Here is a 70,212-nt window from a genome sequence, read left to right as displayed (position 1 = left end):
CCTCCCATATGGAGGGGCTGGGAGAGCTGGGAATGTTCAGCCTGGAGAGGAGAAGGTTGTGTGGAGACCTCACAGCCCCTTCCAGAGTCTGAAGGGGCTACAGGGGGGCCCGGAGAGGGAACTTCATCAGGAATTGGAGGGACAGGACAAAAGGGAATGGGTTCACACTGACAGAGTAGGTTTAGATTAGATATCAGGAAGGAATTGTTCCCTGGGAGGATGGGAAGGCCCTGGCACAGGGTGCCCAGAGAAGCTGGGGCTGCCCCTGGATCCCTGACAGTGTCCACACCAGGCTGGACAGGCTTGGAGCAACCTGGGATAGCGGAAGGTGTCCCTGCCCATGGCAGGGGTGGAATGAGACGATCCTTAAGGCCCCTTCCAACCCAAACCATTCCATGATTCTAAACCAGACCAGCAGAGGGGGAGAACAGGTCCCTCTCACCCACATGGTGCCCTTCTCTTCCTCCCCACCAGCTCAGTTTCAGCTCCCAGCCTTGGGAATGTGTCCTGTGGATCTCTCCAAGGTGAACACGGTGTTCCCACTGGCCTGGGGATCGCTGCCTCCTTCTGTCTAGGGATGGGAAAATGAGCAGGGAACACTTCAGCATCCTGATCTTTCCCAATGAAGTGCTGGGTGTGGGAGGGCTGCACAACCAGCTCAATGCTTTTTGGGCTACAGCAAAATTCCTCTCTAATTCCCCAGCTCCCAGGAACATGGAAGGCCTATCCTGGAGCAGTTTCCAGCAGGGACACCATGAACAAGTCAGCCTTAATCTTATTATCTCAATGATGCTCTTAGCCTAAATCAGCCTGGCATCCTTTTGATGTATGTCCAGGATGGATTGTATCTCTCCCTGTTGGAAAGGCCACGGAGAACTCTGTTCCTGGGCTGTAAATAAAGGGAGAAAAGAAAAATCTTCCTTGTTGATGAAGTGTTTTACTGGCAAACTGGCAGCACAAGGAACGAGAGGGAAAGAGGAATGATCAGAGGTCAGACCCTCTGAAAATAGCGTGACTTTTGGGGAACAAAGCCCCTGCACTCCACGAGGAAATCCCAGGCACCAGCACAGGCTGGGATGGCCCTGCTGGAGCAGGAAGGTGGCACCAGTGACCCACTGCAGCCCCCTCCAACCTGACCCATCCTGGAGCTCTGGGATGTTCCAGGAGTCCATACCTTCACACCTGATGATGATAGGAAGCAGTTTTTCTCTTCCTTGTGCCAAAAGGTGCTGAATGAAAGCCCTGTGTAATTCCAGGGCGTGGTGGGTGACAGCACCATGATATCACTGCCTGGCAGTGCCAGCACCCTGCTCTCATGGCACAGCCCGGTGCCTTTCCAGGTGTGGCAGCAGGAGATGGGATCTCACCTGCCTGAACATTCCAGCGTGGCACTGACTCCAGGGAAGAGAGGAGGAATTTTGGCTTCAGCCCCACACTTCAAACTGATCTCAGCGGGGTGGTTGTGTAAGTATTTTAAATTTTTTTGAAGACATCATCTCATAGGGTTATTTAATCAGCCTTTCCACTGTTGGATTTTTTGTCTTCACAAAGCTTGAACCAAAAAAAGGGATGGACCAGAAATGAGGGTGAACCTGCCCAATCTCCCTGTTCAGGCCACAGAACTAAAAGTCAGCTGAGAAAGGAAACACGAGAAGCTCAATCAGATCTCCACAAGTCTCTCCATGCCATGAGCATGGCTATTAATGGACACTGATAAGGGAAATAATTCATTTTTAATTGTCAGGATTGCTCTCTCAAGCACATCCCTCCAAAGCTCCTTTTGCTTCCCCAGGGCTCACCCTTTGGCTGAAGCCCCTTTGTGAGAAGGACTCAGTTCCCACAGGTTTCCAGCTTCCCAGCCCTAAACAGGGATGTCGAGGTTGCTCAGAGGCTTGGGTCTGCTCAGATTCCTGGATCTGTTTCCATCCAGGAGAGTTCGGGGCTGTGGGTGAGGAGAGGAGCCTTGCAGGAATTAAAAATAGGCAGGGCAACGCAGGCTGCAGCTGGCAGAAAGTCCAGCTGGCATAGTCAAGGGAGATAAATTCCCGGGAATTTTAGGGTTTATGAGAGAGAATAATTCCCTGTTTTTCTCTAGACCCGTAGGTCTGAGCATCCTCTCCTGTTCCAGAGCTGTGGGTGCTGTCTGCTGGCCTCCGATCCGAGCTGTGCCTCTAATTGTTGTAATTAACTCACTGTGTGAGAGTTAATTACAACACATCACTGCCTCAGAACCCACAGAGGGAAAAGAGACCCCTTGGCACAGCCCATCCCACAGGATCAAATCCCTTTGCCATCGATTATCGGCTTTCCCAGGGCACTGATTTGCCAGAAATTCCCCTCTGGGCTCCGGGCTGAGGAACCTCCCTGGCCCCAGGGAATTTTTGTCTCTCAAGTGTGAAATTGCAGCAGAGGGGAAGTGGAGAAGGGACATTAATTCATGGGACAGCTTTGCAAAGATAATTTGTATTTCCCTCATGCAAATGCTCCAGGAATATGAATGACCTCCTGCAGGGACTGCTCTCAGTTATGTTTTGTTGTCGGAACTAAAATTAGGGATTGAATTTACCTGGGACACAAGGTGGTGGGCAGCAATGGGATTGCCAGGAGCAGGAATTTGTCCCTGTTATGACAAGAATATTCTCAATATGACATATCTTATCATTAATAAAAAGCAATAATTTTAATTAAAAATATAAAAATTTCTGACAGGTGGAGATGCTCATTTGCAATGCAGATCCCTCCAGTGCTTTTATTTGGGAGGAAAAGGATAAAAATGAGCTGGTTCCAAGGGATTTTTTTTTCGTTTTTCATAGAATCATGGAATCATCCAATGGTTTGGGATGTAAATATTCAAGGCCAGGTTGGACAGGCTTGGAACAACCTGGTCTAGTGGAAGATGTCCCTGCCCATGGCAAAAGGTTGGAACAGGAAGAGCTTTAAGGTCCTTTCCAACCCAACCCAGTGTGGGATTCTGTGATTCCAAGAAGGAGAACGCAGCCATGGATATTTGTCCTCAGAGCTCCTGATGGTTATTAAAGATAAAGGTTGGAAGGAACAATCTTTTCAAAGCCAACTCAACACCAACGGCTCTGGGAGAAAAGCAAAAACCTTCAGGGACTTGAAAAATGGTTGAGGAACATTCAATTGGGGATTTTTAGATGTGAGTAGAATGAATATATATAATAGATTATAATAAATATGATATAATAATATAATATGTGTATGCCTAATATATATCTAGAATACCTGTCATATATCTACATATAATAATATATTACATGTAATATCTATATGTGTGGCCTGAGTTATTTAAGGTCTTAGATAATACATGAATTATTTGATGTTTTATATATAGCACATGGCATTAAAAAAAACCAAACCCTCAGCATCTGCCAAGAGAGCCCAAAAACTGTCTCTGGAAACAGCCCAGATCTTTTCCAGTGCATCTATAAAGAGCACCTGCGTTCAGTGGTCAGCAAATGTTGCCCAATTGATGGCAACTGTTGTCAACATCAACAAAAATAGATGGAATAATGAAAGATTTCTGCTGACATTCTCAGATACAACGTGTGCAGTTTCCACCTAGCCACAAATTCCATTGGCTACAAGCTGAACAGATTTTTTAGGGAAAAATTATCCGGGGGGAAGCTGCCAAAACTCTCATTATTCCCTTGGTGAATGCAATTATTGCATTGCTGGTATTGTTCATGTTGCTTTTTAAAATGTTGTCATGTTCATATAATATTTAATAATATCATATTTTGTTCTAAAAGATAAAAATAGATTTCAAAAAGCATCAGGGGCCGATACCTCTTCTGCCACTGTAAATGTTCCCAAGCCTTAAAGAAATCCCAAGAGTCCCATCAGAAATCTATGACATAAAAAAGGGCTGATTCCTGGTGCATCTGAACTGAGCTCAAAGCCCTGTGGAAGGATGAGCCTCTTCCCTAAATAACTGATCCAAGTGTTGCTGGAAGGGAAAGGAGACAGGGAATAAATCCTGTTTTTTCCAAGTGTTATTAAATTAACTTTTCCCCCATCGTATTATTGGCAGAAGTGCCTGATTTGAGCTGGGTGAAATATTCCAAGATGCCAGGATTTTTCCCATAAAGGAAAAATACATGGGAATTTGATTCCAGTTGACAAGTTGGGAATCATTAGGATAAACAATCTCCTTAGGAAACTAACCCATCCTAGTCCCTGGTAATTGTTGTGTAAGTTCTCGGCGTCCTGAAAAATAAATTAATTAAATAAATAAAGGTGGGGAGGAGGAAAGTAATTAAAATAATTGGCTTCCTAATTTGCTTGATCAGAAGCAGCAGCATGGATTTGATTCCCTAGGACAACGTGTCCTGCTTTGGAAAAGGAGGAAACACTCCTTGTCCTGCTCCAGTGGGAGCTCCAGAGCAGCAGAACAGGCTCAGTTTGACTCCCATCCTGCCCTAAAAGTGCTGGTATTTTCCCAGGACAAATTCCAAGGCTGGAGGAACCGATGGATAAAGTCAACAGCCACAGAGAGCACTCATGGAAAAGCCTCTTTGCCTCATGGGTTTGAGAGGGAGCTAGAGCAGGTGCCTTTCCCGTGGATTTTTGGCAGCGGGAGTTGCTGCTCCCTCAGGGTGGGATTGGCTCTGCAAAGATTGGGCACTCCCAGACCAATATGAGGTTGGAATGTTGGGGTTTTTTTCTCCAGCCAGGAACTCTTTTCTACAGTTCAGAAACTCTCAGCAATCAGGAAAATTAAAGGAAAAGAGGAAAATTAAGCATAAAAACCTCCAGAACTCAGAGAGCTACAAGACATGAACAACTGGCGCTGTTTTCGTGGAATCATGGAATTATTCAGGTTGGAAAAGACCTCCAGCATCATCAAATCCAAGCTGTGCCCGATGCCCACCTTGTCCCCAGCCCAGAGCACTGAGTGCCACCTCCAGGAATTCCTTGGACACCTCCAGGGATGGGGATCCAAACCTCCCTGGGCAGCCCCTTCCTTCTGTGAATCCAGCAGTCTGGCTGCTCTCCTGGAATCCCACCAGATCCCTCTGGATTGTGGCTGGAGTCGGTGCCTGTTTGCAGGGGCTGTTCCCGGGCATTTATTCCAGATTTAGGGTCCCCACTGGAAGCCCACAGTGTGTGAAGAGGGAAGAAAATCTCCCCATGTGCTGGCACACGGATCTGCTCCAATTAATTTCAGGGATGAGCCCCTGAATGCTGCACACTCATCTCCCCACCCTTGACCAAGGTGCTTTTACATCAGGAGCCTCAAATCCCCACTTCCCAACTCTCCTTTTCCAGAGGTTTTTTTGCCCAGGCTGGGTAAGCCTTGCTGCAGGGGAGGACACACACAATAAACAGCTTTTCGAGGCTGATTTAATGCCTCACCAGCTCTCCCGTTATTAATCTACCCACAGAGGAGGTTTATTGCTGTGTCTACCACAGACTGATAAAGATTATCACGGAATTAATTCCCGACAAGTGTGCTGTTAGGCTTGGAGCCAAATGCTCCGAGTTATCAGTGTGAATAAATACTTGAGCATAATTTCTCAACGAGCTTGTCTTAAATGGACTTCTAAGGCCAAACCTCTGCAAATAAACGCTGGGGAAAGTGAAAAGAACAAACGTCACCGGGTTCTTGCATCACATCCAACAGATGTGACATGTTTGGTGCAGGGCTCAGGGTGTCTGTGATCCAGAAATACCGCCCGGGTTTCCCGGAATGTGGCAGAGCTTCTCCTCTGACCTCAGCATCTTCATCCTCCTTGAAGAAGGAGCATGCATCCTTCTTGGTTCTTGACCTTCTGTCCTCACACTTTCTGTCTTGCACTTCCCAGCAGAGCCCTGAGACTTTCATTTTCAGTGAAATCCTCCTGCCGTTTCATTTTCAGTGAAATTCCCTCCTTTCCTGCTGATTCTTTCCAAGGAGCCACCAGCTCAAAGAGACACCGAAGCTACAGAGGCTGGTGATGAGCACAGAGTTCAAAAGCAGCCAGAAACGTCTGGGCATCGGCCAGAAGCGTTTTCTGTTTGTGCAAGTGACAGAAGAGTTTCCATCATCTGTTGAAAAATGATCCTAAAAATAACTTTCCCTCGAGTGCTGCACAGCCAGAGACCTGTGCAGAGGACACGGGTGCTGGCAGCTTGGGGACCTTCACCTGGGAGAGGAAGGGGAAGGGATTTGAAACTAGGGAAAGGCCAGGACCTTTCAAATACTTCTTGGAATACTTCCAATCCTTTTTCTTTCCAGCTCATCTCTTGCCTGGGTTGCATCTCACAGTGTCAGGACCATATTCTTGCTGTCCGTATGGAATAATCTTGCATTTCCTTTACTCTGGGATCTGCACAATTTATCCAACCCTCTTCCTTCCAGGAGGAGTCACACTGCTGCTGCTGCTACAGGGGAGGTGTCCCAGCAGGCTGCAGTGAGGCTGGAAGAAAACCTCTGGGAGCCTTTTAGAGACTTGGCAGCACCTCCAGCTCCTGTCTTAGCTAAAGGCTTCTTCATTCAAGGTGCTGGAGCACCAGAGTGGTGCTATCCTGCCTGGATGATCCCCAAAACCCATCTATAGGCTCCTGGAGCGGCCACAGTAGGGGGAAGGTGGTGGGAGAGAGAAATGTCCCCAGGCTAATGGTTTTTTGCAGCAGGGCTTCACAAACACTCCCACAAGTCAGCCCATGGGTTATGAGGAGATGGGAACTGGGCCAAGCTGGGCCCAGTCCCACTGTGGAACCGGTGTCTGTATCTTAAACAAACCAGTCAAAGAAAAGCAACGTCTCATCTTTGTGTTGGAAGATATCCCAGCACAAGGTCTGTTTGCCCGGCTGTGGAAACTGTGGTTGAGGAGGAATTTGGGAAGGGGAGCGGCAAAAAAGTCAGTGTTTTGGGGTGGGACGGAGCCAGCTGACACGTCCATCTGCCCAGCAGGTCAGGCTGTGGTGACATGGGCTGCTGTCCTGCTTCAGGGCTGGGGGCAAGCTGTGCCTGTCCCCAAACAGGACACGAAGGAATGATGGAGACACTCAGACATATAAAATGTGGGATGTGGTTCAAACCCTGCCACTGGCAGGAGAGAGGAGCTCAGATTTGGCCAGTCCTGGTGATCTGAGCATTTGGAGAAGGCAAATGTGGATCTCCCTCTGCTTTGAGGGGCGGAATTGTTTGTGGAGCCCACCAAGGCTCCCAGTGCAGCTTCCTCAGGGTTTAAAAGAAGCCGTGACATGACCACGGCCTGCCAATAACTGCAGGAGACAAGTGACACAGTTAAGTAGAAAAAGGATGAAAAAAATCCTGCTGGCATTCCCAAGGTAAGCAGAGCAAGGGAAATATAAAACTGGGCAAGCAGAGGGCTTGTCCTTGTGGGAATCCTGTGGGCTCTTCCCTCTGAGAATCCTGTGGGCTCTTTGCTTTATGAATCCTGTGGGCTCTTCCCTTTATGAATCCTGTGGGCTCTTCCCTTTATGAATCCTGTGGGCTCTTTGCTTTATGAATCCTGTGGGCTCTTCCCTTTATGAATCCTGTGGGCTCTTCCCTTTATGAATCCTGTGAGCTCTTCCCTTTATGAATCCTGTGAGCTCTTCCCTTTATGAATCCTGTGGGCTCTTCCCTTTATGAATCCTGTGGGCTCTTCCCTCTGGGAATCCTGTGGGCTCTTCCCTTTATGAATCCTGTGGGCTCTTCCCCATTGGAATCCTGTGTGTCACATCAGGCAGTTCACAGTGCGCTCTCAACAGGAGTTTCTCACCAAAACTATCTCCCTTCTTCACCCATAAAATTGTATTTTAAAAGAATTTTGTTATAAATGGGATTTATGAAGTTGGCCTTCGTAATTAGCCTTACGAGGGTTTACGGAAATAAGGGATTGGTATATGTAAATTATGTAAATAGGTTAGTGTTAATTGTTCAGGTTTCTTGTTATGTGTTTTCGTTATGTGTTACCGAGTTGAGCAGTTAATTGCTCCGGTTACATTTAATGAGTCATAGTTAAATCAGAGTGTATGTATGTTCCAACTATCCCTGTAACGTCCTGGTTCTTGTCGTTATTAAACAGTCAATAATGTTCAATTATCACGAAATTCTAATATAAAGGGTTATGGCCAACAAAGGTTGAAGGGGACTTTCCAGAAAGTTCTCCGTAGAGTGTCGATCAGGATGCCAATCAAGACGAGACCCCTCCTGATCTCTGAGCATGGTCCAAGTGGGCGGACCCAGACCGAGCCTGCCCCGAGTGGGCGCCATAAAGTTGTAACTTTTCTATTTTTCAAATTCTGTAACTTTTCTATTTTTCAAATTCTGTACTGCTTCGTGTGTACCTGTGAAGTTTCTTGTACACAGGGGTGTGCCGGGAATCTCAAGTGGATCTATTCTCCCTGACTGACACTCTTAGGGTGTGAGGGCAGCTGCACGGGCCCTGCTCCATGTTCCTCTGCTCAGACCAGCCACACAGCACTTCATCTTTGTGTTCTGGGTGTCCTAATTGTTCTTTATTCCTTTGTTAATAAATCGTTTAAAACTTCACACTGTGACGCGTCGCTCTTCACAAATTTTTAATGCTTTTAAAAGTCCCCGACTGCCGCAGAGGGTGGGGAGTATCCAAAGCTTGCTCCTCCTGCCGCTGCCTGGAATGACCTCAGCAGTCCTGGCAGCACCTCCCGGCCCAGGAGGAGCAGTGCTGCTCAGGAAACTTTATGGCAGCAATAAAACACTCTACACCTGGATTTGGGATGCCTGACTGCTGGAAAATGCTTGGGAAAGGCGCTGGTGGAGCCCTTTAATTATGGTTATTTCGGGGCATGTCTACAACAAACCTCAGTTGCATCAAAATAAATAAAGCAACAAATCCTGGTGATGCCATTATTGCCGTGAAGGGGAAGCTCTCAAAGGTTTGCTGAGGGCACTCTGCAGAGGTTTCCAGAGGCTGAAGGTGGCAAATTGGCTCCACGGTTTTTCCAGGAGAGGAAGCCCATGGGGCGAGGCAGGGTTGGACCTGAGCCCTCCCGGCGCAGCTCAGGCGTGGTTTGCAGGCTCTGGCTGCGGCTCCTGCGAGCCAGGCTTTGTCCCCATCTCCTCTCTCTGATTGCCGGGCTGTCCCCGGGAGGAGCAGGGTGTAAATCACTAATTAACGCCTCCATCCAATTTGTGCTGCCTGGACATCTCCGGCACGGGCTCCCGGGAGAGGGATTCCCTAATCTGTTCCTAATCACCGAGGCTTCAAAGCCACTTAAAAGGCTGTGCCTGCCGCTTGTCCCCCTGCAAACATCCATCACATTCCCTCCGATGCCACGGCCGGGAATTCTGCAGCGCGGGGGAGGCTTTGGAGCGCTCGTCCAGCATTCCTGACATCCAGCTGGTTTTATTGGCAGCGGCGATGATGTTTTAGGAATCCCCTGCTGTTTGGAGGGGATTTCAGGAGCAAACAGGGCACCAAGGGCAGCACTTTTGAGTATTCAGTCAGGTTTAATGCTGCAAATACACTGGATATGAGTTAAAAGGTTTGGGAGGCAGCGGGAGGGACCAGTGTGTTCAGCATCAATCCGAAATAGAGAATGTGAAGTAAGAAACTCAATAAAGACATTTTAAACCAACAAACTGATTCCCAAATAAACCCAACCCCCTCCCTGGTCAAATCCGAGGTGTTACAGCAGCCTTTAGACATTTAAAACTTTAATAATAATATAAAAAATTACCTTAAGCACTTATTGAAGTTGAGGCAGCAGCAAATCTCATTCTGGCTTAAACTCAACTTGGTGACACATTCCCATGGCAGGGGGCACATCCCAGTGAGTGTGATCTGAGAGGAAATCACATTTTTAATTCCTCCTGGCATTGCTGCTGGTTGCCAACCTGCTGGAAAATGGCATCACCAGTAATCAGAGCACAGTCCCAGTCTGTCACACCGGTTTGCCAGCCTGTTACTGGGAGGACTTTTCTATCTGTACATTTATCAGTCTTTTCACCCTGAAATATTTGGACAGCATCACCAATAAATAAATAAATAAATAGGCTCTAATTTGATGCATGCAATCAGCTGTGAGCATAAATTTTCCCCAGCAGCATTTAAATTTCCATACAGCCAGTATTTTTCTGAGTAATCGAGAACCGAAATCTCATCCCCAACAGGGTTTTGATGGAGGCAGCGTGGCTGATTTCTTTAATTAGTGGCAATCATGCAGCATTGTATTTAAAATGTACACACAGCAAAGATGGGGGACCCATCTTGAGCCAGGGGCATCTTTGATGATTTCAAATGTGGAAGTTTCTTTGGCTCACAGGTGAAAAGGGGTTTTGGCTCAGTCCTGGGGACCAAATCCAACCCTTTTTCCAGGGGCCATCCAGTGCTGGAAGGGACCTGAGCAGGGCTGTGCATCCTCACTCCTCCTGAGCCACCTCACAGAGAGGGGCTGGAAAGCCTGAGCATCACCAGGAGCATCCCAAACCAGGCCTAAAACTCCTTCCCTTTCATGAGAACCAAAGCAAATCTTTTCAAAGTTAGTTATTCTTCCCAAGAGATTCATTTTCAGACCAAAAAAAAGAGATTTTAAAGCTGTTTCTGTTGCCAATGTGAAGAGCTCAGTTAGTGTGGATATTGTGATGACACCTTAACAGGCTGCTGCTCATCTCTGGGGTCTGTGGGACTCGGAACTCTCTGCTCTTCACATCCCAATTTAGGGGAATCAGGCCTTAATTTGCCCTCATAAATGATGTTCTTTCCTTTCGAGTTGCATCATTTTGGATGTGATCCTCCTCAAGAGGCAGGGACCTTGTTCAGCAGCTTCCTGGGAAGGGGAAGGAGCCCTGAATGAGTTTGGAAAACCAAACTGGCTGCTCCCAGCAGTGATGTGGGGACAGAGCACAGCAACAGCTCTTCCTGCTCTGTCCCATCCCAGTGGGAACAGCCAGCCCACCTCCTCCAAATCCCTGCTGAGTTCTGCTCATTCTCTTTCTCCCATTTTTGGGGAAGAAATGGCCCAATCCTGACCATCCCTCGATTTGGGCAGCTGATACCCAGCCCTGCCTGTGCTGGGAGTTAGGTTTTTGCAGTGTGGGAGGGTGTGGTGGTGTTGAAACGCTTTCTATTCCTTCATCAGCATTCAATTTATTTAAAAAATAAATAAAAATCCCCGTGAGCCACAGTGGATTGTTTGATCAGCAGAGAGCTGGTTAGCAAAGGAAAAAGGGTGGCTGAGCTCGGTGCAAAATTCTTGGAAATAATTCAGGGATTGCACTGGAAGGAAAAGACCCCAGGGCAGATGTGACCAGAGGGGGATGGAATTCAGATTCTGCTCAGTTCTCTCAATAAATCAGGAGTCTCTGGGTGGGTACTCCCAAAAACAGAGAGGAGCTGCAAATAAGGGTGCTGAGCCACCTTTCCCACTGGAAGCTGGTTTCCCTTGGAAGCATTTTATGGGATAAACTGGGAGATAACAGCACTGTGTGTGTCAGAGAATAACTGACCCTCACTCCCATTACATCCCCGAATGCTTTCATCTCCCTGCTGTTTATGGCCCAGGATAACAAAATCCCAAAGGATCCAGGGGCACCTTTTCAAGCACAAGTGCTGGAGGGAAGGAATCCAGCCCCAGCTCTCCGGTGCATCCATGGCCAGCTGCTCCTGTTTGACATGGAAATTGTGCCTGCAGGCAAAACCTTGGCACCTCTGGGGAGTTTGTTTGGCCTCAGAGAGCCCTGGAGCAGCTCAGGGATGCACAGGGAGAACCTCTGGCATTGAATCCACCCTCAGCAGACACAGGTGATAGCTTCAGGAGGCTCTGCTGCTGTTAGGGAGCACTGGAATTTCAGGAAATCGTTGCCAAATTGGCTTTTGTGCCTGTTCATCATCATCAGCCCTTCCACAGCGGGGTATGGGCACGGACAGAGATGAGCCTGGGACAGAAGGGATGGGATTGGGATGCTTTGGCAGAGCTCTGCAGGAGGATTTTGCACAGAAGCTGCACATTCTCCACTGAGTTTGGCACGTTCAGCCCTCTCCAACACCTCTGGCATTTCGCAGAGCAGAGAAATAGATGCCAAACTCATGGATGGCTCCTTTGGATGCTCAGGCAGAGCCAAGGGAAAGCAACCAGCCACAAAATTCCTTCATGAGGATCTTTTTTCTAGGCTGGGAGGGGAAACTGGGAGAAGCTTTGTGGGATGGGGCTGCCAGAACAAGCTGCATCCATCACCAGCTCCATTTTTTTTCCCTGGAAGAAGGGACAGCTGTTAATTTATTTCTTTGTCTCTGCTCCATGAACAGGATCAGGGAAAAAACCTGGAAACAGTGGGACAAAATGCCTCTGCACATGGTGATGTACACAGAGATGGAGGATTGATGCTTGAAGCAGTGGAGGAATTCCAAACATGTTTTCATCTTCTGCATCCTGCCTTTCATGCCTGCAGCAGTGGGAAAAATGTTGTCTTTACACTTCTGCCTGGAAAAACAATTAGGAATGTTAATTGCACTGCCCAGGAGGTGGAACAGGGGCTGGCCAGGAAGGAATTTGTCTTTGCTCATAAACAGGAAGGCTCAACCTTTCCCACCATTCTCCGGGAAGGTGTCGGGAGGATTTCAAGGAGCTGGAAAATGGGACTTCAGTGGGAAAAGCAGCACAAGGAAGAAATGAAAATAGGGAACAACAAAGCCAAGGCACCATCCAGGAGCAATCTCTGCTCCCCTCCTGCTGAGGGGAAAAGAAGGATGGAGGCACCTCAGCTGCTCTTTGGAAGTTCCCCAGGATTTTCCCAACACCCAGGAGCACCCAACATTCCCCCTTCTCCCCTAAATTAGAGTTTTCACGGACAGAAGTCTGAGTTATTCACAGAACTCTGTGTCCTGCTCATCTCCACCATTATGGACTGATGGGGGTCCCATGGAAAGGGATTTTTGGGAAGGAAACCATTCCTTGCTCAGGTTGAAACTCTGAAACTCAGTGTTTCTCCTCAGATTTTGACTTGGTTGTTGAACCTCGAGGTTTTCTTTCAGAGACATGGCTTTTATGGTGGAAAATGTGACAGATTTTCCTGATTTCAGGTCTCCACCTTCATCCCTGTGCCGAGTGCAGCACGATGCAGGACACTGGCAATGTGAACTCTGCCCCTGCAGGCTCTCAAAGCACCTGAGCTGGGGCTATTGAATTAATTTCATTTTTTTTTCCTGCAGAATTTATGTAACCTGGCCCACGATTTTCCCTGCCAACAATTCCCAGTGGAAATATAGATATCAGATACGAGCTCTGGTTATCTCTGGATAATCTGTGTGCAAAAAAACGGGTGAAGCTGAAAGTTTTGAGCCTCCTTTTGCGTTGCTTTTCAGGTTACTTATCCTCGGCTCTTCCCAGGACACAGAGAACTAGGGCAGGGCACTTGGATAACACCAGGCAAGTCATTTCCCCTCACTTTGCTTCACTACTCCCATCAGGAAAAGGGGAAAGAGGAATATTAACTTCTCCTTGAGGGGATAATGAGCTGGCTGCAGGCTCCTGAGCTGGACAGCCCATGTGTTATTATTTAATACTGGATAACCAAAATCATTTCCCACGGGGCTTTGGGATAACATGGCCTTTAGTGAGTGTTAATTGACTTTTCTGTGAAGCACCCGATCTGTGCCTGCATCCCTTCATCAAAGCTGTAACAACACAGCCTAAACGTCCAGCACATATTTAAAAAATCAAGTTTCCGTTGTGCCCTGCTTGCCAAAAGTGGTGTGCTGGCCCTTTTTGCAGTGATTCAGAGTGTCCGTTCTCCCTCCTGGCAGTGCCAGCTGCCGGCAGAGCGCTGACGTCCGGGATGTTCTGGGAGCAGCTCTGCCCCAGGAATTGCTGCCGAGGTGCCCCAGGGACCTGAATCCCATCCAGTGCCGAGGCAGGGCAGGAGCAGAGGGTGCTGTGCCACAGCTGAGGTTTGTCAATGGAATCACGGCCTGGAGTGGCAGATCCCAAAGGAGCAGGGCGCCATCTCCCTCCCCTAATTCCCAGAGCCACCGGGAGTTGTTGGCAGGGAAAACTGTGGGTCAGGTTACATAAATTCTGCAGGAAAAAATTAAAAATGATTCAATAGCCCCAGCTCAGGTGCTTTGAGAGCCTGCAGGGGCAGAGTTCACATTGCCAGTGTCCTGCATCGTGCTGCACTCGGCACAGGGATGAAGGTGGAGACCTGAAACCAGGAAAATCTGTCACATTTTGGCTCTGTCACATGACCCACTTTGGGTCCTGGCCATACTGGATGAAAACAGATGGGTGAAGACAGATTTCCTGTAGGGATATTCGGCTCTTTCGATGTTCCCCCTCCTGCTTGGAGCAGCCCCAAGCTTTTGGAGGATGTCCGGGAGCACCAACCATAGGGATAATATCCAACTGCAGGAATAACCCCCTGGAACAGGGCTGTTTATTCAGGGACATGCCCTCATTTGTAACTTCTGGGCAAGTTCAGATGGCTCCAAGTCCTGGGATTCCAACCAGCACTTCCTGAATAGGGAACAGAGGTGTCCTGGCACCAAGGGGAGCTGCCTGGAAAGGAGCATCCCTGTGGAGAAACTGAGACTCTTTGTGTGCTCCTGGCACAGCCCCTGGCACAGCCCTTGCACTTTTCATGGGGCTTTTTCTTCCCTTCCTGGCATTCTGAATTTTCTTTCCTTGGGAAGCTCTGGGAAGAGGGGGCTGCCAGCGGTGCTTCCGCCAGATTTAAAGAGGGTTGCTCCCCACAATTACTGTGGGGAAAAATGCAAATTCCCAGCCTGCAGAATTCCTTGGCACAGGCTGTGCCCAGTGCTGAGACCCCCTCCAGCCCTGGATAACCGGGAGCAGCTGCCCTGGGCTTGCCCAAAATCTCTGGTTTTGGTTTATATTCCTTTTTATTGAGGAACACCAAATCAGAATCCCAGGATCACTGAGGTTGGAAAAGATCTCCAAGGTCATTGAATCCAGGCTGTGCCTGATGCCCACCTTGTCCCCAGCCCAGAGCCCTGAGTGCCACCTCCAGCCCTTCCTTGGGCACCTCCAGGGATGGGCACTCCAAACCTCCCTGGGCAAGTCCAGCGCAAGATGGGCCTGGTCTGTCTGCAGGAACAACATCCAAAGTTTGTCCTTTCAGGTTCTCTTTCCAAACCGTGGTTTCTTTGAGCCCCTGGCCTTTCCAGGGATGGATTTGTGAGCTGTCATTGTCACCTGGGGCTGGCCCAAAGCCCCCATGTGCCATCCCAGAGTGAGCAGAAAGTCCTTCGGACATGGATGATTCCTGACTGCTCCAGCCAAACCCTGCAAGGCTCTGCCTTTCCCTGGGAGCCTCCCAAACCATCGGGGCCTGCTGGTGGAACCAGCCAGGAATCATCTCCCAGCCTCAGCTGCTGCCCAGCAAAGTCTCCCTTGCTTGTTCCCCAAAAGCAGCAGCTTGGTGTGTCTCCCTGTGGGTCCCAATTATTCCTGTCAGTCCAACATCCCACTCAAATCCAAGTGATTATCCATGGATTATTCACAGAACAAATGTATTTGCACCAAATGCACACGCCCAGGCTCAGGAATGACATAACTCATGCCTTGGGTGGTCAGCAATGACATTATGGCCTGAAGGTATTTCTGGGACATCTGTGATGGATTCAGAGCAGTCAGCAAGGACTTGGCTCTTCAGGAAGTTTCTGGAACTCCCAGTGCACTCCCAAGGCTTTTGCTGATTCCTTGACAGCTTTGGAGGAAGTTAATTCATTGCAGGAGGTAAAACTGTCAGGAAAGGCTCCTGAGGCCATAAAAAGCCTGTCTGAGTATTTAACTGGAGCTCGTGGTTCGTGCAGCTCCTGGAAGGACAAGGAAGGATTTAGGATTGGAAACGCTGTGCAGGTACTTGGAGGCTCGGTGTCAGAGCGGTTTCAGCAGGATAATTCCCTTCCTGCTCCCCTTCCTGGGCTTGCTTTAGACACATATTACAGTCTAATCCTCAGTTTGCTATTTTTTTCCTGTCCCAGAATTACAAAGGTTCAGGATTTAGGAGTGTGAGGCTCAGTGGGCTTGAAAGGAGCTTTCCTGGAGAATCAGACTCGCAGCAAATTTTCAAGGATTCACTTGAAATCCCTTCTAAGAAGGCTCCTGCCAAGCCTATCCAAACAACAGGAGCTTTTCCATCCACCCTACTGGGCTTTGGGAAATGCTCTGTGGCACAGCAGGGAGCTTTTGTCTGGCAGAACAAGCTCTCCTGAAAAGAGATCAGATATGGGAGCAATCCAGGTGGCCCTTGGTGGCCTTTTATTTCCTGGTGCTCACTGGTTCCATTCTCCAGAGGGAGAGCAGAGAGGCTCTGCTGGGAAAGGGCTGCACAGGGCCTGGGATGGGGCTGCTCTGGTGAGGAGGTGATGCCACTTGGGGGGAGAGATGCTGGAAAACAGGCAGGAGGTGTCTTCCCAGTTATCCCTGCCACTTCATTTGGATGAGATCCATTAGCTGTGCAAGGGAAAAGTCCAGGTATTTTATGCCAGGCTGGTGAGGATTTGGGAGAACTGTGCAGAGCTGGTGACTCCCCATGAAGGGCTGCAGCTCCAGTGCCAGGGCCACGTGGAACAGCGACAGTGGGAGGCACTGGAAAGGGGCTGTACGTGCCTGGTTTGTGCCCTTGGAGTTATGGTTCTGTCCTTTGCCACTTGCTGATGTCCAAACATCATTTCCAGCGGTGCTAAAGAGCTTATGAAACATTCCCGTTTCCCACTTCCCCAGGAAGGAGCACCACAGAACCCGTTCTTTCGTGCCTTCTCATGGTTGAGCTCATTCCAGAGGTCAAGTGGAGCACAGGAACTGTGGACACCTTCCCTGGGAGGTGGACATCCCTCCAGGAGCCAGGAATTCAGGGGTATTTATAACCTGTGCCCAGGGAGAGGAGAGGGCTTGTTTTAAAGGAAAATAGGCAGGAACAATCAATATTTGGGAGACTTCTGCTTCCTTCAAATTCCAGCCAATACCAGGACAATTTTTTTCACTGGAGAAAGAGGTTACAAAGGAGGAAAGCTGCTTTTGAAGGCCTCTACCCCACAAATATCCCCAAAACTTCAGGGAGGTGAAGCAGGAAAAATGCATCCTGATAATTTGTTTGTGAAGTAACTTGGAGTGACACAAACTTCTCCCTGGAGCCCAATGTTCCCAGAGTTGTTATCCTGCTCCCTGGCTATCAAATAATCAGGAGAGGCAACGAGGAGAATTTTGGCTCCTGGCATGACCCATTTTAGAATCCCTCTTCCTGGGAGAAGGAGAGGCCTGATCTCTTTGGACAGAGGGAAAGCTGGGATCACAGCAACCTTCCCAATAACGCAGGGGAATTCCCAATTTGCATTTGTGGGGTTTTTTCCCCACCCACACAAATTTGCAGTGGCTGATGGGAGGACAGTCCATGTGGGAAGCTGCAGGGCAAGGACTGGAAACTGGAGGAAGAGGGAACATGATGGTGAGCCAGAGAGAGAATTATCCAGGAAAAGGACTATAAGGAATTGTAGGAAAGAAGGGAAATAGCAAAACCAGGGTCAGATGAACAACGTGCTCAATGGAAGAGCAAGAGTCAAGGAAGGGACAGCCTGGAGAAACAGAGGGAGAAAGGAGGCACCTCACCCCAAATCCCCTTGGCCACTGCCACAGCCAGCAGGGATTTGGGAACGGCAGCAGCCGAAGGCTGTGAATGCAGCAGATTTGAGGGAGGTGGCTGAAGAGCAGCCCAGGGATCCATCCCATCGCAGGGAATGTGGGCTGCTCTCCAGCCCTGCGGGGTGAAGGGCACTGCACTCGCCCCAGGAAGACGCCAGGCAAGGCACCAAGAGCACGAAAGGAAACAAAACAAAGTCATCGGCATTCGGTCGGGACTTCAAAGCTCCGTGCCACGCCCGGGCCAGTTGTTGCTGTTCGGGCCGGGAGCCAGGAGCCAGGGCTGGAATGAAGAGGGGAAAAGCTGCTTTATCTTGTTCTGCTCGAAACCTGTGTCAAACCGAGCACCTGAGAGACAGGGAGAGAGGAGAAAGACTCAGAGCTGTGTCTCCAAATACATCTTAGGGCCATCAGACCACGTTAAAAGCTGACCTAGGTGACATTTGTCCTCTACATCAGCTCAACGTCAGCATTTAGCACCCAAACCCATGAAAATTCCCAAGTTCCCAGGCTGCTGAGGGATCCCAGAAAACGCCACCTCACAGCCAGCCTGGAGCTGAACTTAGGGAGGAATTGTTTGGTGAGGAACAGTTGGAAAGCTGCTCTTGCAGAAGGGGTTTGTTGACAGAGAAATTGGGAGTCCAGAGTTTGGTAAATATTTTTTAAAAGCTGGAAGTCTGGCTTATGTTCACAAATGAGTAAAATTAAAGTGCTGACATTCTTCCCAGGAGTCTCAAGGGGACTCACATGGAAAAACTGCTATGAAAAGTTTATAAATGGTGGCATCACTTGTTAATTTTATTAAAATGTGTGCCCGCACAGCAGCACTCAGGAACGACTGCCTGGGGGGTTTTCAGGCAACCTGCTCCAGTGGAAGGTGCCCGTGGTGAGGGGCTGGAAGGAGCTGATCTTTAAGGACCCTTCCAACCCAAACCATCCCGGGATTCTGGGATTCCAGGAACCAGCCAGCAGAGGAGCCCAGCAGAGGTGAAGCCAGCACTTTTTGCCATACGTGGGATGTCAGCGCCTAGATGATGAGCAGCGACTTGTTGGGATGCTGTGACTTGTCCTTGTGCCTTGGGGCTCCAAAATCATCACTTTGGGCTGTGGGAGCAGTGGAAGATGTGGCTGTTCCCAGCTCCATGTCCACTTTTGTGTGATTTGGGGCTGTGGGGTTGATGGAGCTTCCTCTTGTGCTGTGATTCATCACCTGCAGCCGGGGTTGTGTCACCCCAAGTGCTGTGGCAGCGTGGGCAGCGTGGGGCTGGCTCTGCCTCCCGCTCTGTGCAGCTTTGGGCATCACAAAATAAATGTATATCGAGTTATTGGTGTCCCAAAAAAGGGCTGTGGAGGTGGTGAAGGCCCAGCCTGGAGTGCAGCCTCCTCTGACCATCCCTGCCCAACTCATCCCCCAGAGCAGTGGGATGTGGAGTTGGGGTCCAGGCTCTGACTCTCAGCCCTGCTGGTTTGAGGTGCAGCTTCTCCAGGAGAGGTGGCAACCTCTGAAATCAGCCCTGAAATGAGCCCAGCTCGTGTTTGGATGGCTCATGACTCAGAGGTGTGAGTAAATGTGAGAACACTCTGCAGCACAGCCGCTCTGATGGGAACACTCCCTCTTTCACACGCTTTGGAGGTGATTTTTTAAAAAAAAATAAAATCTAAAGGGGCAGAATATGAGCAACAGCCAAGGAATTTATTTGCCCATGTGCTTCCTACCTCTCTCTCACATCTCTCTTCTCCTGCAGCTTCGCCCATGGTGCAGATCTGGGTGGAGTAGAGGGAATAAAGGTTAATTTTCTTCGTGGGAATCTGTGTTTTTTCACACGGGGTGGCTGCACTTGCACACTTTGCTCAGTGAGGGAGGAAGGCAGAGCTCAGGGGGGAGTGGCAAGAAGAAAAAAGCAGGTGAATGTTTCTGAAGCAACATCTGCTCAGAGGAAGAGGTTGTAGAGATCTTGGCTAAATATTCCTGAGACAAGAACACGTGTCTGTAAATGGAACTGGACTTTAGGGGGAAATTATTATGGGATCAAGGGAGAACACGGCAAAACAGGAGTGGGGTGGGTGCAAGAGGTGATGGAGAGAGCCTGGGAATGGATGTCCATGGAAGAACACTGCCTGTGGCACCTCATGTGCCTCACCCAGGTTAAAAACCAGCTCCAAAAGGGAATTTGGGTTCCTGATGTCCCCCAAGAGAGGCTGGGTGTGTCTGGTGCCTGGGCTGGCATCGGGTTCACATTTATGCAACCCCCCCCAGCAGTGGCATCTCTTTGCCAGCTGCCAGAGTGAAATTCTTGTATTTTGAAGGCCTCACACGTGGAACATCAAAAGCAAGAGCAAGGACTCTCCAAGCTAAATCCAGGCTGGCAGAAACCAGTCCCTGTGTGAGCTCGGAGAAAAGGCTGTGCACTGGTATCTGGGTGGAGCTGGGTTTGGGGATTAGCTGAGATCAGTGAGTGACTCCAGGGCAGCAGGAGCTGATTTCTGTGTCTGGGGCCTGTGAGAACCAGCTGGGAGTGACTGAGCCAGGCGGGATCCCTTTGGAAACCATCACACCTCACCTCCCTGCAGTGCTGTGCTAAAGGCTGAAAGCAAAGCTGTCCAGCTGAGGTGGCAGCCCCAGGTACCTGGGACATCTTCAGCTTTCATCATCCAGACCCACTGCTCTCATTTTTTACCCAAAATAGAGCATGGGAATGGTCTTGAGAGCACCTGTGATGTTTTTATCCAAGGCCGTGGAGAGCACAACAGCCTGGAGCAAAGGAGGCTCAGGGGGGACCTTGTGGCTCTGCACAAGTCCCTGACAGGAGGGGGCAGCCGGGGGGGTCGGGCTCTGCTGGCAGGGAACAGGGACAGGAGGAGAGGGAACGGCCTCAGGCTGGGGCCAGGGCAGGCTCAGGGTGGACAGCAGCAGGAATTTCCCCATGGAAAGGGTGCTCAGGCCTTGGCAGGGGCTGCCCAGGGAGGTTTGGAGTGCCCATCCCTGGAGGTGCCCAAGGAAGGGCTGGAGGTGGCACTCAGAGCTCTGGGCTGGGGACAGGGTGGGGATGGGGCACAGCTTGGATTTGATGGTCTGGGAGATCTTTTCCAGCCTAAATGATTCTGGAATTCTGGGAAGTGCCACTTTTGGGTGCCACTGAACCTGTGCTGACAGTGGGATAAGAGACAGAGCAGACACTGGAAGGTTCTGTAAGACCTTGGAGACACCAGTGAGAAGAAGGCAGGAGAAACAGTAATTGGGAGTAAATGGAAATAAATGGGAAGGTTCGAGCTGCTGACATATGAAGGGAAATGGAAGTGGCACAAATTAGGCAGTGACTAATGGGACACTGCAAACAGAGGGACTCACACACCAACGAGGAAAGGAAAGCAATTAGGGGGATAGTTAAGAGGAATGGCATGACTAATTGAAGGAAAGTGTCAGCTGAATGTCAGGAAATAATTCCTAAGTGGGAGCAGCTCAAGGCTGTGGAACAAGCTCAAAATGAGATTTCCTGAGCTGTTCAACCCTGAGTGAAACACTCAGAATCCACCACGGACCTGGCAACAGCCCAGGCCTGAGCTGCTTCTATCGGAGCCTCTGCTCTTGTCACAGTTGTTTTAAAAACAAAATGATGCTCAAGTCCATAAAACACAGCTAAATTTCCACTCAGCCTTCGCCACAGGAATCCTTCATTCCTTGAAGCTCCTGGTCAGGCACAGACCTTTGGTTCCATAAAACAGCCACGGAAAGATCTCCAACACTGATTGAACGTGTTTGCCTCGAAGCCTTCCTTCTCCTGAAGTTCACAGAAAGCCAAACAACCTCAAATCCTGATTTTATCTTTATTGTCCGCCCTGGAAGGTGCAGTCATTTTCTGATTCATTTACTCCTGTGGCCAGTGCCAGCTCGATCCCTGGAACTGCCTGTCTGGGAAGCTGCTGCCTGCCTGGGATGGGTGCTCTGGTGTTTTCCAGCTCAGATGGAGCTGATTTCCACTTGCCATTCCTTTTTCAACATCCCCTGTGCCATGAGAATAGGAAAAGAGGTGGAGTCCCAACAAAACTTGTGGAATTCTGAGCTCCAGGGGAAGGGAATCCCAGAATTGGTCATAAACTCGCGGCACAGGGAGTTTGTGTTGATCCGGAGTTTGATATCAAGAGATAAGGAGCACTTCCAGATCTTTGCTTCCATCCCTGATGAATACAGGGCTGCTCTGCAAATCTGGGCTGGTTCCTGAAGTTTGCCAAGAGTTCCCACCATCTCAGACCCCACTGGCAGGGAAATTCCCTGCAAATTCAGCCCATCCTTGCTTTCCTTGCTGTGTCCCACGCCACAGCTCCTTTGTGACCAAAGAAAACTGGATGTGGCACTCTGGGCTGATGACAAGATGGGGATCAGGCACAGATTGGACTGGATGATCCTGGAGATCTTCTCCAACCTCAATAATTCTGGGATCCCGAAAGATTTCTGGTATTGTTTTGAGATCCTGGAGCGGGAAGCTTTCCTGAATGGAAATTCCTTCCCAGCCTGCCGAATCCAGCTGCCTGTGGGATGTTGAAATTCCTGTGGTGACTTCAGAGCAGTGCTAAAGGCTGACTGAGAAGTGTCACACAGCAGAGGTGTCACTGCAGGACTGATTTACACCATAATGTGAACTTCCCAATCCTGGAAAATTGGGAACACAACTCAGCAGTGAGGAGAGAGGCTCCCTGGGGAAGGAGTGTGAGGCAGGCACAGGGCTTGGACAATTATCCAGGGACAATTCCCAGCACACTCCGGTGAACTCTGCTCTGCTCACCACGAGCCATAGCAAGAGGCAATTAATATTACTTAACTTTTGGCTGGTTTTCCCAGATTTGGTGTTGTTGACTCATTTGGGAGCTGCATAATTTCTTGGGAAAGGTGAAAGGTTTCCAATCAGCCAGGACAGAAACAGAAAAAAATCACTGACCCTGTGGTGGATGTGGACTTTCCTCTGACCTTCAACTGCAGTTCCTCAAGCTGCAGTTTTTAATTTTCATTCTCGTTTTTAATGCAGAGTAACTTTCTTGTAGCCTCAGAGTTTAAATTCGTTTCTGATTTCACTGATTTGTGGCATAATGTTGTAAAATTTCCATCTGGTTTTGAACAGAAAAGACCTAATTTGGGGTGTAAATGAGTCACAGACCTCACAGGTTACAAAGAGATGGAGGAAGAGAAAAAGAGACTGGGAGGGTGGGACGATGACATCCCTTTTTATGTGGCACTGATGCAACAGCACAGATAAGGAGCTACAAAGGCTACAAAGGTGAAAGTAATTTACGTTAGCAGAAAATAAAGCATTAAAAACAAAGGGGTTTTTTTGGGTCACTCATTGAAAAATGAGCTCCGCCTGCGGGAAATCACCGGCGAGTGGCACATGGTGAATGTCTGCTCAACATCCTGAGGACTAAAAATGTTCTTGGCACTCCAGGCCCCAGCTCTGCCCGTGTCCCTGTGCCATGCCACCCTCCAGCAGGGCATGGTTTGTCCCTGCAGTGGGTGAGGAGGAGCTGAGCCCTTGGTAAAGGACAGCTTATGGTGGCCTGGAGCTCTCTGTCCCCTTGGAATGTGTGGTGTGTCCCATCTGGGTAGTCCAGGATAACCCTGCAGCCCTTCCCAAACACGCCTCAGGGCAAAGGAATCGGGATATCTGTGCAGCTGATCTTCCAACAGCAGCTTCTGCAGAAACCAGGGAATTCCTTGGGCTTCCCCTTGGGAAAACCCAGTGCCTCAAGGGGAATCCCTGTCCTGGTGTCACAGGAATGGCACTTCCCGACAGGAGCTGTGGCCTTCTCCTCCCTCTGGTCCTAAATTCAGCGGTACCGAGGCACAACTGTGTCTTTGATCCATCAGGATCAGGAGAGCAGGGCTGTAATTCCTGCAGCAGCTCCGCAGAGGAGCTGCCAGGGCTGGGGGGCAGTGCTGGCTGTGTGCCCCACTCCCCCAGGAGTCAGGGATGCTTTGCTGAGTTCCCACCTCAGCTGGAGCTCGCTATCCACATTTCCCTGGCAGGAGAAGCTGCTGAGGGCAGGAGCAGCCCAGATTTGCTGCAGGGCACAGATGCTGTCCTGCACTCAGCCAGGTTTCTACGGGGACCCATCTTCGGGCTCACCTCAGAAATCCTCACTTGGAAAACTGTGGCTATCCCAAATTCCTTCTTCCCTCCGTTCTCCCCCAGCCACAAGCCCCATACCTTCCTTGTACTGGAGCAGTGCTGGAAGCTCTGTTCCTGGAAAGGAGTCATCGAGGGACTGATTTCCAGCTCCACTGCGGGCACCAGCACCGCAGCAACTGCTGGCTGCACTCTGTGTCCAGCTGCTCTGTTCCCATAATTGAGTGGATCTGTTCGAGAGCCTTGTGCCCCCATCTGCTGGCACTCGGTCCTGGAAAGAAAAATAAACACTGAATTTTCACTCTGCTGGTTTTGCCTTGAGTTCTGTGCCCTCAGCAAGATGTCAGCTCTGTTCTTCTACCGTGTGTGCATGAGGAAAGCCTGGAGAAGGATCCCTGGGAATCTTGTCCAGGGAAAGATTTATCAGCTAATGCTGAGCTCCAGCAAAGTTTTCCCCACACGTGTCCAGAATTCCTGAATTCCTGCTCCCAGAGCTGCCAAGCTTCACCTTAGGGATGGAGAAGATCAAGAGGAGGATGAGGAGGCTGCAGGAACAGCTTGGGGGTCTGTGACCCTGCCACCCTCCCACTGCTGAGCGGGACAGGGAGGATGAAATCCTCTGGGATTTGCCATCCTGTTTGTCACCAACCAAGGATTGGCTTCTGCTGGTGTCAAAACTGCTCAGTGGGGATTGTAAACCCCAAATTGGGGTGGTTTCCATCACGACAGAGATGCTGAGACCTCTTGGTGTGTTGTCTTTAGACTTTCCTTGGAAAAGGTCTGGTCTGGAGCAAGGTGGGGACACACTGAGAGCTCCCTGTACAAATCCCTTGGGAAGCTCTACATAAAGGGAAGCCAGCTGAGCGCAGAGGGAAATAAAAATCATCCAGAACTGCATCCAAGCATGACTTGTATCCTGCTCTGCATATCTGTGGAAAATTGGTGGCCAGCCCGTCTGCTGTGGGAAGCCTGTGGGGTGACAGCAGGATGGGACATCCCAAGGGGCCCTTTGGGGTGCGGGTGACTCCAAGCAGCCCATCCCTGGCCCTGTGCTTCCTGGAAAGCCGGGAGCTGGCTGTGGGAGCAGGGCAGGGGAGATGAGACCTTCCAGCTCATCGTGCTGAGTGCAGCACCCTGCTCCGCGTCGGACAAACTGCTTTGCCCTTTTCCAGAGCTGCCTCCGGAGCTCTCGGGGTCACGGCGGTTCAGCCACGCCAGCTCTGAGGTGGAATTTGTTCCGTGGTGAGAACCAGCGGGAACTCCAGGCTGTGGATCAATGGGAGATCCGTGTGCAAACTGCATGGAGTGAGTTGGTGATGGACAGAGAGGCTGAAGGCTCAGGAGTGGGCGAAGAGAGCAGTGGGACCATTCCAGGCCTCCACTTCCAGGGGTGTTGCAATGCTGGTGATGCTGAGCCTGTGGATAGTGGGAAAACACCCAGGAAATGATGGGAATTTGCAGGTTTGGGCCATGAATCCAGTGTTTTTGGTGTGGGTGTCCCGGTCTGGTCATGAATATCAGCCTGTGTCCCCCACAGCTGGCAGCACACACGTGGTGACATGGCCTTGGCATCATTTAATGCCAACATGCACAAATGTCACGTTCTGATTGTAATTAATGAGTTCTAATTCAGATCTCATCCAAAAAACCCTGCCAGGATGAATTTTATTTGCATGGACTTTCTGCTCATTCTCCTTTCAATGCCAAAACCCACTGGATATTGCCCAAACCCATTTGAAACGCTTAAAAAATTCTGCTTCATCGCTGCATTACTTGGTCTCCAGGATCTACAGAAGTTTCTGCTTTAAAGATGTGAAGGAATTTCTTCCTGACTTTTCCAAAGTATTTTACCCCCAGGCACACAAGCGGGAACGTGGCAGTGAAGTGTTCTGGGTCTCTTCCCAGCAGTGACCCCACTCTTAAACAATCCGCTCCCAACCACTCCCCTGATCCAGTGTTCCCACCTGGCCAGGGTGTTGATAAGGCAGGAGGCTGGGATGATGAATTGATGGAGGTTTCCCTGTGGAATCAGACCATGCCATGATGGATTCCTGACGTCAGCAGGCTGTGGAAAAATCTGGAATCCCAGAAAACACGGCCAGATCCTGCTGGCCTGCTCTGGGAGCAGCAAACAAACACGAATTCCCGGGATAATGCCTGGAAAAGCCTTACCCTGGGCATGGTGCTGTGCTCCTGCTCTTTTCCTGCCGGGATTGGAGCCCTGCAGAGCTGGCAGCGCTTCCCTGCCTGGTTCAGAGCTTCAAAGCCTGCTGGTATTTCCTTTGAGTCGTCTGGGAGAAGAGGCTGATAAGGCTGGCCCGGGGCTCAGGGAGGTGTCAGAGCCTCTCTGTGCCTGCCTGGAGCTGGAGATTCCTCCAGGGACATTCCAGGGTTGGATTTTAGCTCTCCTGGGTACAAACTGGGATGGCTCCTGGCAGGAAAAGCTCCCTAGAGAAGGTCAAGCCAACAGGAACCACTTGAAGGACAGATATCACACCGTGGAAGAGGGTTAGGATGTTCCAAACCCCGTACCCCAAAGGTTTGCAAACTTCCTCAAGTCCCTCTGTGATGTTTCCTGCTTCCAGACCAAGTTTGATGCACATTTCTGACCCTCTGAAGGTTTGGAAGCACTTTAAGGACTTTTTAAGACAATTTTGTTGTCCCTGTCTGAACAAGTCAAAGTGAGCGTACAAAACACATGGATAAACTTTGGAGTAGCATCCCTGTGCCTGACTGTGCTCTGGTTCAGGGGGAATTCCATCGTTTCTTCAGCAGGAAACACGCTCGGTGCTCCAATAAATGTAGCAGGGATGGAGCCAGGACTTTGCATTTCAGCACAGGGTTTGTTCAGAGAGACCCAGGGGAGCTGGAGGAGTGACAGCTTCCACAGGGCTCAGGCAAAAAGCTGCATGGGGTCACTTCCACCCCTCACTTCCAACTTCCCCTGCGCTTCCCTGAGGTTCTTCCAAGACAAACAAACCCCTGTTTGCCGAGGTTTTCCCAACCCTCCCTCTGACACCAGAGGAGACAAATTCCCCAAAGCTTTTTGCAGCAACTGCTCCTGAGGACTCTCCTGCTGCTGCTTCCTCCCAGATGACTCCAAGGTGCCAGGAGATCCTTCCTGTCCCATCCAGTTGGCTTCACGGTGGATGAAGTTGGAGAAAATAAATGGAAACCCCAACAAAGCTCTCGTGTGCTGTTGAGGGAGCTCTGCTTGGCATTAAAGGAGATCTGCTGCCAGGCTGCTGCTGAATTCCAGAGTTTTATTTCCTGGGAAAACAAGTGACCCAACAGGGCCGAGCTGCAGCTGGAAGAGGATGGAGTGGGATGGAACTTCCTCACTGCTCCAGGTCCTGTGGCAGTGGGAGAAACCTTTCAGGGCATACAGAGAGCGTCTGGGAAATGGGAATTGCTCTGTTACTGATTGCCTGCGTGTCCCTGGGCATAATCTTCCCATATTTCCTCTTCTCTTGGATTACAAAACAATTGTATTGATTCTGTTCCTCTGCTTCTGCAGGCAGCAGTGAGGACCTTGAGAGGCCTTTGGTCTTCCAAGTTGTGTAGATAGACAGAAATTTAAATACACGTGTCAGACACTGAACCTGGTGCCAAGCAAAGGGATCGAGCTGGGAGAGGTCATCACAAAATTATGTCTCACTCTGGATTGTGCCAGAAATTCCCTTTGGTTTTCTTTCCGTGGTGAGAGGCTCTGTTTACGTCAGAAAGAATCTTCAGCCTTTCTGCACCAGGCTGGGAAGCTCACAGAAATCCTGGGATGAGGCTGATGCTGTCCAGAGTCTCGGCCAAATGTGCTGTACAAATCCCGGAGTTTCCCGCACGTTCCAAGCGTCTCCAGATGAATTTAAGATGTTCAGGATCGAGGAGACGTGGAAAAAGGGGATAAACCATGGATGGTGTCCTGTAACACCAGCAGAACATCCATCCTGCACGAGAAGTTTGTAATTCCACTCATATTCCCAGATGGCACCACCAAACGAGGGGAAAACCTCCAGAAACTCCTTGTGGTTTCAGCTTTAATAACCCTGATCCCCATTCCCACCTTTCCTCAGTCTGGAAAAGCAGGATGTGTGAAGGTCCCTGACACTGAACTGACATTTTAATTGATTTTCTTATCATCTGAAGCGTTACCAAGTCTTGTCTTCCTCTCCTTCTGATCAGCCTTCTGTTGGAAAGGAAGAGGAGAATTCCAGAAAACACCTCCCAGCAGGAAGCAGGAGCATAAAGAAAGATCCCAAGGAGGTTTTTATACAAGTGGCCAAACTTTTACCTCCATGGACAGTGTGGAATCTTTTCCCAGGTGTTCTGCACACCTGGAACAGGAGGAAAAGTCTATTTTTCCGTGGTTTTTTTATTTTTTTTTCAGGAATCCTCCTTTTAAATGAGTTTTGGATAGAGGAATTCAGCACTAAAAGTCTTTATCTATTTATCAGTCTTATCATAACCAAGAATCAGTAAATGCCTTCTAAATCTTGCCTTTATACAGAAAACAAGCCTATTTTGTTATGTTAGTGCTTCTGTGTCTAAAGTAGGAAATCCCCAGTTTTTATGGATTTACCTTTCACATTATGAAATATCCCTCCTGGCCCTTAGATACCCATTCAGTTCTGCTTTTCTTGTGGTAAACAAGAAGAGCTATTACCCCTATCATAAATGAGTTTTGTTTTTCTCTCACATTAGCTCTTTGTCTCCTTAGGAAAAGCAGAGACACATCCAAAAAGTCCTTTCCATGCATTTTTTGATGCACAGTTTTCCTCATTACCTTAAGCTCAGAGGCCAGTTAGGATTTCCAGGAGTTCTCCGAGCTACAACTCTGAAATGTTGTAGGATTTAAAATGCAAGGAGACATTACAGCCACAAGCTCCTTTCAGTGCTCACAAATGCAAACCTTCCCTGGATGGAGGAGAAGGATTCCCCTTCCCTGGATGCAGGATATGGATTTCGTGTTGTTTTCCTATTAAAACACTTTGGGACTCTCGACCTTCCTACCCTACATGGTCAGATATGAAGACAATTCCCTGCTCGGAGCCCTGCCAGCTGATGGCCCAATCATTCCTCAGGGCAGCGTATTCCATGCCCTGAGGATGGAGTGCAGGATGGAAATCCACGAGGATGAGTTGGATTTCTACCCTGTGGAATTGTTCTGAGGGCAGAGCCAAGCCCAGCTCCACCGGGATGGCGGATTTTAGGGATACCCCTTGGAGACTGGCTGCAGAGCCATCTGCTGCTGCTGCCCGACAGGAAGCTGTAACAGGATCCCAGAGGAATCACCTTTCCAAGGCAGGGAGAGCACAAGGGTGATCCCCATGGAATACCAAGACCAGGAGCTCTGGAGCAGGCAAACGGAAGCTGGAATGTCTTATAATTACAGGTGCTGCCTGGGCACTGACAAATTAATTGTTAGACAGTGCTGGCTTGTCAATACTGCAAAAATTCCCTCTAATTGCACATTGCTTCTTCCCTCTCATTTCACCTTTTCCTCTGCCTGCATCCATGGGAACATTTATCCCCGGAATTCCCTCTCTGTGAGCTCACGCATCCCATCCCAGTGTGCTGGAAAATGAACCTTTAATCTGAGAGGGAGAAATTCTTTCCAAAACAATAAGGAAAGAGCTGCTCCTCTCTTGGAAATAGGTGAAAACATTTTTGCAGCAGCCATTTCATTTCTTTCCTCTTTGTTTTTCCTACCCTGTTAACATGTTTTAAAGTTAATTACGATATTCCTGTTGTCAGCAGGGCTCTAAAAGGGACTCAGTGCATCTCTGCTCCATTCTAAGGCAAATTTTCCCTTCTCTCCTGAAGCACTGAGGGGATAATAAAAAACTCTTCCACAGGACATTAAAATTTTCCTTCCCACCAGCAGCTGTGAGTCATGTCCAGGCACAGAGGTTTTCCTTGGGGAACAGAGGAGGTTCATTAACACCCACAGCAGCTCCTCCAGCCTGTGGTGCTCAACACCCTCACTCATCCCATTTGTCCCTTCAGATCCAGCCCCTTCAGCTCTACTTTAATAAAACAAACGTTCACCCTTAGGAGGATTCCTGACTTTCTTAAATCTCCTGTCTTCTTCCAAGAAAGGCCCTTTAGGCTGCTCTTTTTAGTCCTCTGCTGTCCTGAACTATAGGAACAAAAGGGGTTTTAATCAATATCTCCCAACTATTCCGAGCCTGGAGCAAAGAGAGGTGCAGGGAGCAGGCACAAAGATGTGGTTTGTGAATTTGGATGCTGGCAGGCACAGATTTGCTGACTTTAAGGAATTAAAATGCGAAAAAGTGGATGAATGAACCAGGAAAATCCACAAGATTCAGGGAATCCCCTGCCTAGAGGAGAGAGCCCCAGGATTTTCCCTGTTCCTCTCCTGCAGAAAGGATGGCAGTGGTGCCTTCCAGGCCTTTCCCTGCCCCAGGGCTCTCCCAGCTCCTTGGCTCTGCATCCATAACATCTCTGATGTCACTGCTGGTGGCTCAGGAGCAGGAATGGGGGGATTAAAGGAACATTTCCTGTGAAAGGGACACCCAGGTGCACATGGCCTGGATGCCAGAGCCCTCCTGCACTCCAGAGCTGTTCCCTGTGCTTGTTGGAGGGCTCATAACCAAGTTCCTGCCCCATTCTGATGGTGTCTCACAGAGGGCTCCAGGCAGGAATATTTTCCTGCCCTCCCCTGTGGCGCTGACAGGATTTGAATGCCCCAGCTCCAGGCGCTGCACAAATTTAGAAAGATTTTATCTCCAGAGAAGCATCAAAGAGCTGAGGGCTGGGTGTCTCAGGGCTGGGTGTCTCAGGGCTGGGCCAGACGCTGGAATTCCTCCCCCCACAGCGAAATTCCTGTGAACTGGGGTCTCCCACATCTCCCACAAAAGCTGCTGACTTCATTTATAACAACAATAACCCAGACTGCGAGGACTGGGTAATTAATGAGCTTTAAATCTCTGTGGGGAAGGAAAGCGTGGGTGACTTGGCTGGTGATGACAGTGCCAGGGCCAGACCCACGGCCTGCTGGTTCCACTCTTGCTCCCAAGGAGGAGGTTGTTACTCTTGGCACCACATTCCAGAGAGATGCAGCCACTCCAAGCTCCTTTACCTGCCCCAAGGAACCATCCACATCCCTGGCTGGGAATGCTGGACTCAAGCTGCCAGCAGGTAAAGGAGAGGGGTGATGTTTATTTTAGTTTAGCTTATTTAAAGCCTTATAATTACTTTTCATCTGGCTGTATCCGTAATTATTTATTCTGGGCTTCGAGCAGGACTTTCCCCTTTCAAACTGCACCCACTTGAACTCAGCAGCTGCCTTAACTCATGCCATAGGAATGAGCTGAGATTTCCAGGGAAAGGGAATGCAAATCTTCCTGTGAAATCAGCTACAGCCACCCTGCAACTCTAAATCTGGACAGGGACAAGGCTCTTTTCCAGATGAAAATTCTGGGATGCACTGCCCGACATCAGACACTGGATCTGTCCCACACCTCCCTGTGCCTGTGAAATCCCCCACAGCCTTTTAACCTCAGCCAGGCCCTCAGGAAGTGATTTCAGATGTTGTGGAAACTAAAGGAGTGAGTTGCTCTCAAATGGCAGGGACAGGAGCTCCTTCCCCTCAGTCACCTCTTGTTTTTGTGGGACAAAGCCTGGTGCTCCCATCAGTTCTTGGTGGTGACAGCTCCTGCCCTGCCTTAGGCCGAACTGAGTGTCCAAGCCACCCACAAGATGCGGCCCCAACCCTAATGGGGACATTGTGTTGCTGTGATCTCCTCAGTCTCTTTATTTCAGCCGTTTAGGAGGTAAAACCAAGGATCTGTGCAAATATCTGGCAAGAAACAAGGGATTTATAAACCGGTGACAGACAAGAATTCCTGTTTGCTGTTCCCTGGTGTCCCTGCATTGTCAGCTCCGGGGTGGAGATGCTGGTGCTGGACCACACCTGAGCCTTGAGAATCAAAGCTGCTAAAGGGACACAGACCTGCGGAAGGGGCGAATTTGAGCTTGCCAGGGCTAATTTTAGCACGAGGCAGCCTTACATCATTTTCCTCAGGGCTGGCAACATCCAAAAAAAAATTAAAATAAAATCAAGCCCAGATTAAAATCGCCCAATTACTACCGCGCAGCAAATAAAAACCCTCGCCAGAGATGTAATCTATTGTGCCATTAAATCCCGGTACCACACAAAGCCCCGGTCCCAGATACCATCTCCGAGGTGGATGCCGCACACAATAGCCCATCTAAAAGCAATTACTGGCATTGTTTAAGGAGTTAAACTGGGTTTGTTTAAGGAGTTAAGCTGGGTTTGTTTAAGGCGTTAAGCTGGGTTTGTTTAAGGCGTTAAACTGGATTTGTTTAAGGAATTAAACTGGGTTTGTCTGACATTCCAGAGGGGCTGAGGTGCGGAAAGAGCCCGGGTGGTGCCTTTCGCTTCCAGGGGCTGCTCTGCCTTCAGCGCCACTTCATGAATGAGAAAATGAGGATGGAATAGAAGAGGTGGGATGTGCGACAGGAGCTGGGCATGGGCTGCGGAATTGCCCCGGAGCAAGGGAATGACCCAAACTGGGTTCACAGCACGGCCAGGCTGAGAGGGAGCGAGCGGTGGGAGGGTGGAGAGGGAATTCTGCCTGTTGGACACCTCACCCGGACACCTTCGTGCTTCCCACCCTTCTTGCGACCAGACTCGGCCCCCAATTAAGCAAATGAGGTGATCGTAATCAATTAAACAGTCTTTGTATGGTCTGGGAGTGGCTGTGTCCAGGATTCTCAGTGTGATGGTTTTTCTCAAACCCAGTCACTTCTAAAGGATCCTCCTGTCCCCCAAATCTTGCAGAACTCAGCCAGTGACTTTCTTTTAGGGCATCCATTCACTTCCATGCTCAGAGCAAAATCCCCGTGACAATTCCCACTGGAATTGTCCGGTGCCTGTGTAAAATGGGAGGACTGAGGGTTCAGCCAAGCAGAGTTGAGGCAAGCCTGGGAGTAACCTAAGGCCCTTTGGAACTGTGATTTTCTTTTTCCAGCAAGGTTTTCAGGGAAAGGATGGGATCTTTTATGTTATAGCCACAGAAAAAACCAAACTTTTTAGGACTCTCTTGTGAAGTTGCTCAAAAAGAGCTGACAGCAGTGGATGCCCTCTTAACATGCCTGGAGGAATAAGGAATTGCTGCTTGTGCTTCATTGAGGGAAAACAGAAAATCATGGGCACAACGACTGCAAAGGTCCGTGGGATCCAGCAGGAAAAGGTGATTAAACCAAATTCAACCCCCTTGGGTTTGCCCCAGAGGAAGAACATCCCTGCAGCACCCACCACAGCCATCCCACCCTGCAGCAATTCCTCCTCAATCCATCCCCTCGCAGCTGAGGCAAAGCTCAGCAGCCACTCAGCTATTTTGGGTTTGATACGAGGCAGATTTGATAAGAAAGCTCTCAGGAAAAACCGAATTTCCTCTTGGACTCAGCAGAACTGGGCACATATTCCGGCACACGGAGTTCCTTTTCCTACAAGCTCATGCAGCAGCCTTCTAAAATTAGGAGTGAGGTGGAGATCTGCCCTCCTTGCTCACAGAACCAGTGTCCTCAGCTCCAGAACTCACCTTGGGGGCACAGCAGACCCTCCTGGATGGAGAGGTGGAGAGGGCAGAGCTCCTTGTGCTGTTTCCATGGAATATCTCCTGTATCCATGGCCATTATTTATGGGAGTCAGAGCTTTACACCACCGGAGGTGCCACAGAATTTGCCTCCTGCTTAATGACACTGAGAATTGTCTGAGCAGCTCAGGACCCCGGGAAAAAGGCAGGGAAAAGGTTTTAAATCAGAAGGCACCTTCAATCCAGCCAAAATTCAGTGCATTTGTCTCGGAATCAGCCTTGCCCTCACACCATGAGTGTGCACCTCCAGCCCAGGCTGCCGGGAATTTATGGCCACATTTAGGTGACCTCATGTGGCCCCACTGCAGCTGGCTGGTGTCCCCTGTGACCTGCTGGTGGGGGTGATGGAGCAGAAGCCACTCAAAAAACCCCCACGTGTGGCAAACTCCCTCTCTGCAGCCTCCCAGGAAACCAGATCTGGGACAGGGCAGGAGAGCTCTGCTGGCACCACGGGTCAGGGGGCACTGGCAGGATCAAGCTGAAGTGGGAGGTGTGGGCTGGAGACAGCGATCTCCTGTGCTTGTGAAAACCGTGTTCAGTCATGGGAAAAGCAGCGAGGAGAAGAAAGAAGTGGCGATAAGCATCTTTTATCTGCGGCTGTCGCTCCGCTGCTCTCTCCTGCTTCCTCTGCTGCCCTCGTGTTGTGTCCAGGGTTGATTTACGGACCAGCAGCTCAGTCTTTGGCCCAGGGACGATGAATGCCTGGTGCTCAGCTGTTCCAGCCCTGTCATGTTCCACACAGATGCCTCACTTCTCACCGGGACCATCGCTCGTGTCCAGCGGTTTCCTTTTCCCTTGGTCTGGGCTGAAACACAGTAATTGCTTCCCTGCAGGTGCTGGGGCTGCAGGGGTTAAAAGCTGGGGTCTCCCACACCCAGATACCCTGGAGATGCACGGGGAGGAGCAGAGCATCCTCCAGCCCTGCTGCACAAGCTCCTGCTTTGCTCAGTTTCCCTTCCCTCGGGTGGGATGAGGTGGGGACAGTGGCACGTGTGGGAGCTTTAGGGAAGCGCCAGGGTCAGGCAGGAGCTGTCCCAGGCACTTCACACCATCCTGCAGCCCCCAGAGTGCAGCAGAACCCCCTCTGCAGGGCACAGCGTGGGCAGTGTCCCTGGGGGCAGAGGTGGCAGCATCACCCCCTTCCAATGAGGCAGGAGTGTCTCTGTCCCTTCTACTGTCCCTCCTGACACAGGTGAGTGCAAAGGGAGCCCTGGGCTTTCCTCCTGCTCCTGGAGCAAGGGGACAGCCCAGAGCTCCCTCCTGGCCATGCAGGGAGCTCCAGAGAGAAATGAGCCAATAAAAACCCCACTTCATCACTCAAACCCTATTTCTGATTGCACCGTTCTTCCAACAAGGATAAAGGAGAGATTAACGGGGAGCAGAGAGTCAGGGCTGGCTCCCTCTCATGGCTTGGAGGCAAGAGAGGAAATGAGGAGCCAGGAGGCTGCACTCTGCTCCCCCAAAAAACCTGCCCAGAGCACCATGACCTGACCCTGCCAGGCTGCTCTGAAGCAGGAGCTTGAGGGAGCCTAAAGAATCATGGAATGGGTTGGGAGGGACCTTAAAGATCATTTAATTCCACCCCCTGCCATGGGCAGGGACACCTTCCACTGTCCCAGGCTGCTCCAAGCTCCGTCCAGCCTGGCCTTGGGCACTGCCAGGGATCCAGGGGCAGCCACAGCTGCTCTGGGCACCCTGTGCCAGGGCCTGCCCACCCTCACAGGGAACAATTCCTTCCCGATATCCCATCCATCCCTGCCCTCTGGCAGTTTGAAGCCATTCCCTGTGTCCCATCTCTCCAGGCTCTTGTCAATAGTCCCTCTCCATTTTCCTGTAGGTTCCCTCCGGCACTGGAAGGCTGCAATTACATCCCCAGAAGAAGGCACAGGTGACCCACACAAAGCGTCCCCGTCCCTCCTGACAGCCACACCCGGCACATCCAGAGGAATGCAGCCGGAAAAAGAGGGGAAACAGAGGGAATCCCAGCTGCCAGGTTGTCCAAAGGGTGCCCGGGTGTAGCTTGGGATGGGCAGCAGGGGCTGGTGTGAGCCGGCAGCCGGAGGAGGAGCGATCCCTCCCCGCTCTCCGCATCCCGCTGCTGCCTCCTCACACCCTCCCCGCGGCGACACCACTTCCCTGCAAGGAATTGCACAAATTCCTCTGCCGCCAAACACTGGTTTTGTTGAGGATTGCCACTTCCGAGCGCTTGCCAAGAGCGTGATCTGGCCAGGCTGCTTAACTCCAGAGTGTTTGTGATAAACATCTGGGCAGGCAGGGTTTAAGGAGCTGCCAGCATCCAGCTCCTCACAGTCCTCAAGAAAGTCTTCCATGCCCCAAAGCCCGGCTGTTTATTCCAATTAATGTCAGTTGGGCTGATAAAAGTGATTATTTCTCTCTGCTAGCCCTGCTTTCTCATTGATCCCACAGGCTGCTCTTCAAATGCCACTCAGCGAGGAGGGAGCACACATCCAATTATGAAAAGGGAAAAGATCAGCGTGATGACAAAGCACCAGTGGGGCATGAAACAAATGAGCTGTGTCTGGTTTTGACACCTTCCAAGCCCAAGAAACCCAGAAGGAGGCATTTTGGGGTTTTCCCTCCCCCCCAAAAAATTCAAACTGAACTGTGTTCATAACATCTCTGAGGTTTGGTGTTGTGTTTGTTCAAAGAAGAAGCCTTGAAGCTGCTGGACATCTAATAATTACTCAAAAGCACAGGTAAAGTCATGCAAACCTCAAGAGCAAGTCAGACTTGGGGTGATGGAATTTATTTTCATGTGAGGCAAATTCCTGCCTTTTTTTTGGAACCTGTGGTCACTTGTCCCACTCGGTGTGGGCCACAGCTGTGTAGTCAAAGGCAAAAATCGGCTCAAGCCATGGGCCCACTCTGCCACACCTAAAAGGTGAACAAAGATTGCCAAAGAGGAAATCGAAGGAGAAAATCAAGGAACGAAAATCAGCATTGCTCTGCTTCCTCCAGCACGGCCTCTTAACCAAAGCCCAGGCTGAGGTTTCTTCGAACAGAGCACAGCAAAGACAAAATATCGAGCTGTAAGCAGGGCTGGCTCATCCCTGCACCCTGGGCCACAGATTTACAGAGTCCTGCAGCAGCCTCTGGAGAGGGATTGCCAGAGACAGGGATTCCTGGATAAAACACTTGTTGCAAAACAGAGAATTCGGCTTTGTCTCTCTCAGAGCTGGGGTTTCCCACCACATCCCCAAATCTGCTTCTCTTCCTGGCAGGGCCCAGTGCTTTCCGCAAGGCTGAACTTCTGTGGGATGAACATCCGTACGTTTATTAGGATTGGGGATTTAAATCTTTTGGAGTGCTCGGATTTGGTGTCAGAATACTCAGAAACAGCCCAGCAAACTCACCTGGTCACTACCTGACATCTCAGGTGCCTCCTAGAGCTGTCACACCAGCTCTTACAAAAAAAACGGGGAACAGGGAGCTGAGATAAGGTGTAGCTCCCACACCTTCTGCTTTTCCTTCTGGTTCTGCTCTGTGCTCCCACTGCTACATCTCCTCTGTGCCCCTGCTCTTCCAGCAGCTTTTGGCCGTGTTTTCCCTGCAAAGTGAGCGCTGCTGGCCCGGGACAGAGGGAGGGAATGGATGTTGCACCCAGCCAGGGCTCTCTGAGCCCCTGTGGGTCACAGCCCTGCCGGGGTGAGGTCTGTGAAAGCCTCGGTGCCACAAACTGAATCCAGCAGGTCCCAGCTGTACCCGGGTGTGTGTGCAGGGGATGGCCCCGTTTATCTTATTTATCTTCTAGGCAGGGGAAGCTGCAGGTAATTAGCTCAGATCATTAGCTCCTCCCAGCGCCCCTGCTTTCCCAGATGCCTGCAGTGGGAGGGGGTGATTTCTGGATCTTCTGTTCCCTGTCTCTTCATTTTTAAACCTCTGAGGTGTGTGGATGCAGAGGGGGAGTGTGGAAAGAGCAGGGAAGCCGCCGGTTCCGGGAGGTCCCTGCCGAGACAGACACTTCATACCACTGAAACTGCCTTTAATGTCATTTCCTCATTCTCATCTGCCCCTCTGCTTTAAACCACAAAACTTCCTCCCTTCTCTATAAATAGCCCCAGCACAGCGGACATGGACACCCAGCGGGCTGTGCTGTGGGGACATTGGGGTCAAGACTGCAAAAAGTGGGAAACCTGGCCCTGGCACCTGGCCCTTGGCACCGCAGTACTGCAGGAAAAATGAGGCACAATCATGCAAACCCATCAGATTCCAACAGCTGATGAGTTTCAGATAAGATTCAACATCAATAAGTGTTTAATTGCTGACAAAGGCAGGTGTCTGGCACTGCCTGTGCCATGGGAGGGCCGAAGTGCTGCATCCAACCAGGGACCGACCTGCAGCTGCTGCTGGTGGCATTGGGGCAATCTGGGCAAAAACGAGTCTTTATTTTCCCCCTTTCTGTGGCACAGGGAAGTTTTAGAACCACAGCTTTCAGCTGTCACCTCTGAAAGCCCCCGGGGCCAGCAGAGTGAGATGTGTCTCTGGGAGAGCGGCGTTGGTTCAGAGTGATGGCAGAAATGAAACTCCAGAGGCAGCGTTATCTCCTGTCAGGCTAAGAGGAAGTTTTCAGGATTCCTTCGCCCTTATTTAGCAAATTTGTTTGTTTTGGAGGGAAATATTTGTGATAGTGCCTGGCTCTGACCACATGCCTGGCTGCAGCATGGCCGGCCAGAGTGTCCAGTGGTCACTCCCTGCCTGGTCAGTGCTCCCAGGAGTGAGGGGCGTCTCTATCCTTGACCAGCTCTGAGATTTCTGTGGCTCCCGCACTTGGATGCACCCACTGGGGTGCAGCAACAGCACCGAGCTGGGGACTGACAGGGATGGGGACCTGGGTGACATCCTGTCACGAGGTGTCACCAACGAGGATGGGCTGCCAGGGGTTCTCCAGTGCCACGAGCCCCAGAGTCCTCAGGATTTTCCCGGTGCCGTGTGTCCTGGTGGCACCCAGGGAGCACACAGGATGCGTGGGTGAGGTGGGAACGCTCCGCGCAGGCAGCGTGGGGACATTTGTGACACAGGGCGTGCACGTGGGGCACTGCAGGCAGAGGCCAGGCGGACACGGCGGTGCGTGGAAAGCACAGGGTCACGCCGGGGCGGGGAACAGGAGGGGGCACACACGGAGCAGGGAGAGCCCACGGTGCGGGGACACGGCGGGGACGCGGCGCGCGGGGCGGGGACGCGCGTGGGGCAGGCGGGGGTGGCCGCGGGGTGCGGGGGGGCTCGGGGTGCGGTGCCGGCTGCCATTGGCTGCGGCGGGCTGATGTCACGGGCTGCTGTCACTTAAAAGCTCCGCGGCGCCTAACGGGCTGGGACACGGGCTGGGACACTGCCGGGACACTGCCGGGACACTGCCGGGACACTGCCGGGACGGGAGCGGAGCGGAGCGGTGCCAGGTGCGCGCAGCCGAGCGGCCCCGCACCTGTCCCGCACCTGTCCCGTATGCGCGGCCCCCGGAGCGGCGCCGCGGCTGCCGAGCCCTGAGCAGAGCCGAGCCACCCCCCGCCGCCCCCGGGGCTGCCGCCGGGCCATGGCCGCGGCGGGGACAGAGCTGCCCGGCGGCAACGCCAGCGCCAACCAGAGCGCCGCCGACCCCACGGTGTCGCGGGACGTGTGGGTGGTGGGCATGGGCATCCTCATGTCGGTGATCGTGCTGGCCATCGTCTTCGGCAACGTGCTGGTGATCACGGCCATCGCCCGCTTCCAGCGCCTGCAGACTGTCACCAACTACTTCATCACCTCGCTGGCCTGCGCCGACCTGGTCATGGGGCTGGCCGTGGTGCCCTTCGGGGCCTGCCACATCATCATGGAGATGTGGAAGTTTGGGAACTTCTGGTGTGAGTTCTGGACCTCTCTGGACGTGCTGTGTGTCACGGCCAGCATCGAGACCCTGTGCGTCATCGCCGTGGACCGGTACTTCGCCATCACCTCCCCGTTCAAGTACCAGAGCTTGCTGACCAAGGGCAAGGCGCGCGTGGTCATCCTGGTGGTGTGGGTGGTCTCGGCCCTGACCTCCTTCCTGCCCATCCAGATGCACTGGTACCGGGCAGACCACGAGGACGCCATCCGGTGCTACGAGAACGAGATGTGCTGTGACTTTTTCACCAACCAAGCCTACGCCATCGCCTCCTCCATCATCTCCTTCTACCTGCCCCTCGTCGTGATGGCCTTCGTGTACGCCAGGGTCTTCCAGGTGGCCAAGAAGCAGCTGCAGAAGATAGACAGGAGCGAGGGGAGGTTTCACACCCAGAACAAGGAGCAGGAGCAGAAAGGGGGAGCCGGGCACCGCCGCTCCTCCAAGTTCTTCCTGAAGGAGCACAAGGCCCTCAAAACCCTGGGCATCATCATGGGCACCTTCACGCTGTGCTGGCTGCCCTTCTTCATCGTCAACATCGTGCACGTCATCCAGGACAACATCATTCCCAAGTACGTGTACATCCTCCTGAACTGGCTGGGCTACGTCAACTCTGCCTTCAACCCCCTGATCTACTGCCGGAGCCCCGACTTCAGGTACGCCTTCCAGGAGCTGCTGTGCCTGCGCAGGTCCGCCCTGAAGATGTACGCGAACGGCTACTCCAACAGCAACGGCAGGAGCGACTTCAACGAGGAGGATCACGGCTACCCCCTGGCCACGGATAAAACCTGCGACTTGCTCTGCGAGGAGGGCTCTTTCCCTCGCCCCGAGGACTTTTTGCACGGCAAAGGTACTGTGCCCGGCGGGGCGGGTGCTGGGGGCTCCGGCGCGGCACGCGGGGGTGGCACAGAGGAGCCTTTCCAAGGAGAATCAAGCTCCTTTTATAACAACAGTGATTCTCTTCTAGAGAGCGCCTGAAACCTAATGGCTGCAGGAAACCCCGAACTCAAACTCTCTGCAAAGCGGGGCCGGCCCCGGGCAGGCGGAGGGGCTGCCGGCAGCCCCCCTGGTTCGGGGGTGGGGGATGCGAGGCTGTGCAGAATGCTCGTCCCTGGAGGGACTTCCTGGCCGTGGCCGGGACTGAACTACCTCATGACCTTGCTGGGAGCTGGGAGCGGGGCTGGACCCCCCCTGCACCGGTGGCAGCCCCGCGGGACTGCTCCCGGTCCCTTCTTCACAACGCAGCTGGCGGCCGCGGGGGTGGCAGGACACCTGGGGCGGGGGCGGTAGGATTGTCCAGCCCAGGGGACGGCGCCGAGGTGGCATTGTGCGACAAAACGGCGGGGAAGGGATGCAGGGAGCGGGGCTGAGCGCGGCTCGGCAGGCTCGGGGCTGCTGCCGGCGCTGGGTCAGTTTGATCACCGCCCAGGAACTGCGAGCGCTTCGCGGGGTTTTGTTTTGCCGAGTGCTACGGGACTTTCTGCAGGAAAAAAAAAAAAGAAATAAACGGAGCGTTTGCCTAGAATGTGAGCCTGTGCCTGCGGGACTCAGGAATGTGGCACTGGGAAGTCGGGTGACACGCGGCGACAATCACAGCCCAGCGCTTTGCGGCCAAGCAAAAGCTTGTAAAGCGCCCGGTTTGTTTAACTCCAGGGCTCGGATGACAGCGAGCCGGGGAGGTGGGAGGGGAGGAGGTTTGGATTTTCCATGGCACCTTGGAAGCGCAGCTCCGGCCGCGGGACGGCTGCAGGTCGCTTGCGGTGCGTGCGGAGGGGTTTCTGCCCCGTGTGCCAGGCTCTGCCAGGCGTCCCCGGGCAGGACAGGGCTGCCTCTCCGGGAACAGGACGGTCCCTGGCTGGAGGGGAGCGGCGATTTGGTCTGGGGGCGCAACCCGCTGCGACAGGCTGGACCCGCGGCCGGGAGGATGTGCAAGTGCGGGGTTCTTCCAAGAATACTTGAGAAAGGTGCAGGAAAAGCCGCTCCCGGGACCTGCCGGTGCTCCGGGGGCCGCGGTGTCCCGGGGGATGCTCGGGAGCCACGGGGGTGTTGGTGGCGTTGTCGCTGGGGCCGTGCCGTGGTCAGTTTGGGGGTGTGGGGGTCGCTGGGTGCCCGGCAGGGCTGGATGGGTTGTGGGTGGCGGGTGAGCAGCCCGGAGCCAAGTCCCGATGCAGGAGGAGGCAGAGGGGCTTTGGGGCAGCGCCGTGCCCCGTCCCGGAGGGGCCGTGCTGGGATGGGGGTGGAGCGGGGTTTCGGGTTACCGACACCTCCCGGCAGTCCCCGTGTGGCCCCGGCTCTCCTGGCTGCTCTCGGGACCTGCCCCGAGCTCCGGTGCCGACAGGGCTGGAGGGGAATTCCCCCGGATGGGCAGGGAGGGTGTCACTGCTGCTGCTCTCTGCTGCTGCGAGGTGTGGGGACAAACTCCTCGAGCCCTCACACCCCTCAGGGTAAAACCCAAGGCTTTGGGAACTCCTACTGCTCCTTTTGTTCTTTCCCAAAGCGGTCCTGATGGAGAAGGGTGCTGGGAAGGAGGAGCAGCTGTAGGAGCCCTCTCCTCTAACCCTGTGACTGACCCGGCTCCTCTTGGTCACCTTCGCAGCTCAGCGCTGCAGCAGGGGCAGGGAATGTGGCTGAGAGCCCTTCCCTCATCTTCTGTCTGCCTGTGCCCTCACCAGCGCTGCCCCAAGGCCTCGGAGTGTGAGGCAAAGGAAGGGTGTGGTGAGACGGTGACACTTTGTGGCGTGAGAGGCCGCAGGGCAGCCCCTCAGATAAACATTAACAGGCTGCTGAGCACCGGGCACCCGGGGCAGGAGCGGGGCTGGCAGTCAGGTGCTCTTTGCTTCGTGTTGCACAAGCACCGAGAGGTGAGAGGCTGTGGGGTGGTGTGGAGTCGGTGTAGGAGCACACTCGGTGTAGGTGCACACTCGGTGTAGGTGCACACTCGGTGTAGGAGCACACTCGGTGTAGGTACTCACTGCAGATGCAATGTAGCTCATTGCAGGCTGTGATTATTAAATAGCATTCAGGGGAAATGAGAATTAACCTTTGATTGCAGAGATCAATATCTCCTGCTTGTTTTATCTCCTGTATTTTGGCTCTCGCCAGGCGCCTCTATTCTGTGATGCCCAGTGCACTGTGGGTTTGAGGGTAGCAAGGGCACAGAGGGACAAGGTGTCCCACAGTGATGGGGTCAGGCCAGCCCCCAGCAGGCTCAAATTCTCACCAGTTTGAGGCAGGACCCTCTGGCACAGAGAATTCCCATGCCCACATCTCTGTTGTGGTTTGTATTTTCACTGTGATTAATTATTTGCATTTCGGTAGCACTCGTGGAGCAGGATTTGTTGTCCAAATAATCGCTCTGTTTTTTTGGCTGCCTCTTCTTACTTCAGATATTGTGGCTGTGGGTAGCCAAAGCTGAGAGTTGAGCAAGTGATTATTTACAGAAGCACTCCAGCATCCAGAGCATGTGGACGTGGAAGGGACGGGGAATTTTGGGCTGTTTGCACTGGACAAGTGACCTCGGTACTGCAAAGCTCAGCTGCAGTGTCAGGAAGCCTTTGCAGTGGAGTCTGAGAGCTGAAGAACTGATTTCTTTCCTCTAAGGCAATGTTAGTAAAACTGGTGAAGTAGAAACTGCGCTGTTCTGGGGGCAGCTGGAATCAACAGAGAGAAATATTGGAGGAAAAAGTATTCTGGCACCACCAAAGCCAAACCTTTCCATGGTTGGAAAGAAAGAGCTTTGTCCTGCTAAAGTATTTTATATTGAAAAGGTAGTTTTAGAGGCAAGTTAAAAAATGGAGCATTGATGTCAGGAGTCGCTGTTTAAACTGGATTTTAGGATTTTACACTGGCAGAGAGTTGGCTCAGCTTAAACACATCTGACAAAACACACGGCGGTGATTTCATCCGAGGGAAATCAGTGACAGATATTAAATTCTTCCTGCAAACAGAGCAGGCCAAAGCAAATGCTGTGCTGCTGGCTTGTACCTCCTGCCACTGCCACAGAGGTGGGGACACAGAGGGGACACAACCCCCAGGTGCTGGTGTGCAGCCAGCTGGAGCTTGGCCCTACATCCACTGCTTTTATCCACTTCGGCCAAACAGATTGGTTTTGTTTTTCAAGTCTTGGTGGAGTGAACGTCACAAACACGGCTTTGGTGTTGTTACAAAATACTGCCCTCGCTGTGGGTCACGCTTGGGATCGGGGCAGCTGCAGTTCCCACATCAGGGGTGTCTTGGCTTCCTCCCCCAGCACAGGAAGCTGCTGGGTTATGCCAACCCTTTGCCTCTCCGGAGAATTCCTGGACAGCTTTGGCTGTCTGGGCAGCCAGGGCTGGAAACGCTGCTTGCTGTGGCGCTGGGGAGATGTGGAAGTGAACAGGGAGCTGGCAGAGGGAAAAGGGTCTGGGTGGGGGAGGGCAGAGGGAAAAGTGGCTCGAGCTCCTTTTGAGGACTGGCTGTTCCCAAAGTGCCTCAAATCCCAAATTGTTCAGCAGCTCCTGGAGTCCAGCGTTGCCCATGGGTGCATCTTGCACTGGCCTGGGGTGTCAGGGCTGTGCCTGCCCCAGGAGCTGGGCCTCACCCTGGGGTTCAGGTGAAGGTGAGGCCCCAGCACAGCAGAGAGGGAGGGCAGAGATACCAGTTATTAAATGCCCCCAAGTGTTTGAGAATCAGCCAGGGATGAGGAGTGTGGAAAGGAGAGCCCGCAGAGGGAGCGGGTGTGTGAGCAGCACCCAGCGTGCTGCTCCTCAGCTCTGGCCCCTCACAACTGCTGGGCTTTGCAGAGCTTGTTGCAGGGGTTATTTACTGTAAGAGTCGTGTTCGTGCCACCCCAGGAGGGCACTGCCAGGCTGGCTCGCAGTAAACAGCAGCCTGGACTTTATCTCCAGCATCTCTTTCCCTTCTGGGATAGAATCACAGACTCTTTTAGGCTGGAAAAGGCCTTGAAGGTCGAGTCCAGCGTTAACCCAGCATTCCTGTTGATCCAGATCCCTTTGCAGAGCTGTCCTACCCTCCAGCAAGCCGACGTTCCCCTCCAATTTAGTGTCATCTATGAACTTAACGAGGATGTACTCAATCCCCTTGTCCAGATCATTGATGAAGATGTTAAACAAGACTGGCCCCAACACTGAGCCCTGGGGACACCACTGGTGACTGGTCACCAGCTGGATTTATCCCATTCCTCACAACTCTCTGGGCTTTTAACCCAGTCAGGTTTATCCCAGTGAAGAATGGACCCATCCAAGTTAAAGTTTCTCCAGCAGAATGCTGTGGGAAACAGTGTCAAAGCTTAATTAAAGTCCAGGTAGGCGTCATCCCCAGGCTTTTCCTCATCCACGGAGTGGTCATCCTGGCACAGGAGATCAAGTCCCTGTTTTCCAGCCCAGGGGGTACCTGGAGGACAACTGCTCTTACTCCAAAAGACCAGGAAGGCCTTGAGTACCTCAGCCTCTCCCTCATCCTTTGTGTTTCCCCAACAAAGGATGGAGGTTCCCCTTAGCCCTCCTTCTCTTGCTGATGTATTTATAGGAACATTTTTAATTGTCTTTTCTGGCAGCAGCCAGGTTAAATTCTAGCTGGGTTTTGGTGCCTCTAACTTTTCTCCCTGCATCACCTCCCTGCATCACCTCCCTGCATCCTTGTTGTCCTGAGTTTCCTGCCCCTTTTCCAAAGGCCCTAGACTCTCCTTTTTTCCCTGAATTCCAGACAAAACTCTCTGTCCTGCCAGCCTTGTTTTCCCCCCTGCCGGCTCATCCAGCACACCAGCACAGCCTGCTTCTGCACCTTTAATTCCAGCTCCTGCTGCCAGGAGTCTCAAACCTCCCCCCAGACTGAGGAAGGGCTCTGTCCCTCCCTTTGCCAGCCCTCTGCCTCCCGGAGTTTATTTTCCCTGGGAGATGAATCCATTTCCCAAGGAGATGGGTTTATGAGCACTCTCATTCCTCTGGCAGGAGGGAGCATGGCTTGCCCTGCCTGTTCCCTTCTCTGCTCTCTGTCAAAGTGCCACCCTAAAAGCAGCAGGGAAGCTGAGGTTTCCTGACCAGGCAGTGCCTGGCAGTGTCCCTGGGCTGTGGGGACGGAAGGGCCACGGGGGGGAAGGTGCTGCTGCTCTTGTCACAGCGTTCCCCCCGTGTTCCCCTCCCCAGCTGCCGGGGCAGCCCCTTGGCTGACCCCACTGTTTGGTAACTCCTCGGTCTGCAGTGGGATCGGGGCCCAGAGCGGTTCTGCAGGTTCAGGGGAGCACAGGCTCTTGTGAAAGCTGGCCTGGCCTGGCTGTTGCTGTCGGCAGACAGGCAGTGCCACTCCAGGCTCCCTGAGACCGGTGTTTCGCAAGATGAGGGTTCCTTTCGTCACTGTTGTCCCACTCTGCTTGGTTTCTCAGCTCCGCGGCCACCTCGGCATCTCCTCCCTGTGCAAAAATCTCTTCCAGTGTGAAAGCTTGGCTGTCTCTAAAACTCCGACCCAGCAGCCCCAGCATTTCCCCCCCCTTGTTACACTTTTATTGGAGCTCTTCTGCAAGCAAACATGAGCGCTAATCTCCCTTGCTGGGGGCAAAGAATGAACAATGAACACACAGCCCGGGCTGTGAGGATGCTCTCACTTGGCCACACCCTCTCATCAACACATTTCTGTGGGGCACCAGCTGCCCCCACAGCAGCCTGGAGGTGCTTTCTGTCATATTCCAGAGCGGGTCAGGAATATCCCAGCAGCACTGGCTCCTGGAGATGCTGTTCTTACAGCTGGGCAGACCCTGTGGAACAACCTCTCTCTGTCGTACCCTCGTGTTTGCCTGGCACGAACAAAGCCCAGCCAGCTCAGTTGGGGTTTTAGGGACACAGCCTGGGTCCAGCCGGAGCTGGAAACGGGAGTTTCCACAGCTTGGAAGGAGGTTCTCTCTCCTGGAGTGTTGTAAGAGCAGGACACAACCCCGATACCCCTGGATCGGGCAGTTGGAATTGCTGTGGGTAAAGGTGCTGAATCAAGCACAATATTTAAGGGGGCACCGAGCTTTTCCAAACTTTCACGTGAAAAAAGTGGATTTGCTGCTCCTCCGTGCGTGACATTTCAGTTTTCCCATTTTCCCTATGGAAAGGAGCATCCAGCTGAATTTCTGTGCGATATTGCCAGTACCAGTGGGAGAGGATTGGGAAATATTTCCTTGTTTCCTGTCCTTGGTAGGTCGTTTTTGCACAAGTGCATACCTAGATACGTGTGTGTGTCCATTGTCTGTGCACAGCAGTACGTAGATCTGCACATAAACAGGGAAGTGGAAAGGCTTTGCTGTGCCAGCTAAATGCAGAGATGAAGATCTGTATGTTCAAAACTCGGAGTATTTATTGCAGCTCCTACTGACTGACGTGTTTAAATAAAGAGGGTTTATGGGGTTTATGCTCTAGTCAAGTGTGCATGCTTAAAGCCATTTCTCCCATGTTTTCCAACGTTTTCCCAGTGAATCCTTCAGGGCTCATTAAAGAAAACCAACGCCTCAAGGAGCAGGGAGGAAACACAGTGTGGATAAAAATGTCATGAAATTATGCAGTGCTTTGAGCCCTGGCAATGGGGACGGGGTTCTGGGTGCTCAGCACTCTCTGGTTTTCCCCTCTCCCATCAGGATCTGCAGACAGGGGTTTTAAACCCCACCTGCTTCTCTGTTTGGACTGGCAACAGTGGCAGCCTTGGATGGCTCCTGTGTTCCCACAGCAGCACTTCCAGCAGCTGGGAGGGTTTAATCCTCTGTTGCTGGTCACCAGTGCCAGATCCCCTGGGACTGGGAGGGAGCTGCAGCTTCCCCAGCTGTGGGGGCTTGGGGTTTGGGCTGGAAGAAGGTGATGGGGTGACTTGTCCTGCAGGAATGGGGTGGCAGCAGGACGGTGTGGCAGGAGTTAGGACTTTTTTAGGATTAAAAAGCTCATGGAGGTGTTTCCTTGGATAAACATCCACTCTCCTGGCCTGTCCTCTGTTACCTGTTGTCCTGATGTCCCTCTTGCTTCAGGTGGGGCTGAGGAAAGACCATGAGTGATGCAAAGCAGGATCGCAGCCCAGCGTGTTGCAATGACAAGGATTTTGTGCCCTTTGTGCCACCTAAGCCCACGGTGGAAGCCTTGGCAGCAGAGGCCACTGCGTGCCCAGCACATTGCGAGGCTTCTCCTTTCCACAAAGAACAGCAGGGAATTGGTGAGCAGCTCGGACAGGGGGAGATTGCACCAGGCACTTCCAAAACACATCAGATGCCCAAACTATAATAATTTGTGCTTTCCAGGTTTAGAGAGCCCCAGCCATCGCTGACTGCAGGAGGGAAAAATCAGCCAGACCTTCGGCATCTGTGGGGGAGCAGCAGCTGCCACCCATCTTCCCCTGTTCCTGTTAAAACAGGACATTCCTGCAGGGGACATTCCACATCCCATCCTGGAATGGTGGTTGGTCTTAAGAGGTGCTCAGAGCCAGTCCTGGTTTCCCAGCACGAGGTGATTGCCCCGAGGATCCCAGCTGGCTCTGGTCCTCCAGGAATGCCAAAGGAAAGGCTTTGGGGAGCCACAGTGGCCACTGGCAGAGCCTGAGGGCTCACAGACACAATTCCACAGGCACAGAAGCCACAGCAAGGGGATCTCCCAGCCCTAAAAACAGTCCCTCAGCAATTCAGGGAGGTTCAGGCTCTGCAGCCTCAGCCCAGGCCTGAGAAATGCATAAACAGCCACGTGGCCTCTGGCAAGGCCCTTCCAAGTCCTTTTTCCCTCATGTAAATATTTTTTCCTCTTAAGTGTATGCAAGTGTGAAAAACCTCTCCTTAATCTTTTTTTTTTTTTTTTTTTTTACCTCCCTGGCTGAAGGAAATGCTTGTTCATCCCTGGGTGGGAAGAGCTTCATTTTGAAATCTTGCAGCTGAAGAGCCACGCTGCTGAAAACATTTCTTATCGCCCCCAAAGCCATCCTGCAACCAGATTAAATGGTGCCTGTCAGGACATGACCTCCTTGGTGGCTGTTGGATGGAGGTCCCATGGGACAGCAAATTGTGAGGCAGCCTTGAAGAAGTCTTCAGAAGCAGTGCAGAATATCCCTGGGACTTCAGGATTCCAAAGCCTGAAAGTCCCACCCTGTTGTGTTGGACATGTGAGTGGAAATGTGAGGCAGTTTTTTCTGAGAAAAACTGGAGCCCTAAATCAGTTTCTTGCTGCCTGACCCTGAAATCAAATGTTTTTTTCATATCAGAAGTCATATTTTCTGATAGTTGGTTGTGACAGGAAGTGTGTCTGTGTGCAGCAGAGCTGGTGGGAGCCCCAAAATATCTGCAGGAGAGCAGGGTGGGGGAACTGGGTCAGTTCACTGGGAAATCTGTTCTCACTGCTCAGAGCTTTCCTCCCACTCCATTCCCCTCACCTGCTTGGCAAAGGCTGGGATCAGGCTGCCACCCCTCTTTCCCAGCCCTCTGCCAGCTGAGCTCTGTCTCCTGAGGATCAGCAGTTGTTGCTGCTTGTGGTTTCTGAGGCAAAAAGTATCAGTGCCTTGTGCAAGAGAACGATGCTGAGATAAACCTTTATCAGCCTGGCCTGGTGGTGAGGCCTCAGCAGAACCCAAACCCTGCTCTGATGCTCTGCCTTGACATGAGAGTGGCTCGTGACCTTCTTTAGAGAGCCAAGCCAGGCTCATGAGCTGGGGTTCAGCTTTACAGACAAAAAATCCCTTTGGCACAGCACTGAGGCAGAGGGGAGCTGCAGAGGGCAGGAAAAAGGGAGAGCACAGGCACAGAGAGAAGGTTTGTGACTCACAACAACGAGGCCGTTCTCAGTGATGTGATTTGCGCCACTCACTTGGAGCTGGCTCCGTGCTTCCCTGTCCCTCCGGGGCTCCCTGCTGCAGAGAAAGCCCCTTCTTCAAAGGGGATCCTCGGGGTTCCTATTTATAGCAGGGAAAGTGCTCCAGGAGAGTCTCCCAGCCCTGAATGAACATCTTCCCGGGAGCAGGGCATGCACAGGCTGTTCCCCTGCAGCCCCGGCCCCTCCTGCTGACATTTGCCAGGCTGGAAGGGACGCTGGCATCTCCCTGGTGCCGCAGGTGGTGCCACACGAGGTGGTGGCACAGCCTGGCAGGGCCTGGAGGAGGCAGGGCCAGGGCCAGGCTGCTCCAGCGGGGCTGCCCGGCCCCTTCCGTGGTGGGAAGCGAGGGGAGCGTGGTGTTCCCAAAAGGAAAGGTCAGAGCCGGGGGTGAGGAGCCTCCAGGGCAGAGCCAGCAGTGCTGGCTGGGACTCTGGTTTCGAGGCAGGACTTGGGGATGTTGGCCAGGAGAGGCAGGAATTGTGGCCAGGAGAGACAGAATTAATTGAGGATGGGCGGAAAGGATTGTTGGTTTGAAGGGAAGCATGAAGGGCCCTGCAGGAGTGCAGGATGAACAATTCCTACTGGCCTGGAATGTCCCCCTGGACCTCGGAGAGACCCAGCATGGGGTGCTGGGTCCATTGCAGCTGCTCAGGTTTGGTCTCAGGCTGGGCTGGCTCCAACCCTCTGATTCCAAAGCTGTGCTAAGGGCTGCAGGATGGGATTTTAGTTCGCCACCGTTACATGGCCCAGCTTTGGGAATTTTCCTTTCCCATATGATTTACAAAACCAGAGGCTTGCAATAAACTCAGAGTGGATTCAGGGATGGTTTCTTTCTCTGCCCAAAAATTCCATTTAGCACTCAAAACTTGGAAGGGGAAAGATAATGGTAAAACTGGACAACTGTTTTAGGACATGTTTGGACAACTGCAGCTGTCTAAGGAGGCTCCCATCAGCTCTGCCATGAAAGTCAAATCCAGCACTGAGTGGTGATGGAAGGAATCTCTGGAACATTGGTAAAGAGAAAGGTGGAGGCAACCAAATAACAGAGGCAAAGTGAAATATAGCCCAAGGAGAGTGTAAAAAGATGGGGAAACAATTCAAGATGAGAAATCAGTCCTAGGAGGGAAAATGACTCGAGCACCAGCAGGAGACTCAAGAGGCTGGATCCCCTGGAAAGGGAGGGAGAAGGCAGGAATGGGCTGCAGAAGAGGAAGCAGGGCTGGGAAATGCTGTGAGAGCAGGATCTGCACCTCAGTGCAGGCAGCCTGACCGGTGCCTCTGCCCTCCCACGCTGGCCATTCCCCTGTCTGCTCCGGAGCTTTGTGGGGAGGAAGGTTGCCTCTGGAATGAGCAGTAGCTTTGCTTCCTTCTCAGAGCTGCTCTGCTGCCTGCCAAGGCACGGCTGGGAGGGCATGGAGCAGGCGTTCCTGTCATTCTGGAGCCGTGGATGCCTTTGGGGTGAGTGTGTGACAGGTATGGAGACAAACCAGGACAGCCGTGCTGCCCCCCTGCACGGGGATGGCCACGGTGATGAGGAGGTGGGAATGGGGAATCACAGAACCACTGAGGGTTGGGAAAGACCTCTCAGATCATCGAGTCCAACCTTTGACCACTTTGCCAGCCCGAAGAGTTGGAGGGGAAATGGGGTTTTCCCAGCTGAAGGGCTGTGGGAAGGGGTTGGGTACCTGGGATGCTGCTGGGCTTTGGCACCAGTGTTGCTCCCAGGAGTTTTGCTGCTCTTAGTTTGCTCTTTATTTATCACCCTGGGCTGTCTCCACCCCAGTGCCAGGGGAGTTGTCCAAGTGTCCAGCCTAATTTATACTCCCAGAGCTGGGAAGGGGAATGTTGGTTTATTTTTAATGACAATCCCCTCTGCCTTGTGCCATGGGGCTCCAGTTCTGGGAAAAGCAGAGAAAAAACACCCCCAGGCAAATGAAACCATTTTGCTTTTACCTGCAAATGGCATCAAATACGTGCATGATGCCAGGCAGCAGCTGTGGTTCGTTTGGAAGGACCAGGTCAGCGTTGTCACCTCTCCTGCTGTGTCCACCCCACTTGTCCCCGTGGTGACCAGGGCTGTGGCCCTGCTGTGTCCAGCGCCCTGGGAACAGGAGCACCACTGTCATTGCCACTTTGCTGAGGTGATTTATCCTTGGGCAGCCCCAGAGGAGGTGAGGAGTGGCCCAGGGAATTCCAGACTTCCCATGGGAAGGTGGCAACCCACAGGATGGGGACCTGGGCAGGACCGTGGCTGGATTAGGGATGTGAAGCATGACCCAAATCTGGACAGGAGCTGTCCTGCTGTGCAAGGAGCCCTTGGAACATGGAGATATCTGTCCAATGTCTGTATCCACTCCTGAAAAGCAGCTGCCTGGGTTATGCAGTCCCTGGGTGGAGATGGTGCTGCTGCTGACACACACACAGGACTTGGGGGTGCCCAGATGTTCCTCCCGGCTTTGTGTGTAATTCCTCAAGACCTCAGTCCTGTGTGAGGCACCAAGGCTTTGGTACGAAGGGCTTGCTGAGCAGCAGGAAGACAGAAATGCAGCGTGAAGGTGTCACCCTGCTCCGAGGTGACAAAGAGCGGGGCCCAGATTAGAAACCAGTGTGTGCCCTGGTGACTCATCGCCCATCCCGGTGCCACCTGCCACTGCCGCCTGCCAGGACCCTGCTGCCTGCAAGGGCACCGTCCCTGCTCACATGCCCAGGAGCTGGGAGAGAGGATGCTTCCCAATTACCGCACATTGTCCATCCTTGGCTGCCTCAGCAGGAATCTGAGCCCCAGCCCGATGCAGATGCACCCAGGGATGAAACCCTTCTCTTTCTTTGCCAGTTTTGAGGGTGTCTGGGAGACACCTCCGTCCAGGTCTTTCAGATCACAGGGGAGACGAGACACCAGAGCTAGACCCCCGAAGGATAAGACACAATCCTTCACTCCAGTCATGCAATCCTTGCCTGGCAGTAGTGGAAAGCCATTTTCTGCTGTATTTTTTCAGTCTTGAGTAATCCTAACCTAGAAGTGACTGCATCCCCTTCGAGCTTATTTCATTAACCTTAAGTACCTGCTAAATTCTCTTCCTCCAGCCACTGAGGAAACGGGTTGTGTTTGCAGAGAACTTTCTTCCTTCCCCCTCCCCTCTGGCGTGATTTGTCCGAGGGTGCCTCTTTCCATTTCTCGAGGATGCCTCATGTCTCTGTGAGTGGAGAAGCCCGAGGTGATTGCATCAATGCAAACGGGGCCGGAGGTGTCACAGGCTGATCGTGGCAATTTCGGGACAAACGCTAATTATAGGGACAGCCAAGCCGGGCCCACTCTGGGGCTTCCCACGAGGAAATGCCCTGTGGGTTCAGCCAGGAGTTCCAATTCCTTTTTGTTACAATTAATAACAGAAACGTGCTGATTTCTGGAGGAACCACAGGGATGGTTTATCCTGCTCAGAAGTTGCTTGGAAGTTTTTCAGGCAGTGTCTTTGCCGAAGGAAAGGGGTGTCCACCTCTTCCCTGGATAGATGGGACAAGCCAGAGGGACATCACCTCCTAAACCTGTGTCTCCTGCCCTTGCTCTGCGCTGCTTCTCTCCGCAGGAATCCTCACCCCCATCCACGGCTCCCTCAAAGGATGGCGATGGGAATAACGAGCACTTTGTGGTTAATGATAGAGACAATTTAGAGATGAGCTGCTGAGGGATTAAAGGGCTGCTGGACTGGTTTCGGAGGTGAGAATAATGGAGCTGAATAAATGTGTGGAGCTGAATAAATCCCACCCGCTCCTCCTTTCATCTTCCTGACATGGAATCCGTCAACGTTTGACTTCCAGTAATTTATGGAAAGCTCAGTTATCATTCCCAGACCCTTCCTACGGATTTCTGTGCATGGGAACCACTCTCTCATTGCACAGCACAGGTTTTTATTGGCCACTTTATGTGATCCTGAGCCCAGCTCTGTCCTCCTGCCTTCATAGGGAGCCTTGGGACCACCAGGGTGGAGGAACCAGACAATGTCACCCAGCTCTGTAAAAAGCTGGGGTCCTTCAGATTTCAGTGCTGTTATAACTATGAAGGTGATTCAAAATAAAATACACCTGAAACCCTTCCATATCAGGCCCTCCAAGAGCTGTAGGTGAGCTCCTTCAGCTCCTCTCATTCCTGCACAAGTGTTGGGACCATCCATTTCCAAATGGGGTTTCAGGTCACAGCTGGGCCTCTCAATCTTCCTAAACAGGAGGGAAATTGCAGTAAATAAGTGACCAGAATGAAAACCTTGCATCCCCTTAACATCCTGCCCCTGCCATTTCTGCACATTCCTGGACTTTTCCTTCTGCAAGGGATGTCTGTCTCGTTTCCAGCCCCATCTCTGGGAATCAGGAGGACAGACGGGGCTTGCTGTCATTGTGCACAACTGGGATTTGCCCTGGAAAGGGCGGATAAAGCAACCCCAAGCTCCTTGGCTGAGGACAGAAGTGCTGCTGCTGACAGGGGCATGGGGGCAGGGCTGCATCCATCAAGTGCAGCGGGTCACCGTGACTGAAACCATGAGATCACCAACGAGCCGAGCTCCACCCCGCAGGGAAATCTTTTTATATCTCCCCACGGCAGATGCCAACCATGTGCTCACTGCCTGCAGAAGGGGCTTGCCAGGGAGCCGAGCAGGAGAGCCCCGCGGGCTGCGCTGCTGTCACCGCTGGGAGCCGGGCTCTGGGAAAGCGGGTTGTGTTTACCCAGGTGCGATGCCCGCTCCACCCGTGGGTGCCTGGCCCTGCCTGGGTGCTGTCTGAGCTGCAGAGCCTCTGCAGGGCCGTGTTGTGTCTGCCTGTGATAGCATCAGCACCCGCTGCCAGCCCCGCTGCGGCGGCGCCGCTCGGCTTTGGTGAGGGAACCAAAGCTCGCTGTGAACCCAGCCGTGCCGGAGCGTTTGCCACACAGGTTCAGCCCTGTAAGCCCTGGGAGTGTTCACCAGGCCTTGGCACAACTCCTGTGCTCCACCCTTTGATGTGGGTGAGGAGGATCAGGGAAAAAATTAGGGATTTACTCTCATGGAGGAGCAGCTACTGCTGAGCAAGCGATTGCCCGAGGCGATTTTGGGAATGAGATTTAAGCTCTGGAGCGGCTTTGGAAACAGTTAGTGGGGATGTGTTGCACAAGAGGCCAGCTGGGGCTCTGTCCCTCTCCCTGCCCCGTGGAATTGTGCATTTCTGATCCGATCGTCAGTGATTTAATGGGATGGAAGATCCGCAGGATGCCTCAGGAGCAGCGTCCTCCAACATCCAGTGATTTAACCAAAGTGCAGGAATTGCTGCTTATACTCCTCCAGGTTGTCTGTGTGACTCCAGCAGGGATGAAATAGATGTGTCTGCGATGGGGTTGCTTCTGTGGGAAGTGAGAAATGGGGTCAGTTTTAATCCATGAAGTTCCATGAGGAGGGGGTGGGAAGGAGAGCTCATGGGTGCTCCTCACTGGGCAGAGAATGAGGGGCATAAAGTCTCCAAAAGAAGATTTTCCTCTTGCCCTCAGGTGGGAGACAGCAGCATGAGCAGGTGGAGAGGATATCCCTGGTTTTGTGGGAGGGAGCAAACCCCTGGCTGAGCGCTCATTTACCAGGCGCTCTTGGACTTCCTACAATAAAAATCCTTCTGCATTTTCCCCTGACACCGAGATATTTTGCATAAAACAGTCAAACCGACCGCCCCAACTCCATTTACAAGTTTTCCAAGAAATCCTCGGAGCGGTCGGAGGAAATCAGAGTTCAGAGCTGAATTCCACAAGCGATGACGCCGAGTCTGGGGAGGGATTTGCACTGCTGCAATCCAAATGTCCACAAATGCTTCTACCTTAAAATGTGGGATGTTTTCAGTGTGGATCCCCTCCAGGCAGCCACAGGCACCAGCTGATCCCCCACTTCTGTCAGATCCTTGGCTCTTTCCCATCTAGAGGATCGTTGGTTGCTATTTTCTTGTGAGGATTTGGTGGTGTCTCCGTGTTTTTCACATTCCACGACCTCCTGAGCTTGGCACGTAGCAGTGCTCCCACCTCTGTGTTTCACAGGATTGCAGGAACCGGGAGGGAACTCTGGAGATCATCCCAACATCCCACCAGAACCCCCTGCTCGCAGCAGGGCCAGGGAGAGCAGCTTGCTCAGAGCTTTGTGCTTGGATTGTGGCAGGAGGGAACTGAAATCTCATCCCAGACCTTCCTTTGTGCGGAATCTAAAGGCAAATGGAGGAGAGAATTCAAAATCCCATCCCAGACCTTGCTCCGTGTGGAGTCCAAAGGCTGGTGGAGGAGAGAATCCGTTGTTCCTACAGGGAGAATGTTGTTCTGCTCATTGTTTGGCTTGGGTTTAAGCCTGTATTAGTTGGAGTATCTGCAGAGGAAATTGGGTGTAAGCCAGGCTTAAGGACAAGTCCACACTCTGCTGGCATCACACCAAGAAAAGGGAATTATAGTGCCACAAACCAAGGGAAAAATGTTGCCTGCATTGGTTTAGATGGGATATTGGGAAGAAATCCTTCCCTGTGAGGGCTGCCCCATCCCTGGCAGTGTCCAAGGCCGGGTTGGACGGGGCTTGGAGCTTGGGGTAGTGGGAGGTGTCCCTGCCATGGCAGGGGTGGCACTGGATGAGTTTAAGGTCCCTTCCAGCCCCAGTCATTCCATGATTCTATCCCTGCTCCCTGCTCCCTCTGTTGGGAACAACATTCAATCTGTTCAATGATTTTAAAACCCCCACAAGACCCAAAGCAAACAGTGTCCTTCCACTTCCCCAAAATTCAACAAAAGAGAGAAAAAAACCCTCAGAAAAGCTGGGACAAGGGAAGGAGAGGGAAATGGGATAACAGAGCTTTTAAAAGCCTGTTGCTTTGCAGCTGTTGCCATCCTGGCTGCTTTCCAGAGGTACTTGGATGATCCTCTGCCAGGAAAAAAAGAAGTCCTTCAAACCCATCATTTGATGGGGACATTATTCCTCAGCAAAGGAAATGAAAATCCAGGTTGGGGATTTCAGAATGGAACTGCACCCGTGTGGGAGCCGGGGATCTTCACTCAGGTAGATTTGAGCAATATCCCAGTGCTGGGAGATCCTTCAGGTGGGGACTAAGGACACAGAGGACCTGGATCTTCAGAGAAGTTTGATGCCACAGCCAGCAAGTGGAGATGTGGAGTTAATCCGGTGCCTGGCCGGTGGGGAAAGCTGGACATGTGCTAAGGACTGACTGGGAAGTTGTGTCCCAGTTTGGCTTCGTGGCACTGGCTGCTGGATCCCAGTCCCTAGGAGAGCTCATGGGAAAAGGGGATAAAATAAGCACAACCTGGTGCAGGGGAGGATGGCAGGGGAGAAATGGGCTGATGGATGCTTTGTAAAGTGTCCAGAGGCATTCCCAAGGCTGGGACCTGGGAGTCAGGGATGAATTCTGCAGGAAAGGTGCTGCAGCAAACCCAGGAGCATCCCCCTGTGTCACCTGGAACATCACCTTGCACAGCCAAGCACGGAGGTGCCCTAAAGCCCAGGCTTGGAACAGCAGAGTGGGAGGGATGAGGTGGAATTTTTTCCTTTCCTAGATAAAAGCGATCATAAAACAGACTAAATCTGGGGTTGGGACGCTCTGGGGGTTTTTTGTGTTACATCTTGGCTTCTTATCAGGCATTCCCAGGTTCTTCTTTCCCCTTGAGCTGTGCAGAAGCACCTGATGGTTCCTCTCTTGTTGCTGTGCCCTGGGATCCCTCTCACACCCTGCACTTGGAGCAGATGCTGTTTGAAGGTTCCGGGAGGAATTGTTGGCAAATGGGGGATGACAGGTTGCAGAAACAGGATAAAATAGCAGGAGTTTCCAAGGAGAGACTGGAGAGGCAGGAAAGGAAAGGGGGGGCAGTCTGGAGATGAGCTGTGCCAGGCCTGACTGGGCTCTGAGACCCCTGCTGAGGTGCAGACTGTGCAGGGCAAGGCTGGCAGATTCTCCTGGTTCCTGGAGGGCTGGAGCAGGAAATTCCGTCTTTCTCTGCCCTCATTCCACTCTGAATCCTTGGATTGCTTGGGGAAGAGCTGCTCAACTGCCTTGCAGAGAGCTGAGTTAGTCCCAGGGTTGGGCTCCATTTCCATGGAGCTCCCACGGAGGTTTCCACAGGGTACACTCCAAATGGAAGGAAGCAAATCTAAGATTTATGGAATCACAGAATACCAGAATGGTTAAAAATCATCTCGTTCCACCCCAGCCATGGCAGGGACACCCTCCACTGTCCCAGGCTGCTCCAAACCCCGTCCAGCCTGGCCTTGGGCACTACCAGGGATCCAGGGGCAGCCCCAGCTTCTCTGGGCACCCTGTGCCAGGGCCTGCCCACCCTCACAGGGAAGAATTCCTTCCCCATATCCCATCTAAATCTATTCCCTTTCATTTGGAAGCCATTCCCTGTGTCCTGTCACTGCTGTTCCTGCTGATTTGCAAAACCACTTAGTGCAAAGCACTAAGACAATCCACAGGGAATTTTTTTCCTCTTCATCCTCTCCTTGACCCCTTGGGAAATGTCCCATGGGAGCCATTTCAAACTCCCCCTGTGACTCTGTGGGCAACAATCCATTCCCATTGACTGGAAAGGGAATTTTGACTTTCTCATCAGCTCTTCACCCTGTGGAACGGCTGTCCTTGAGCCTGGGATTAATTAGGGCTAATGACCAAAAATGTCATTATCATCAGGCTTCCACCTCTCCTAGGGCTGTCCTGAAGCAAAAGAAGGGAATGTAAAGGAGTGAATTCCAGCTGGGAAGTTGTTAGCAAGACCGTGCATCCCTTGCTTTGTGGGGTGTGGCTGATTCACCCCGCTGAATCCAAGATTCCCACAGGTGAACAGGCACTGCTCAGGACCAGAGGCTGCAAGGTTTCCTCGGCCAGCTTCTGTTTTGAATATTTAGCTTTGCCTTGTGAACCTTGAGGAATTCAGCTCCCAGGGCAGAGGAAATGTTGGAAGGGGTCAGGCGAGCTGTGCTCTGTCCGTGTCACTGGGAGCAGCCAGCAGCATTCCAGGCCAACATCTGATTTTGTGCTTTTACGAGGCAGATGTTTGGGAGAAGGGATGAGCTGTTTACTCGAGCTGCCATCTCCCAGCCCTCCTCCCTCCGCGCGCGCTCACGCCCAGAGCCCATAAACAAAGATTCCTGGGATCATGCCGCTGTTTGGGCTGCCCTGTCTTCCATCAGGACAAGCTGCCAACCCTGCTCCCCCTGCACCTCAGTTGCACTGGGGAATAAATCAGTGAGGGCTAAATCCTCTCCCGGCGACACGGGGATGAATGCGGGATGGCCGCGCTGACGTCAGCGCTGGCGTGGAACTGTGAAGGGGAGTTTGACTCCTTGATTTCAAAGCAGTGCTGCTGATTTACACAAAAAGGGCTTGGGCTCAGCCTGTCCTAGGCCTGAACAGCAAGGCGGGGTTTGCTCTGGGACGCAGCGCTGACGGCAGAGCGGTTCCGTGGATTTTGCTGGAATTAAGTTGATGGAAATGAGTTGTAGCTTGAGCACGCTCTGGGTCTCAAAGAGCTCCAGGTCATTAATGAAGGAAAGGATAAATCCTGGGGAAAGTGATTCGTGCCATTGCCCGACATTCCTCCAGGAGAGTCCCACAGGGATGAATCCCAGCCTTGGGGTTGTGTGGGGCTGATGATGGAGAGCAAGGCAGTGGTGCCCTCACACCCTGATGGACACCAGGCAGATGTCCGTGGAGGAACCGGAGATCCCAGCTGATCCCAGCATGTGGAGGAACAATTTCCACCAGGGGAGGAACTGCCCCTGGAAGTGGTGCCAAGAGCTGGCCTGGAGGGGTGGGAATGCTGCTCTTGGCTGCACTTTTCTCCTCCAAGAGGACACAAAAATTGTTGAAGGCAGCAGTCAGGGTGTTAATCCTTGCTCGCTTGTTCCTCTAGATTTTCCCACCTTTTTTTAAAGGATTAGAAGTGAAAGAATGTAAAAGAGGTGCTGGCCCCCCTCTGCTGTGGCTCCAGCCTGCAGCCTGTGGGTTTGAGCAGTCTGTGGATATTTCTCCTTGAATATTAATATTAATAAATATGGATATGAAGTGGATATTTCCTCTTGAAGCTCTAGGGCTTCCCAAACAACCTCACTGCCTAAAGGGAATTTGTAAAGGAGCCTGGAATTCTGGTGGCTGCTCTTGGGGAAGCTGGAGAGCCCAGTGGGCACCTCAGGGCCTGCCAGCCTTGCCCCATAAACGCCCCTGGACACAGGGTGATTTACACCCCTCTCCTGGTGGCACCTGGTCAACTCTGAATTGTTCATGAGTGACTTTTTTAATGGCTCGGAGTGGCTCGGGTTGGCCAGGGTGAGATGCAATCATGTGTGGCACGGCTGCTCTCAGGGTCTAGGAGGAGCACTGGGTGACCTGGAGGTGCCACCGAGCAGGATGTGGGGTCAGCAGCTCAGGCTGGACCTGGCACCTGCTGAGAGTGACCCAGAGGTGCCTCCTTGTCCTGCACTCAGCTGGAAGGCGCCCGTGGAGGTGCAGGGAGAGGTAACAGAACCCTGTCCCGGCTCTCCCACCCGTTTTGTTCTCACTGAATGGCTGCTCACGGTGGAGTCTGCTAGGAGGGAAACCAAACTGGGATTGTTGCCATGGAAACTGGAGTTTGGATGGGAAGCTCATCCAGTGGGGCAGCAGGAAGAGGGCTTTGGACTTCTGCCTCCTGTCAGACTGTGTGGCTCGGGTTGGAACACCACACAGTCATTACTGTGATAATCTTGTTGTAAAATATCCAGAAACATCGACTTCCTCTGTTTTCCTGGGAAAAACGAAGCCAAGATCTCAGCCCCCGGCCTGGGAAGGATGGGGGTGATGAGCAGCACCACTCTAACGAGCAAAGCTCTCTAATTACGGCAGCAGCAATTAAGTCCCAGTGGTGAGGGATGCAGAGCTGGAGGCACAACCTTGCTGTGCTCCGTGCTTCCATTTCCTGAACGCAGAAATGGAATTATTTTGGAATATTCCCTTTTCCTTCCCACTTGAACTCCACAAGCGGCTTTGCCCTGGGAACTCTGGGAATGGTTCAGGCTTCCTTGGAAGCTGACAAGCACCATCTATAGGATTGCTGCAGAAGAGGCCTCGGGATCCCAGCTGAGGAAAAAGGGCAGAGGAGCTTCACTCTGAGTTTCCAGATTTGTTCTGGAAAAACTCCAGCGTGCTCAGCATTCCACAGCACACAAAGTCACGGCTTTCATCACCCACCCCTCATGTCTGGCTGGATTGTCCACCCTGGATAAACTGCTGGGCCTTGGTCCCACAGGGGAATGTTGCCTGTGGAAATTGCTGGAATTGCAGAGCCAGGAGTATTTCACACGGGGGTTTTCTAAAGAGCTCATAATCTGCAACATTTCCAGTTTTCCTCAGGAACTGCAGGGACAGGACAAGGGGGAATGGCTTCAACCTGAGAGAGAGGAGGTTTAGGTGGGATATTGGGAAGAAATTCTTTCCTGAGAGGGTGAGGAGGCCCTGGCACAGGTTGGGAGGGAAGAAGGAAGGGAAGAAGGGAGCGAGGAAGGAGGGAAGGATGGATAAACACACTTTGCAGGGCAGATGGAGTGCAAATAATCTTTTTAAAGAGATGCTGGCAAGGGACACTGGTGCAAATCATCCCTGTCACGTTGGAACTTCATCCTTGATTTGCACAAGAAATACAACTCCAGTTTGGATACCCAGAATTCTTCCAAGAGAGGCATTGTGTTCCCAAAGAACAGATACGGGGGTTTTTTTCCTCTCTGCAGATCCATTTTGGCTTTAAAGCTGTTTTTTTCTCCTACACGCACAGATGATAATCTTTTACATGTCCATATTAAAAAATATCACTTCCAGAAAATAAAAACACGGGCATATTCTGTACTTGTTCCTTTCTCTATCTCCAAATTAATTTCCCATTTTTCCACCTGACTTTTCTGTCATTTGGTATCTCCACAACCAAGGAAAGAGGTTTAATCTCTCCCCTGGCTTTGGCATCTGAATCCCTCCCCTATCCCAACCTCTCCAGGCTAAATTAATGCTGTTCTCCTTCCTTTTGTTTCCTCACAGAGATCCCTGGATGCCCAGGAATGGTCGAGAGCTGAATGATCCAACCTCTGTTCCTCACCACCCTGAGCTCGTGAGGGCTCTGAAGAGATGGAGTGGGAGCACGGCCTGGCTTCCCTGAGCCTGGGGATGCTGTGGGAAGTGACTGCCTTGGCAAAGGTCCTCATCCCAACCCATCGCCCATCGCACAGCGCCTCCAGGAGAAGCTGGGGAAGGACAACCAAGGGACCAGGAGAGGCTCTGAGAGCCTTGGAGGACACTGGGAAAGAAGCTACAGGGAACTGAAGGAGGGAATGGCCAAACCATGACAAAAGGTGCCGAGGGGTTTTTTTGCCCTTGGAAAACCCTTTCCAAAAGGGAGCACCAGGGCCAGGTGTGGTCTCCAGGTGGTTTGGAAGAGGCACAGCCAGGTCACTGCCTCATGGCCAGGTCAGGAGAGCAGTAGGACGTGCTCATGGCAGCCTGTCCACGCCCTGCTTGGGGATCCAGGTGAAACAGGAATCTGTCCAAGACCAAGAGAGAGAAGCGTGGAAGATTCCTTCTGTTCATTCTGTGCTTGTTTCTCCTTCTGGTGTCTTCTCTGTCTACCTCTTCTTCTCTAGAGAGCACGGGGGGCCCTGACTGTCACAAAGGAGCAGAAGGATTGGCACAGGGCAAATCCTGCCCCGTGCAGATGGAATGTGCCCTTCGTTTGCTCCTTGCTCCCAAAAACCTCCAACTGTCCTGCCTGGACCTCGGCCACTGGAAAGGCTGGGACCTGGCCATCCCTTTCCTTGCAGGAAGTCACATTTTAGCAGGACCAGCCACCCTTGGGAGCCAAGATTTACCGCCTGAGGCTCATGACAGAGCATCCATCCCTCTCCTGCAGCTGTGGGAAGGAGCACATTGAGCTCCTGATTTTGGACCGTGGAAAACCCATGGAGCAGAGAAAGAGATGGAGGGAGTGATGGTCTCAGGCAGGAAACAGCAGGAAAAACTGACTGAAATCCATAGGAAAATGTGCACCTTGGACTCGGCCCAGCTGCAGCTCTCTGGTCACTGAGCTGCTCCCGGAGCTGGGCAGAACGTGCTGGTACTGAACTGTGGGAGCCCCATCTCAGACCTTCCCTCTCGGGCTTCCAGCTGCAAAACCTTTCCCTCAAGTGCAATCCTATTTATTTATTTATTTTTCTCGCTGCTTGATGTGAAGCTGCTAAAGGAGCCCCCTCCCCACAAACACCCAGGGCTGTGGGAGGGCACAGAGCAGAGGGGCAGGACACAAGGACACCTCCCAGCAGACCAGGAGCAGCCTTCTGGTGAAGGTGTCCTGCTGTGCTGGGAGGGTTGGGCTTGGTGGCCTTCAAGGGTCCTTCCAACCAAAGCCATTCTGTGGTTCTGGAAGATTTGAAAAGGGTGCCCCGTCCCTGGAAGTGTCCGAGGATGGTTGGATGGAGCTCTGAGCAGCCTGGGATAGTGGAAGGTGTCCCTGCCCATAGCAGGGGGTGGAATTAAATGATTTTTAAGGTCCCTTCCAACCCAACCCATTCCACGATTCTATGGACACGGGGTGGACACGCGGGGCAAGAGCAAAAGCTGAGACCAGAACTGCTGTCCCTGGGGTGAGGGTGCAGTTTTGATCTTTCAAGGACTAAGAGCCAGCTGGGCAGGGCTTTGTTGGGAAGGACAGAGGCTGCAGGGCTGGGCAGTGCCGCTCTATCCCGATTTTCTTTGTGCAGGGTCTGTGTCTCTGCGAGAGTTGCTCACCTGGGGGGCTCTCCGGTGCCCTGCTGCTCTCCCACAGCTCCCATGCTTTCAGGATACCCTGAAATCCCTTGGCACAGCTCCCAGCTGCTCCAGGAGAACCTGATTTCTCTCTTCCCTCTGAAGTGCTTTGTCCAAACCTGCCAAAGGGAGATATTTCCCAACAAGAACCTGTTCCTCAGAAGATTCCTGGCTGGCTCCAGTCCCTTATTACACACTGGAAACACTGTCCTTGGGATTGTTTCCAGGTTAGGGACATGCAGGGGGTCATGGCAGTTCTCTTTCTCCCCAATCCCTGATGTGCAAGGTTGCAGAATGGAAGGGATGAAGCTGTTCCAATCATTTTCCAGCCCAAAAGCAGGGACCTGCTGCTTGCTGCCTCGCAGAGCTGTCCAAATCCCTCTGCCCGTGACCCTTCAGGCTTGTTCCATGGATTCCATCCCCTGGTGGATCTATTTTTAGGCGCCCTGACCCCGGGGTTATTGTGCTGTCCCCTGGGCGGTGGCTCCGTGCTCCATGGCAGGAGCTGCTGGGAGTTTCCCACCTGTGTTTTCCCCTGGAAACTTCATTCCATTTTCCCCAGTGCTGCTCCTCAAGCACCTGCTGTTCCTTTTGTCCTGCCACTCGACCAGTGCTCCTCTTCCCCTTCCAAGAGCCTCCCTGGCTCCCTGATTGCTGCCGCTCCCTGTCCTTCCCGTGGCTCAGCACAGGATGAGCCTGGGCATTAATGAGCCTGTCAGAGATCCAAAGGCACCCCTGGAGCAGCCTCTGGGCTGCTCGCTCCCTGCTGTGGGGTGCAGGGAAGGGGCAAACAGAGCCTAAATGGTTCAGCGTTGGCACTGAGCACTCGTATCCCAAAATATCGGGAAGAAATCCTTTCCTGTGAGGGTGGGGAGGCCCTGGAATGGATTTCCCAGAGAAGCTGTGGCTGCCCCATCCCTGGAACGGCCGGGTTGGAGCCTTGGAGCACCCTGGGATAGTGGAAGGTGTCCCTGCCCATGGCAGGGGATGGGAATTAAATGATCTTCAGTGTCCCTCCCAACCCAACCCATTCCGGGATTCTGTGCTCCGTTGGGGAACAATCCCTGGTAGGGACAAGTGCACGGCCAAGGTCCAGCTCAGCAAAGCCCAGCCTAAGCACTGGCAGTGGGGATGCTCCAGTATTCCCTGTGCAGCTGGACTGGGAACGGGTGGGGGAACAGGGAATCGTGGTCTGTCCTGCCTGGAAATCGCACCCACGGGCTGGAGCTGCAGCTCTGCGGGGAAGGAGAGCTGCAGGGAGCTGGGAGCTGGCGTGGGGAGCTGTGTGTGCAGCTGAAGCACCGTGGGGAGGGTCAGAGCTCTGTTCCTGTCACCGAACAAATCGTTCCGACAAATAAAGAATGGAAAGCCCTGCTCTTGCCACTCTTCTTTTCCACGAGTGGCACCACAGGGAGGGGCTGCACGTGGCCCGTGGGAACAGAAAGATGCCAGGGCAGTTTGGGAAGGGCTGCGGCTGCCAGAGGGAGAGGCTGGATGCAGGCAGGATGACCAAGGGGGTTCAAAACACGGAGTGCACCGGAGCAGGTGGCAGAGCCTCTCCATGGGTTCCTGGGGCTGGCGGGTGATGGATGGCAATAACTCCAGGTGGGAATGGGCTGGGGGACCCGGCTGGAGAGGAGCTGAGCAACAGCAGGGCAGTGGGCGTGGGGCTGTGGGAGGAGGAGAGGTCAAAGGAACCGAGGAGGAGAGGTCAAAGGAACCAAGGAGGAGGAAAAAAGAGGGTGAAAGGCGATGAAGAAGGTGCTGAGAATCCCAAGGGTTTCACAGGATGATGGCAGAGGAATCTGGAGTCCCCTGTGTGGCCCTGTGCTGTCCCCTGGGCTGGTTCTTCACCCAAATCCCAGATCAGCTCCTTGATTCTTCCTCTCCATCCCAGCTGTTCTCCACGGTGCCCCGGGACAGGGTGGCACTGACAGCCGTGCAGCTTCCCAGGACCGTTTGGCAGGGGAAAAAATTGGTCCCCAAACAAGGAAAGAATCAAAATGATACATTTCCAACTGAATTACTGACGAGGCAATTAATCACCACAATTAAAACTAGAGGAGATCCTGGAGAGCCCTAATCCATAAAGATGCTCCAGGCAGCAGCGCCCTGGGGGTTTGCACTGCTCCAGCAGGAGCTGCAGGCAGCACTGCCGGGGGAATTTGGGAATTGCATCACAGCGCAGCCGGAAAAGCTGCACTGATCCCTGTGGGGTCACCCCCTGCTTTTTGGTGCCACTGAGAACCCCCAACCTCAGCAGCTCATCCCTGCTGTCTGAGCACACTCCCAAAGTCACCTCCTGTGCCACCCACCCGCATCAGAGCCTTGCCCAACCTCTGAGGCCTCCAGCGTGGATTTTCTCCAGCTCCCATCCTTTGAATCTGGATTTACGGAGCTCTGGGTTAAGCCCAGGGTTTTGGGACTGGATAAACCCTGAGCCTGATTTGCCAAGAGCCCACACAACCTCCAGACAGCCCAGAAGGTGTCCAGACATCTTCCTCAAGTTCCTAAAGCTTGAGAGCAAAGAGCTGCGAGGAGACGATTGCAGCACAGGGCTGCAATAAACCCTCTCTTCATCCTTTCATGGTCCGAGGTATGAACACGAATTTCGGCAGCTTCGAACCTCCCGAGAGCAGCATTGCACATCGCTCTCTCAAAGGGCTGCTAAAGAGCATTGTTAAGCCGAGATGTCAGCGCTCGCTGGCTCAATGGGGCTGTTTTACGAGGCACTTTAATCCTTCCAGGAATCCAGCGACCCCTTTTCCACCGCGGATCCACTCCTCGCTCCTTTTCTGTCCTGTTTGTTCCCCCGAGGCTCTGGCGCCGTCACCTCCGGCAGCCTCGTGGCTTCCAGATGTACACGGGTTCCTAAAAACCCCACATTTGGCCGGATTTGGGGCTACCCGGCAAACAGCAGAGGCTGCAGGGAAAGCAGGGGCTTCTCTTGAGACTGCTGCGATTTTTAGGGTCATTTTGTCAGCAGGGCTGCCAGGCCCTTGCAATCCCTGTGGGATGCCTTCCTGTGGTGCCCTGCGGCTCCTGGGCATGGGTTTTGCTGGAGGATGGAGGAGGATTGAGGGGCTGCGCCCTCAGAGAGCCACGGTCACCCCAGGCACAGCCACATCCCCTCGGGATGATCCTTCATCTCCCAGCATCCTTTAAAATCCCGCTTTAAAATAAGCAGCAGGTCCTTTCCCTGCCTTCCTTATTTCCCTTTTGGGGGTTGTGTCTCTTTCCCTGCCTTCCTTATTTCCCTTCTGCGGGCTGTGTCCCTTTCCCTGCTGCCTTAACCCCAATACCATTCCTGAGGTTTTTCCAACATCCTCAGTTGGTGCTTCCTGGGGCACAAACTGATTTCTGGGTCTGACAGCCACATTTATTTCAATTCCAAAGGCACAAATCCCAGAAAACGTTGGATTAAACAACCCCAAGCTGGTGGTTTACCAGCATTTTGATTGCTGTAGGAGAGTGCTGAATTCCCAGGTGCTCTGGGTCGGTCTCCATGGAAATTGGTAGAGATCTTTGGATTGCACAGTCCTGAGGCTGAGGTTTTGTCTCATCAGCTGAGGATGTGATGGGGGCTGCTCTGCTTTGCTGTTTTTGTCAGTGAAATTCCTAATGAAAATGGGAATGTGCCCAGCCCAGGCCGTCACCTGACAGCGGGAAACGAAAAACAGGAAGAAGGGGCGGTACAGAAATGGAAATTACGGTCATTAAAGCCCCAAAAATCCCATCAAAATAAATCTGGGCATTATAAACACTCGGCTGCTTCATCCATGCTGCTTCTCCAGAGCTTGTTGTGGCTGGAAACTGGAAAAGCAGGGAATTATCCAGCGCTGCTGTTAACCATTAACTGCTTTGCTGCAGGTTCTGGCTGCAGCCTGCGTGGAGAGCCTGTGTTTTTAGGAGTTAATTTTCCTTCAAAGGCCACCCAAGCCAATAGAAAAGCTGGACAGGAGTCCAAGGATGCAGGTGACAACGAGCTGTGTTTGCAATGGCAGCCAGGCAACCGAGCAGGGAGCTCCAGGTGGCCCCAGGTGGCTCCAGGTGTCACAGCAGCCACATGGGAAAGGGGCTGGGCCTGGAAGCTCAGGATCTAAATAGTCAAGACGGGACAAGGAGGAGAATAAAGACAGGCAGAGGGGACTTCCCAGGGGCAGCAACAGCATCCACAGGTCAGGGAAACGTCAGGAAATAAGGGCCGAAGGAAAGGAGGATTCTTCATCAGGGACAGACAAAGAGGGATGGGTCCATGAAAGAGGGGATATTTAGGCTGGATATTGGGAAGGAATTCTCCCCTGGAAGGGTGGGCAGGGTGCCCAGAGCAGCTGTGGCTGCCCCTGGATCCCTGGCAGTGCCCAAGGCCAGGCTGGACGGGGCTTGGAGCAGCCTGGGACAGTGGAGGGTGTCCCTGCCCATGGAATTCAATGATCTTTAAGGTCCCTTCCAACCCAGCCCTTTCCATGATTCCGTGGCTCTGGGACCATCCCACGGTGGGATAAACTGCCTCTCTAGATGGGATATTTTCCTACAAAAGCTTTGGAGCAGCTCAGCTGGAAACATCTGCATCCATCCTGGCAAATCCCGGCCACTCTCCGCAGCCTTTTCCATGAGTCTGCACTGGCACAGGCACAGGGAGCTGGCTCTCTGGGTTTGCCCCTGGGCTGGGAACACAGCAGTGCCCTGCTCTGGGGAGCAGCACATTCCCATTCCCGTCCCCTCACGTTCCCATTCCCATCCCCTCACGTTCCCACAGGAGCATCGGCCGCTGCTTCCTGCGAGAAACATCGGAAAAATCGTAGAGCCAGAAAGGAATTCCACACCAAGCAGGTTTGGGGCGAGGTTCAGTGTTCTGTTTGTCAGCTTTGAAAAATCATTTCAGATGTTTGTTTGTAGAAAACAAAGAAGTCACAGCTCCCCTTTCTTTGTTCCCCGTTCCAGCGGGAGGGGAGTGCACTGACCCAGGGATTGTTCCTCTTCCTCCCACTCTCCTTCAGCTGGAGAAGTTCTGTGATTTTGATGGGTTTTAAACAGCAGAGGAGGAGGGTGGGGGAGAAATGAGAGCACCCTCTGCATCATCTCCACAAGTGCATTCCAGGACAGAGCAAACAAAGAGGAAATTAAATTTGCCACTTCTCTTTTATCATCCAAACCGAAGCGAAACAAATGCGTCAATCCAAAATGAAATTCTCCCCGTTTCAGAAGCCTCCCCCGAGAAAGTGTGATCAGAAATGATTAATTTTTTTGGAGAAAAAAGACGGATTTGATGGAATCGGACTCTTTGATCCCCAAGTTGTGGCTAAGCAGGGTGCAAGGGCACTTCCAGCTCTCCATCCTGTGGCTGCAGTTGGATATTTCCTGCTGGTCCTTCTGCAAACTCTGGATGGTTTTGGTAAACAGGCAGAGAATCCCTCAGACATCCCGCATCCCATGGGAAGCCAGGCACAGGGCAGATTTCTTTTGTGAGGATTTTGTGAGGATTTTGAGAGGATTTTGTCAGGACAGGTAAGAGAGGGGGAATCCCTGCTTGGTCTCCCATCCTGCCACCTCCACTCCAAGCTCTGGTGCATCCCAGGTGCTCCTGCTGGGATAACAGCAGGAGAAATTCCAGTGGGCTCCAAGCAGCCCTGGCTCCAGGGCATCACCTGTTGTTGAGGCTGCCCTCAGAGGGAGCTCGGAGCTATTTTTGGAGCTGCTTGAGGGCATCGAGGATTAAGGAGCCTCAAACGAACAAGAGAGAGCTCGGATCTGCTCAGCCACAAACTCTGCCCCAGCTGGGAAAGGAAGGGCCAAGCTGGGATCCTTGGGAAATTTAGGTTAAATTTTAGGGAAAATTCTTCCGTGGGAGAGTGGGTGGCACAGGGTGCCCAGAGAAGCTGTGGCTGCCCCTGGACCCCTGGAAGTGTCCAAGGCCAGGCTGGACGGGATGGAGCAGGTCCAGCTCCCAGCTGACAGCACTGGGGACAATCATGACAAGGGACAGGCAATGCAAAGAGCAGAAAAAGCCACACAGGGACTTCACAGGGCAGGATTTTCTTGCTGAGAGGAGCCAGGTCACGTGGTGGCACCCATGGATGCCAGAGGAGCTCTGGAGCTGACGTCCCTAATAAAGATACATGGAGGACATGGCCCTGGAAAGCTTTCAGAGCTGTTTCCATCCTCCTGCAGCAAACCTGGCCCTTCTCCTGCCCTGCAGCTTCCCCTCTCCCTTGGGTGCTGCAGGCAGAGGGGACCTTTAGCCCAGCAGATGCAGTCCTGAAGCCTCATCAGGGCTCCTTTCCATGTGCACGCCAATCCCAAACCTCCAGCAGCTGAGGGGGTGTCTCCCAGTTAAATGAGCCAAAAAAAGAGGTGGTGACTCCACTGCTTCTCCTGCCCAGGAGGGGCATCCCTGGAGGTGTCCAGGGAAGGGCTGGAGGTGGCACTCAGTGCTCTGGGCTGGGGGCAAGGTGGGGATTGGTCACAAGTGGGACTCGATGATCCTGGAGGTCTTTTCCAACCTTTCTGTGATGCCTTAAGAGGCCTCCTAGACACAGAGACTGGACAGGAGTAAGGGAATACAGGCAGGGATTTATTTGAAAGGCCTTCAAAGGTACCCCTGGGGGCCAGAGGCCACTGCCCAGATGGACCCCAAGGTGGACCCCAGGTCACGAGTTCTTCACACTTTTATAGGTTTGGTTCATTTGCATAGCAGGGTTAATTCTCCAATTAAAGCTTCAGTTAATGATGGAATTTCCCCAAGCTTGCCCCCCTTTAGAGGCTCTTTAGTTTATACCTTTTGGGCCTAGGACAGTCTGGGTGACCTCGGAGAGCAGACCCAGACAGGCTTTGTTATGTCTGCCCAGCACAGAGAGCAGAAATGAACAGGCTACGAGAGACTCCAGAGTCACACACTGGGCAGTGCAGGATTTGAAAAACAGAAAAGTTAAAACCTGAGGCATCATTTGACCCCGGGATTCTGTGACAATGGATGAATGAACAAAACACAGCACCAGAGAAGAGGAAAGGCAGTGGGGTCAGGCAGAGGGGACACAGCAGCACAGGGAGCCTGGAATCACAGCAGCTCTCCTGAGGAAAATTCCCTGAAAACTTCAGGAGAAGCCCAGGGTTCTGCCCCCATTTCCTTCCTCTTCGGCACTGATCCATAAAACCCCCGTGTGCAATGGGAACACAGCCAAAACCCCAAAGCAGTGGCCAGCATTCCCGATATCCCGAGCCTGCAGCTCTGGAGCAGTGCGGTGCTGGGCTCATGGAGGCAGCCAGGTTTAGCTGCAGATGTGTCCCGGGGCAGATTCCAGCGGATCCACAGCTGGGGAGTCATGACTGGCATGGCCCAGCCCCAGCAGTCCAGGATTTCCCAGGGAGAA

The 70,212-nt window shown here is 52.4% G+C and overlaps 1 protein-coding gene across 1 annotated transcript; it reads left to right on the top strand.

Annotated features, from left to right (window-relative positions):
• Positions 1 to 38,670: 38,670 nt before the first annotated feature.
• ADRB2 (adrenoceptor beta 2) lies at positions 38,671 to 62,519 on the top strand. The gene is made up of 2 exons (XM_010399875.4): positions 38,671 to 40,074; positions 61,085 to 62,519. The coding sequence occupies exons 1-2, from the start codon at positions 38,901 to 38,903 to the stop codon at positions 61,117 to 61,119; spliced, it is 1,209 nt and encodes a 402-aa protein (XP_010398177.2). The 5' UTR covers positions 38,671 to 38,900; the 3' UTR covers positions 61,120 to 62,519.
• The last annotated feature ends 7,693 nt before the right edge of the window (positions 62,520 to 70,212 follow it).

Source organism: Corvus cornix, chromosome 13 (assembly GCF_000738735.6).
Source record: "Corvus cornix cornix isolate S_Up_H32 chromosome 13, ASM73873v5, whole genome shotgun sequence".
Classification (NCBI taxonomy): domain Eukaryota; kingdom Metazoa; phylum Chordata; class Aves; order Passeriformes; family Corvidae; genus Corvus; species Corvus cornix.
This window is presented reverse-complemented; position numbering and strand designations above follow the sequence as displayed.

Excerpts from the sequence above, each read along its gene's own strand:
- ADRB2 (XM_010399875.4), top strand. The coding sequence starts at position 38,901 with ATGGCCGCGGCGGGGACAGAGCTGCCCGGCGGCAACGCCAGCGCCAAC. Across the intron at positions 40,075-61,084 it reads GGACTTTTTGCACGGCAAAG|AGATCCCTGGATGCCCAGGA; the intron begins GTACTGTGCCCG and ends GTTTCCTCACAG.